Source organism: Mustela erminea, chromosome X (genome assembly GCF_009829155.1).
Source record: "Mustela erminea isolate mMusErm1 chromosome X, mMusErm1.Pri, whole genome shotgun sequence".
In the NCBI taxonomy this organism is placed as follows: domain Eukaryota; kingdom Metazoa; phylum Chordata; class Mammalia; order Carnivora; family Mustelidae; genus Mustela; species Mustela erminea.
In genome coordinates, this window is record NC_045635.1 from 25585415 (window position 1) to 25657503 (window position 72089).

The 72089-nt window shown below is 39.4% G+C and overlaps 1 long non-coding RNA gene and 1 pseudogene across 1 annotated transcript; one reads left to right on the forward strand and one right to left on the reverse strand.

The window, feature by feature from the left end:
- The first annotated feature begins 13407 nt into the window (after positions 1-13407).
- Positions 13408-13669, forward strand: LOC116582215 (annotated as a pseudogene).
- An 891-nt stretch (positions 13670-14560) lies between these two features.
- LOC116582427 lies at positions 14561-35558 on the reverse strand. The gene is made up of 3 exons (XR_004282428.1): positions 35546-35558; positions 22414-22420; positions 14561-14617 (listed from the first exon to the last, which is right to left on the reverse strand). It is a non-coding gene; the product is annotated as an uncharacterized LOC116582427 (long non-coding RNA).
- Between the last annotated feature and the right edge of the window lie 36531 nt (positions 35559-72089).

The following is a 72089-nucleotide window of genomic DNA, read 5'->3' on the forward strand; positions in this document are numbered from 1 at the left end:
AATCTAGTTCACATTAATACTAACTTAAACTCAAGAAATTCAAGAATATAGAGAGATGGCTCATGGTTTTAGGCCATAGGGGAACAGGATAACTTAAGGATGCTTCCCAGATGAGGATAAACTCAGAAAAAGCAGGGAGTAATATGAAGAGACAAACCCAGAACAGTGCCCAGGCAACCTGAAGAAAGTAATTCCAGATCAAAGGATTCTTTAAGTGGCTTTGGAATTCAAGGAAAGGCAATTTGAAAGGAAAACAGGAGACTCCTAAAAGCTCAGGTAAACAGGTTAACAGAGCCTTTTGAAATATGCCTTTGATCCAACTCACGGGTGACTGCACAGTCCAAATGGTGAACAGTAGTTAACTCAAATTATTTTTTGAGAAAAGATGATATGTAGAATATAAATATTTAATGGTTAGAATTTTCTCTTTTGGAACATGAGTGAGAAAATATTTGTAGAGAGGAAAGTAGATGGCAACAGTACACTCTGTATAAACAAGGATACAGTAACACATTTTACCCTGGAGAGAAATTCTGTACCTTCTTATCACTTGCTTTTGCAATAACAGTGGTAACCATTACATTTAAAGGATTACTAGAACCATTATATTTAAAAATACACATTAAGAGTGTCTTTCTAACAGAAATTCAGGATGAGTTTTAAACAATGGAAGCCTGTGTTTCCAAATAAGATTTTCTTCTTTCCAAAATTATATACATCATCAGTGTATTTGCCATCAAAAAACTATGGAAAGGAAGGAAGAATTGAGGGAAGGAAGGAAGATAGGAAGGGAGGGTAGGGTGGAGAAAGGGAGGAAAAAGAAAAATGAGAAAATTCATCTGTGAAGTCACTTTTAAGAGATAAACTACACAAAAATTTTTAAGGCTTTATTATTAGTAGTTTAATTTAAGTATTTGGCACTTTCTTTTTTAAATTTAAATTCAATTGGCCAACATACAGTAACACCATTAGGTTCAGATGTAGAGTTTCAGGGTACATCAGTTGCATATAACACCCAGAGGTCATCACATCATGTACCCTTCTTAGTGCCCATCACCTAGTTAGCCCATCCCCCCACCCCCTCCCTTCTGTAACCCTCAGTTTGTTTCCTAGAGTTAAGAGTCTCTCATGGTTTGTCACTCTCTCTGATTTCTTCCCATTCAGTTTTCTCTCCCTTTCCCTGTGATTCTCTGTGCTATTTGAGTAATTTAAGTAAGGGTTTTACCTCCTAGGTCAACTCTGAAGAGTATATTGAGGTGTGTTTTTGGTGTTATTATTTAAATATTTGTTATTCTGAATGTAAATGTGTGCTGGTAAAGCCTAATGAGCCAAAGATTACCAGAGGTGGGCCTATAATCGACGAATCATATTTATTACATCTACAGAGTGGGAGGGGTGTCCTCAGAGGGACTGTGGATTGCTGCTCTGAGCAAGAAGGATGGAGGCATGTTCTATAAGGTTCAGACTTCTGTTGAAGGATTCCGTGGAAGGTCTTAGCAAAGTGAGGGCATTTCCAAACTGGTTAGAGTTACTGAGGCAGGATCAGGGGAAACAGAGATTGACTCAGCATTGGGAATTGTTATGATTCAAGGGCAGTTTAGCAACTGGGTATTCCCAATAATAGATAGGAAGAGCAGAATGTACTTGGGAGCATAACTGGTAAGAAGGTAGTAAATGCTCAAAACTGGGTTGAAGTGGGTGGTGCAGGAAAGATGTTGGGCTCAAAGCCGATGGCTAAGAAAGCATTCTTGAGACATCTTTGGTGCAACAAGGTGGTTTTATTAAAGTACAGGGACAGGACCCTTGGGCAGAAAAAGCTGCATGCGGGTCATAAGGAGTGGCCCATTATATACTTTCAAGTTGGCAGGGAGTTAGGGATAACGTAAATCTCTAAGGAATTTTGGAAGAAAGGTTTCCAGGACCTTGAGGAGGATAGCTATTGTTGGAAAGGGTCATTTATCACTGTCTAAAAAAACTCAAGTCATGAAACCCTCTGGATGTATACCAGTGGGCCATATGCTTGGGGAATGATTGCCAACATGTATCTTGGGGGAGGGTGTAGAGATAAAGGCAGTTTCCAAAAGAATTTTTAATATGTTAAAGTAGACTTATAGGATCCTGGGGGGTTGGGCTAAGATCACCTGTTGCCCTTATCAAAGTGTCAACATCTAGGGAGTTGAGTCCCTAGAAGAAATGTCACTCTGCCTATTTCAAGGACTTGTCAATGGGCTGTAGGTAGTAAGGAAATTAAACAATATTTTTTCTGTCTTTGTTTCCCACATCAGTGGGGAGAGTAGTTGTGTAGCCTTGAGTGAACCAGTATTTCCTGTTAATTTTGCAACTACTATTGTCTGTGTCTGTCTTCCCAGCATGATTAACAACAGAGCGGCTTTTCTCTATTTTAATCCAAGACAGTTAGTTTTTTTCAGTCTCAGACAGATTTCTTACTCCTTCAGGGTATATATTCTAGTCATCTCTTGAATGTCATATATAATTAAGAGCTTGTTCAGTTTTAAATGACATTAAGTCTTTAAGGGTACTCTTTAGTGCAAAAGCACAATGACAAAGTAATTTCTATTCTTTTGGTTAAATTTAAATTCTCTTTTAAAAATGGACTAGGAAGTCAAAGTCTCTAGGATCTCTTTTTCTCTGTCTTTATCATTGACTCTTAGGGGACATAAAACAGGAGAGCTAATCAAGTTTGGCCTCCAGCAGCTCTCCTATGGTTTTTTAAATCCTTCAGACCAGTAAGGAACTAGTTTTATGCAAAGCTAGGTCATAAATAAACTGGTCCAGGGTATCTGTAAACTGCTTGAGGGCAAGGATCTTGTTTTATTCACATTTGTGCCCCCTCACAGCTTAACACAAGGCCTTGTATATATGACTCTCAATAAATATTTGCTGGGTTGAATCCTATTTGGAAAAGAACTTTGAGAGCACTCCATAAAAGATTGAGTATATTAGGAGATGAGAAAGAGAGAAATGTTGATCTTAACTGTACCTGGAAGTGTGTATGTCATTTTAATGCTTTCCCAAAGGCTAAGGGATAATCAATCTTGAGACACAAAACCGTGCTCTTTTTTTTCAATTAAAAAAAGTGAGCTCCCACATAGATTTAGTGAAATAATGGCCTATCCTTTATTGAATGCCTTAAAATCATGCCTTGGTCATGTTCTGTTTTTCCACCAGTTTATCTAAAGTTGATTAAATATATAAATATCTATAAAAATGTAGAATCATAATAATGGTATTCATCCTTATTGGTTAGCGTATTAACCATTACAGTCACAATGACTCTATTCAGCCTGTGACTTGGTATTTATTTTGGAAACAGCAAGTATTCCTCAACACAATGGAGTCTATTGGTAATAATGGTATCCTTTGTTATTTTGTCTCTTTTGAGAAGCTGGGTCTGTGAGCTATAGAACATTAGGTAATAGTTTGTATTTCTTTTGTTTTACTTTAAAAAAAAACCCCTTTTTTCCTCCAAACCTGTTTATTTAGGCAGTGGGGAAAAGCTTTGTTGTGATTTGAGTCTATAGCCATAGTTTGAACAGCATATTTGTTTTAGGATTCCATGTATGATTTGTGTGTGTGTGTGTGTGTGTGTGTGTGTGTGTAGGAGATTAGACAGTTTCCCAGGGGTGTGCTCAATAAGAGAGGAACATTCAAAGGGATGTGAGAGCTCAGGTAATTCAGAGATCTCTTTGGTTGTGGGAACACAGGAGGTACTTTCATGGAGGCTTTCAATGGGCAGCAAGGGTTTCCTAAGGAAGGGAATGGTGTGATACTAGATGGACATGAGAAAATCCTCTGGGAGCTTCAAGTTTTCCAGGTTAGTGTGGAGGTTAATTTGGGTCAGCTATAGTGAGAGGCAGTTTTGATTTGGAGTCCCCTCAAAGTTGCTTTTGAGCAAAGGATTTGGATAAATGTGGGTTGTTTATATTTGGGAATTATTCTCAAGAAGAGTAAATGAGTGCAATTACAGTTGCACTCCTGGGAATTTACCCCAAAGATACCGATGTAGTGAAAAGAAGGGCCATCTGTACCCCAATGTTTATAGCAGCAATGGCCACAGTCGCCAAACTATGGAAAGAACCAAGATGCCGTTCAACGGATGAATGGATAAGTAAAATATGGTCCGTATACACTATGGAGTATTATGCCTCCATCAGAAAGGATGAATACCCAACTTTTGTATCAACATGGACGGGACTGGAAGAGATTATGCTGAGTGAAATAAGTCAAGCAGAGAGAGTCAATTATCATATGGTTTCACTTATTTGTGGAGCATAACAAATAGCATGGAGGACATGGGGAGTTAGAGAGGAAAAGGGAGTTGGGGGAAATTGGAAGGGGAGATGAACCATGAGAGACTATGGACTCTGAAAAACAATCTGAGGGTTTTGAAGGGGTGGGGGGTGGGAGGTCGGAGTACCAGGTGGTGGGTATTATAGAGGGCACGGATTGCATGGAGCACTGGGTGTGGTACAAAAATAATGAATACTATTATGCTGAAAATAAATAAATTTAATTTAAAAAAAGAGTAAATGAGGAAGTGAGATGGTGAAGGGAGAAGAGCACCACCCCACTCCAAAAAAATCTTTCACTGAAGAGTGAGTTACCTCTGTGGGCAGCTGGGACCCAATCCCTTTGGGGAATTTCCTGCGAAACCATGTGGATCATAGTGCAGAATTATTCCACTGGCAGAGGAGGAAGCCAGGGTATTAATCTTTCAAGTCTCTTTCCCTACTGGTTGAGAGTTGAAAAATATGGGTTACAACATGACCACACTTCTAGGTTGCTACTGCAGGCAGCTAGTCAAACTCCCAAGTGCTGGGGAAATCCCTCAGACAAGGAAGGAGAAATACAGAAGCTCAAGATGAAAATGTGACGACAGGTTGCAAACTGTCTCCATGTGCAGTTTCAAGTGAACTCAGGCAAGTTGAGTGTATGGGAAAGGACATAAAAAGAGTCTACTGTAAAGGCTTGAATGCCAAGGTGAGGATTTTTCAGTAGTTGATGAAACTCTTGAGGCCAGCCAAGAAATTGAGTGAAGGCAGGTGTATCCGGAAGATGCATATAGAATTGCTTGGAGGATAAATACCGGAAGGTAGGGCAACCAGATGTGGAACTATAGATATAATCTGTGCAGTAGTTTATCAGGTTTTGAATTATCTGTGGTGTAGGTAGAGTGGGTCACGGTGGGAATAGAGAGAAGAAATGTTCTGGGTAAGGTTTCAAGAAAATGTGTTAAATGACCATTTCTGAGGTCATAGGATAGAGAGGGGGTTGAGAAGTAATAGGAAGTTAGAAACTTTCTATTAAAAGTAGGTGACTTCACTTTTTTTGAGACTCATTTGGAGATTCATTGCAAGCTGGACAATACACAGCTGTGGGGGGAGGGGTGCAGAGAAATTATGAAATCAGTTTTTGTCCAGTCAGTTCAGAATTATAGGGACATTAAAACCTCTCTGATTCTCTCCAGTCTCATTTCCACCTCTGGGACAGATTCTGGTTTGAGTCATGGTTCTCAGTTTTGCTACCCATTAGAATTATCTGAGGAGGCTTGTAAAAATCCTGATGTCTAGGCCTCTCCCCAGGCCAATTAGATCAGACTCTCTAGGCGTGACATCCAGGCTTCAGTGGTTTTTAAAGCTCCCTGGATGATTCCAAGGTGCAGTCATGTTCGAGAATGACTGGGTTATAGTCATAAAGTATTTAATAAGTTCTACTTTAATATTCAGCATTCAGTCATTAGTTCTAATTCTGGCTTTGTCCCCGTAACTGGGTTTTTGCTTTTTCCTGGAAAAAATTATCTTTCTAATTCAACCACTATGGTAACTGCTTCCTGCTGCCTTGATAGCATTCCCAGCACCCAAGTCCTCTCTTTCTGCCAAGCTTCCCCAGCCTTGACCGATCTCTGAACTTTGGTTCTAAGGTTAGAGCTTTGTTGGCAGGCATTTCTGATATCAGTAGCCTGCCAGCCTGAAGGTGTTCGTCACAGTCCCGTGCCCCATCCCAAGCCACAGGAAGACTCGAGGCTCAAGACAGCTCAGTTCCTCCCAAGTTCACAGCTAAAGTAAGGTTTGTTTCTCCTGACTTACTTTTTATCATTCTTTCCTATTATGTAATAAGAATCTGTTATGTTTCTCTTTTCTGGGAGAGCTGAGTGAAGCTTTAGTTCAGATTTTTTGGAAATGTGAAATTACATGGTGTGGAACACTTGCTGTCAAGAAATTGAAGCAAGTTGACCAGAGAGAACCCACCTCTTCCTACCGGCTCCTCCTACTGCCACAGAAGACACCGAACCCCAAAAGTAGGGTCTTTTACAACTTCCTCAACACATGTAGCCTCTTACCCTGCAACTCTCTCAGCGGGACCTCTTCCCCCCAGCTTCAGTTTGGGAGATGTTTCTCTCCTTCCCCTATCTAGTCTGAGCCCTTGTGCTATGGAGTCTGGACTTTTTTTTTTTTTTTAAACAAGCTTACCTCATTAATTTTCATCTCCCTCCAATTACTTAGATCCCTAAAAGGCTGTAGGTATCTTACGTCTTTAAAACAAACAGACAAAAACCAATCAAACAATAATCTCTTCTTTGGTCTTAAATTTTCCTCAAGGCAATATTATGCTTGCTCCTTCCCTTGAATGCAAAATGAGTTAAAAGAGTAGTCTACACTCAGTGAATTCACTCCTTCAATATATTACAGGTGGACTTAGGACAGTCTTCTTTACCGAAACTGCTATTACAGGGGTTCTCAGTGACCTTCCTGTTGCTAAAACTAAATAAACGTTTCGCAAATTGTTTGATGTTCGCCCTATAGCATTTAACAATTTCACTCAATCTCCCCTTGACACCTCCTCTCCGCCATGGAGTCCCGTCACTGCCTTGCCCCTTTGGCCACTCTGCGTTCTTCTCCTTCACAGGATTCTCTCCTTGCACTCTTACCTTAAACATTGTTTTTCATTGCAATAACCCATGTTGACATTCTTCTAAACTCGTGTACTTTCCATGAGTCAATTCTTGCCTATTGTTAATTCCAGAGTCTTTGCATCCCTACCCAAGGATCCTGTCCTAAATTGCATTTTTTTCCCCAGCCTTCCTCTGTATGTACCATAAATACCTCAAATTCCACCTAGAACTTTCCAAGCCATCACCACCTAGTTACCACCTCTACCACTCTACTGAACATGCTTGGGGAAAGATGTCCAGTACTCTCCTAGATGAAAAACCCAGTGGACATTCCCTCCTTATGGAGTGTATCTTACTTCCAGGATTTTATATTCTCCTGTGTCATATACTTCCTTTCTGAACATTTCTTCTCCTTCTCCTACACACTTTTCTTTTCCTGCTTGTTCCGTGGCTCTTGTCATATCCCATACTTTTGACCTGGTACAGTTAACAGGTAGCACCTTCTGAGGGAGCCTTCATGCCTGGTATGGTGGAAGAGTATGTGTCATGGAAAGAAAATTAGGGTTTTTTTTAATCCGCTCAACCTCTCTGTGTCTTTTTATAATTTATTATAAAAATATATATAAAATATATAAAATTTATTAAATTTTATTTAAATTCCATTTAGTTAACATACAGGGTAATATTTCTTTCAGGAGTAGAATTAAGTGATTCATCACTTATATACAACACCTGGTGCTCATCACAAGTGCCCTCCTTAATCCCCATCACCCATCTAGCCCATCCCCCACCTCCGTCCATCAACCCTCAATTTGTTCTCTATAGTTAAGAGACTGTTTTATGGTTTGCCCCTCTTTTCCCCCCGTGTTCATCTGTTTCATTTCTTAAATTCCACATGAGTGAAATCATTATGGTATTTGTCTTTCTCTGACTGACTTATTTCACTTAGTGTAATACCGTCTAGCTCCATCTATGTCATTGCAAATGACAAGGTTTTATTCTTTTTGATAGCTGAGTGATATTCATATATAGATACATATACATACACATACCAGTTCTTATTTATCCATTCATCAGTTGATGGACATCTGGGATTGTTCTGCCAGTTGGCTATTGTTGATAGTGGTGCTATAAACATCGGGCACATGTGCCCCTTTGAATCAGCATTTTTTAATCTTTTGGATAAATAAATACTTAGTAGTTCAACTGCTGGGTCATAAGGTAGTTCTACTTTTAAATTTTTGAGAAACCTCCATACTGTTTTCCAGAGTGGCTGCACCAGTTTGCATTCCCACCAACAGTGTAGGAGGGTTCCCCTTTCTCCGCATCCTTGCCAACACTTGTTATTTCCTGTGTTATTAATTATAGCCATTTCAACATGTGTGAAGTGATAACTCATTGGTTTTTTTTAAAGATTTTCTTAATTTATTTGAGAGAGAGGGAGAGAGCATAAGCAAGGGAAGCAGCTTAGAGAGAGGGTGAAGCAGACTCCCAGCTGAGCAGGGAGTGCAACACAGGGACCAGTCCCAGGACCCTAGGTTCATGACCAGAGCTGAAGGCAGACACTTAACCAACTGAGCCATCCAGGCACCACTAGGTGATAACTCATTGTGGTTTTGACTTGTACTTCCCTAATGATGAGTGACGTTGAACATCTTTTCATATGTCTGTGGGCCATCTCTATGTATTCTTTGGAGAAATGTCTGTTCATGTCTTATCCCCCCCATTTTAAAATCAGATTGTGTGTGTTTTTTATGTGGAGTTTTATGAGTTCTGTATATATTCTGGATGGTTACCCTTTACAGGATGTATGATTTGAGATTATCTTCTCCCATTCAGTATGTTGCCTTTTTATTTTGTTGGTGGTCTCTGTCACGGTGCAAAAGCTTTTTAGTTTGATGTAGTCCCAATACTTATTTTTTCCTTCCCATCCCCCTTCCCTCAGGAGACATATGTAGAAAAATTCTGGTATGACTGATGCTAGGAAAAATTACTGTCTGTACTCTCTTCTAGAATTTTTATGGTTTCAGATCTCACACACCAGTCTATAATCCATTTTGAGTTTATTTTTGTGTATGGTATAAGAAAGTGGCCCAATTTCATTCTTTGGTATGTAGCTGTCCAGTTATCCCATCATCATTGATTGAGGAGACTGTCTTTTCCCTATTGTGTGTTCTTACCCTTTTTTGTCATAGATTAATGGACCATATAAATGAGAGTTTATTTCTGGGCTCTCTCTCCTGTTCTCTTATATTTGTGTCTATTTTGTTCTGGTTCTATAATGTTTTGATTACTGTAGCTTTGTAGGACAGTTTAAAATCTAGGAGTGTGTACTTTCAGATTTGTTCTTTCTCAAGAATGCTTTGGTTATTTGGGGTCTTTCATGGTTGAATACAAATATTAGGATTATTTCTGCTAGTGCTGTGAAAAATGCTCTTGGTATTTTGACCAGGATTGCATTGAATCTGTATATTGCTCTGCATAATATGGACATTTAAACAGTATTAAGTCTTCCAATCCATGAGCATGGAATATCTTTTCATTTGTTTGTGTCATCTTCAGTTTCTTTCATCAAAGTCTTGTAGTTTTCAGAAAACAAGTCTTTCTTTTCTTTCTTTTTTTTTTTAAGATCCTATTCACTTATTTGACAGACAGAGATCACAAGTAGGCAGAGAGAGAGAGAGGAGAAAGCAGGCTCCCCGAGGAGTGGAGAGCCCGATGCGGGGCTCGATCCCAGGAACCTGGAATCATGACCCGAGCCGAAGGCAGAGGCCCTAACCCACTGAGCCACCCAGGTGCCCCAGAAAACAAGTCTTTCACTTCCTTGTTTTTTTTATCCCCTAGATACTTTTGGGATGCAATTATAAATAGAATTGTTTTCTTCATTTTTCTTTTTGCTAGTTCATTATTAGTGTATAGAAATGCAACAGTTTTCTGTATATAAATTTTGTATCCTGCAGCTTTACTGAATTCTTTAATTAGTTCTATTAGTTTTGGGGGAGGAGTCTATAAGGGTTTCTATATATAGTAATATAATTGCTATATTAGTAATCTGATTACTAATATAGTATCATGTTATCTGTGAATAGTGACAATTTTACTTCTTCCTTTCCAATTTGGATGCATTTTGTTTCTTTTTCTTGCCTAATTGCAATGGCTAGGACTTCCTACCTGGACAAAAGCGAACATCCATGTCTTGTTTTTGATCTTAGAGGAAAAGCTTACACCTTGTCACTATTGAGTATGATGTTAGCTGAGGGCTTGTCACATATGGTCTTTATTGTGTTAAGATATGTTTTCTCTATACCCACTTTGGTCAGAGTTTTATCATAAATTGATGTTGAATTTTGTCAAATGCTTTTTCTGCATTTATTGAGGTGTTTGTATGATTTTATTCTTCATTTTGTTAATTTAGTGTATCACATTGATTCATATGTGAATGTAGTACCCTTGCATCCCTGGAGTTAATCCACTTGATCATGGTGTATGGTCCTCCCCCTCCTCCTCCTCCTCTTCCCCCCTCCTTCCTTCCCTCTCCCTCCCCCTTCCTCCTCCTCCTCCTCTTCCTTCTTCTTGGTATATGATCCTTCTGATGTATTATTGAATTCAGTTTGCTAATATTTTGTTTAGGATTTTTGCATCTGTCTTAATCAGGGGTAGTGGCCTGTAATTTTGTTTTTGTTTTTTGGTAATATCTCTGTCTGGTTTAGGTATCAGGGTAATGCTGGTCTCACAGAATGAACTTGGAAGCATTTTTTCCTCTTTAATTTTTTGAAATTGGGGCAGAAGTTTAGGTTTTAACTCTTTTTTAAATGTTTTGTAGAATTCACTGCAGAGCTTTCTGGTCATGGATTTTTGTTTGTTGGGACTTTTTTGATTAATACTTCAGTATGATTACTAGTAATCAGTATTTTCCTTATCTTTTCCTTATCTAGTCTTGGAAAATCAAATGTTTCTAGGAATTTATGCATTTCTGCTAGGTTGTGCAATTTTTTGGCATATAAGTGTTCAAGTTTGTAACAAGAGACAGACAAGGGCATTATATAATGATAAAGGGATCATTCTACCAAGAATATATAACACTTGTAAATATTTATGTACCCAATGTAGGAACACCTAAATGTATAAAGCAAATATTAATAGACACAAAGGGAGAATTGACAATAATACAATAATAATAGTAGAATTTAACACCCAACTTACATCAGTGGATGGATCATCCAGACATAAAATAAACAAGGAAACATTGGCCTTGAACAACACAGTAGATCAGATGGACTTAATAGATATATGCAGATCATTCTGTCCAGAAACAGCAGAATACACATTCCTCTTAAGTGCACATGTACATTCTCTAGGATAGATCATACATCAGGCCAAAAAACAAATATCAATAAATTAAAGAAGAGTGAAATCCTATCAAGCATCTTTTCTGAACACAATGATATCAAACTAGAAATCAATTATAAAAAAAAGCCAGAGAAAACACAAATACATGGAGACTAAACAACATGCTACTGGTCAATAAAGAAATCAAAGTGGAAGTAAAAGAATATCTTAGATAAACGAAAATAAAAACACAATTCTTCAAAATCTATGAGGTACAGCAAAAGTAGTTCTAAGAAGTTCAGAGTGATATAGGCCTACTGCAAGATACAAGGAAAATCTCAAATAAGCAATCTAAACTTATACCTAAAGAAACCAGTAAAAGAAAAAAAAACAAAGTCCAAAATTAGTAGAAGGAAGGAAATAATAAAAATTTGAGAAGAAATAAAATAGAGACAAAAATTAATGGAGAAGATAAATGAAGCTAAGAGCTAGCAGCTGTGAGCGCAGACGGAGGTGGAGAGCAGACCGCTGGCCAAGATTGGCGCCGCCCGCCGCCGCGACGAGCAGAGGCTTGGTGACCGGGTCATCTGCAGGGTTCCCGCCCGTGGTTTACTGGGGGGAGGGGCGCAGGTGCTGCTGGACCCCCTTCTAAAGTGCAATGCAAAAGGGACATCGTATATACGCAGCGTTGGTTTGGGTGGTTTTTTTTTTTTTTTTTTTTTTGCTTTGTTTATTTTGCAGTTATGAGATCTGTATGCATGGGATGGTAGCGCTCTGCCGTGTGTGCACCCGTCCATGGGCATTATTACCGGCCCCAGAAGGGGCTGCTTGTGCTATGCCACAAAAAAAAAAAAAAAAAAAAAAAAAAAAAAAAAAAAAAAAAAAGAAAAGATGAACAAAATTGGTAAATTTTTAGCAGGACCCATGAGGAAAAAGAGAGGGCCCAAATAAATAAAATTAGAAATGAAGGAGGAGACTTAACAACTGATATCACAGAAATACAAGGAATCATGAAAGATAACTTCAAACAGTTATACATTAACAAATTGTGTTTTAGAATAAACTTTAATGACAATCATTGTGACCTTTTCACCCTGGATAGGAACCAGCAATCACCTGTATATCACCTTATTGTCTGGATGTATAATTTATATTTAGAGTTGAAAATAGAGTAAATTTTGAAAGGAAGAGGGTGAAGGTGGAAGACATACCTGTACATTATTCAGTGAGAAACTGCTACTGGGTCAGGAGCGATCCAGGGTTTGTCACACCTAAAACTTTTAAAATATGGGGTGGAGTTGGGGTTCTTTAAGACACAGAATACAAAATTACATGCACAAAAATTGCATTAGGGTTTGGGAGGGGCCTATAAGTTGAGAAGCCCTAAAACTGACATTTCACTATCTTCACGGTAAATCTACCCTAACTCTGACTGTGTCAGGAGAAAACCAGCCTTTGTTCATCTCTCTATTTGCACCCCTTTCTAGTTGTTTTTCTGCCCTGGGCTACAGCAATGTTTTCTACTTCCGTAGCATCCTCCCCTTTCTGAATGTCATGTTGGTCTGAACACTTTAGTTATGTCCCAGAATGTTTGGCTGTAATTCATGATCCCGTACGATTAACGCAATAGGATTTTTTGCTGTGTTACATCTGGAAGTCTTTTCTCCTTGTTAGCCATAGTGTAGCATTGTTGCTTCCCATTCCCCTGTTCTTTACTAATAGAGTAACCTTATGGCTCAGTTTACTGAGATAGTCCCAGTTTATGCCTGCTGTCCTGGTATAATTATTAAAACTGTCTCCTGTCTGGAGCCCTAGGGGACCAAAGAGTCCTAGGGACATAGTACAGAGGGAGGAACTTGGTAAAAAGACCTGAGAAAGTTGTTTTTGAACTCCTATGTTTACCCTCCACCTGGGCATACATAGATCTGGTGTTAGGTAGGTACCAAAGGCCTAATGGACTAAACCTAACAGATAGACCTCCAGCCAGGTCCCAAATTAACCACTGGGTGGTGCCCTTGAGGGACAGTTCTAAATTGTTTTTAAGTCTTCAACAATTGCCCGGACTTTGGTACCACAGCCCACAGAAGGTAGGTTGAAACTTGCAGCCTGAATCAAATGAGGTGAAGTATATGCTATCACAAAAATATCCTAGCCCAGGAGGGGTAGCTGCATACATTGAAGGACACAGCAGCAGAACTTGTTTCTTTTGCAAGATCGAAATCATGGCAGGTGTAGAAACTAATGCCAAATTCCACTTCACTGGTATCAGAAAATATTTCAACTCATATTCTCACAGACAGAATGAATTGTGTACTGGACACATACAGAGGCATTGCATTGGTGTTCTTATACTTCAAGTTAAGGTCAGAAAAAACACCACCTGCGAGAGGAACATCAATGAATTTAAAACTGTACCTTATCTGTTAAGTTCTCACATCTGGAGAAGCTAATGCCAGCTCATCATGTGATACTCAATTTATGCAACAAATTGTGAACCTAGAAAAAAATTCTTAGCCCTTTCAAGTACCTACTAAAAAATCAACACCCTTTATAGATTTTAAACAAGACCCAGTCTCATAATATAATATTCAAAATGTCCAAGAAACAATCCAAAATTTCTCAGCATATGAAGTACCCCAGCAATCTCAACTGACATGGAAAAAGACATTGAACAGGTGCCAGCAAAATGACACATATAATGGAATTTTCTGACAGACTTTAAATAGCTGTGATAAAATTGCTAGGAAGACCAATAATACTTTTGAAATGCATGTTAGAAGTATCTGCAAAGATATAGAGTATGTAAAGTACATATGGAGTATGTAAAGAAGAACCAAATGGAAATTTAGGACTGAAAAACACAGCTGAAATTTAAAAAACTTACTTGATAGACTCAGTAGCAGAATAGAGGAGAGAGGGGAAAGAGTTAGTGAACTTGAAGATATGTTAATAGAAATTATCAAGTTGGAGCAATGTGTAGGAAAATAAGAGTAAAATAATTGATCCAAAAGGACCCGTGAGTTTACAATAAAATTTCTAACATTGATGTTATTGGAATTCTAAAAGAAGACTATGGTGTTGAAATATACTTGAAGAAATAATAGTTTAAAACTTTCCCAGTCCTACAAAAGACCTACAAATTCAAGAAACTGAATATACCCTAAACAGGATAAAACTCAAAAATTCAAGTGTAGAAACATTATAATCAAAAATTAAACAGCTCAAAACAAAAGACAAACAAAATCTTGAAAACAGCCAGAGAAAAATGAGGCATTGCCTATAGTAGAATGATTATTTAAATGACAATGGATTTCTCTGTCAGGGAAAGGCAAATCGGAACTACAATGACATATCACCTTATACATGTCAGAATAGCTAGAATCAAGAAGATAAGAAAAGGGGCGCCTGGGTGGCTCAGTGGGTTAAGCCGCTGCCTTCGGCTCGGGTCATGATCTCGGGGTCCTGGGATCGAGTCCCGCGTCGGGCTCTCTGCTCAGCGGGGAGCCTGCTTCCCTCTCTCTCTCTGCCTGCCTCTCTGCCTGCATGTGATTTCTCTCTGTCAAATAAATAAATAAAAAATCTTTAAAAAAAAAAAAAAAAAAAAAAAGAAGATAAGAAAATACAAGTTTTGGCAAGGATGTGTAGAAAAAGGAAACCCTTATGCACTGTTGGTGGGAATGCTAATTGGTACAGCCACTGTGGAAAAAAGTATGGATGTTCCTTATAAGTGAAAATAAAATTATTATGTGATCCAGTAATTCCACTACTGGGTATCTACCTAAAAAGAACCAAAAACACTAATTCAAAAAGATATGTATATCCCTATGTTTATTGTGACAGGATTTACAATAGCCAAGATATGGAAGCAGTGCATATCCATCCATAGATAAATGGATAAAGAAGATGTACATATTTATGCAATAGACTATTACTCAGCCATAAGAAAGAATGAAATCTTGCCATTTACAACAACATGTATGAACTTAGAAGGTCTAATATTAAGTGAAATAAGTCAAACAGAGAAAGATAAGGACCAAATGATTTCACTCATATGTGAAATTTAAGAAACAAATGTGCAAAGAAACACACACACACACACACACACACACACACACACACACAACCACTCTTAAATAGAACAAGTGTGGTTGCCGGAGAGGAGACAGGTGGGGTGATAGGTGAAAAAGATAAAGAGAATTAAGAGTACACTTATGATGATTATCACTGAGTAATGCACACAATTCTTAGATAAGTATATTGTATACTTGAAACTAATATAATACTGTTATGTTAATTATACTTTAATAAATGTAAATAACATGAAATAAAAATAAATAAAGAAGTTTCTCATTAATAACCATGGTGGCCAGAAAAAAAAAGGGGTAGAACCTTTTTTAAATGCTAGAAGAAAACTACCAATTCAGAATTCCTTTTTCTGAGAAAGTATCCTTCCAGAATACAAGTGAAATAAAGACACTCTTAGATGAAGGAAACTCTTAATCACTGCTAAAGCAAATTGTTCAGATAGGAAGGAAGTGATACAGCCCTGCTGTGATCAGCCCTGTTGATTTTAGCCCAGTGAGACTGTTTCTGGACTTCTGACTTCCAGAACTGTTACAGAATACATTTGTGCTATTTCACTAATAAATTTGTGTTATACCACTAAAAATAAATAAATAAATAAATAAATTCTAGTTAGGTAACACACACACACACACACACAAAAGATAAAGAAAGGAAGTGATACCAAGGAGTGAAAGCTGGAACATTAGGAATGAAGGAAGAAAGCTAGCATTTGTAAATATATGAGAAACATAGAGAGAGGATAGGAATTACCAGTATATGAAATGAAAGGCTATCACTAAAACCCCCACAGACGTGGAAAGGATAGGGAGAACATTTTGAACAACTCTGTGAATAATTTAGATGAAATGCACCAATTCCTTGAAAACCACAAATCATCAAAACTCACCCAATGTGAACTATATAATTTGAATAGCCCTATAACTACTAAATATATATAAAAAACCAATCTATATCTTGATTATATATAACTTGTTTCTTGATTATACAATAATCTGTATCTTGAAAATTACAAAAAACTGAGAAAGTAATCAGAAAAGACCTAAATACATGAAAAGACATGCTGTGTTCCTGGATTGGAAGACACAACAAATTTGGGATCTTAATTATCCCCAAATTGCTCAGTCATTTTTCAACAATACTAATAAAAATTCTAGCAGGATTTTTTTGTAAAAATAGGCAAACTGACTCTAAAATTTGTATGAAGGGAAAATGAAGTAGAATAGCTAAAACAACTTTGAGAAAGAAGAGTAAATATGACTTAACTCATATGTGGAATTTAAGAAACAAAAGAAAGAGCAAAGGGAATAAAAGGGAGGCAAACCAAGAAACAGACTCTTAACTATAGAGATGGTTACCAGAGGGGGAGGTGGGCAGGGGGATGGGTGAATTCAGTGATGGGGGATTCAGGAGGGCACTTGTGATGAACACTGGGTTTTGTATCAAAGTGCGAATCACTATATTATACACCTGAAACTGTATTACACTGTATGTTAATGAACTCGAATTTATAGTAAAACTTTAAAAAAGAAGAAGAAAATAAGAGGAACAATTATAATAGATATTAAAGCTTACTATATCACTATAACTATAAAGCTATATAGCTTTACTACAAATAAGAAAGTGTGGTATTGGAGGGTAGATAGACATATAGAGCAATAGACAGAACAGAGAATCCAGAAAAAGACAAATATTGTTGTTTAGTTTTGACAAAAGTGTAAAAGGAATCCAATGGAGTAAAGATAGTCTTTTCAATGAATGATTTTGGAACAGTTCATGATCAATATGCAAAAAAGTTAACTTTAACCTACCTCACAATTCCTACAGGGCTAATTTCAAAATAGATCATTGGTCTCATTCTTTTGTGGAAGCTAAAAAAAGCAAATGAACAAACAAACAAAAACCAGAATCATACCTATAAATACAGAGAAGCTGGTTGCCAGAGGGGAGGGAGAAGAAGGATTGGGCAAAATGGGTGAATGCGAGTGAGAGACATGCTTCCAGTTATAGAACAAATAAGTCATGGGAAATAAAAGGCACAGCTTTGGTAATATAGTCAATGATATTTTAGTAGAGTTGTGTGGTAAAAGATGGGAGCTATACTGTGGTGAGCAGAGCATAACATGTAGAGTTGGTGAATCACTATGTTGTATATCTGAAACTAATGTCACATCGTTTGTCAACTATACTCTAATAACAAAATTTTAATGGCAAAAAAGATATCCAGATGGCCAACAGACACATGAAAAAGTGCTCTACATCACTCGGCATCAGGGAAATACAAATCAAAACCACAATGAGATATCACCTTATACCAGTCAGAATCGCTAAAATTAACAAGTCAGGAAATGACAGATGCTGGCAAGGATGTGGAGAAAGGGGAACCCTCCTACACTGTTGGTGGGAATGCAAGCTGGTGCAACCACTCTGGAAAACAGCATGGAGGTTCCTCAAAATGTTGAAAATAGAACTACCCTATGACCCAGCAATTGCGCTACTGGGTATTTATCCTAAAGATTACAAACGTAGTGATCCAAAGGGGCATGTGCACCTGAATGTTTATAGCAGCAAATGTCTACAATAGCCAAACTATGGAAAGAACCTAGATGTCCATCAACAGATGAATGGATAAAGAAGATGTGGTGTATATATACACAATGGAATACTATGCAGCCATCAAAAGAAATGAAATCTTGCTATTTGCGACGACGTGGATGGAACTAGAGGGTATCATGCTTAACGAAATAAGTCAATTGGAGAAAGACAACTATCATATGATCTCCCTGATATGAGGAAGTGGAGATACAACATGGGGGGTTAGGGGTGTAGGAGAAGAATAAATGAAACAAGATGGGATTGGGAGGGAGACAAACCATAAGTGACTCTTAATCTCACAAAACAAACTGAGGGTTACTGGGGGGAGGGGGTTGGGAGAGGGGGGTGGGGTTATGGACATTGGGGAGGGTATGTGCTATGAGTGCTGTGAAGTGTGTAACCCTGGCAATTCACAGACCTGTATCCCTTAGGATAAAAATACATTATATGTTTATAAAAAATAAAAAATAATTTAAAAAAATTAATGGATCTTAGATTTAAATATAAACATAAAATTATAAGGCCTTTAGAAGAAAACATAGGAAAACATCTTGGTGACATGAGTTTAGATGAAGAGTTCTTAGACATGACACCAAAAGTACAGATTGCAAAAGAACAAATTGAAAAAATTGAAGTTTATCAAAATTAAAAAGATTTTTTTAATTTTAAAGATTTTATTTATTTATTTAACACACAGAGAGAAATCACAAGTAGGCAGAGAGGCAGGCAGAGAGAGAGAGGGAGAAGCAGGCTCCCTGCTGAGCAAAGAGCCCGATGTAGGTCTCAATCCCAGGACCCTGGGACCATGACCCAAGCTGAAGGCAGAGGCTTAACCCACTGAACCACCCAGGTGCCCAAAATTAAAAAGCTTTTGTTCTGTGGAAGACACCATTAGGAGAAAAAAATGTCAAGTTATACACCTGGAGAACATATTCTTAAATCTTATATCTGAGAAAGGGTACATATCCAGAATGTACAAAGAACTCTCCAAACTCTGCAGCAAGAAAACGGACAATCAAGTTACAAAATGGGCAAAAGTCCTAAGCAGACATTTTACCCAAGAGGATGCAAGGATAGCAAAATAAATAAATAAATAAATAAAATAAAAACTTTGAAAGATTTCAATGTCATTAGGGAAATGCAAATGATCACCACAATGGCATAGCGCTGTATAGCTATTTGAATAGCTAAAATAAAAAATACTGACATTATCAAGTGTTGATGAAGATGTAAAGCAACTGGAACTCTCACACACTACTGGTGGGAATACAGCATGGTTCAGTTACTCTGAAAAATGGTTTGACAATTTCTCAAAAAGTTAAACCCTTACTATATGACCAAGTTGTACCATTCCTGGGTATTTACCCCAGGACATAAATTTGCAATCTTTTTCTGTAACAGGGTGGATCATCAGTATTTTAGCCATTGCAAGTCATATGGTCTCTGTCACCACTATTCAGTTCTGCTGTGATAATGCAAAAACAGCCTGAGGTGTTATGTAAATGATAGAGTGTGGCTGTATTCCAATGAAACATTATTTATTAACACTGGTCGTAAACCAGATTTGATATGAGCACTATATGTAGTTTGATGACTCCTGCCCTAAAGAAATGAATACTCATGTTCACACAAAAACCTGCATGTGACTGCCTAAAGCAGCTTTATTCATAACTGCTGAACACTGGAACGATTCTGAATGTCCTTCAGTAGGTGAATGGATAAACACACTGTGGTATAGTCAGTCATTCAGTGGCAAAATACTCAGTAATAAAAGAACTAACTGTTGACAAACAAAAAACTTGGGTAGATCTCAAGGGAAATAGGGTGAATAGAGAGAGAAATGGGTAATAAGGAAGGCACGGATTGCAATGAGTACTGGGTGTTATATGTAACTAATGAATCATGGAACACTACATCAAAAACAAATGAAGTACTGTGTGGAAACCAACATAATGTAAAAAATAAAATTAAAAAATTAAATATATAAAAAAGAAAGCCAATATCAGGGTTATATACTTTATGGTTTCATTTATATGAGGCTCCAAAAAAAAAAAAAACCTATAGTGATGGAGAACAGATCAGTTATTGCCCGGGATAGGTGTGAGGGACAATGTAGCTATAAAGACACAGCACGGGGAGTTTATTGAGGTGTTCTGTATACTGATTGTGGTGCTGCTAACACACATTTATGCATATGATAAAATTTATGGGATTTTCTCCTGCTAACATTTTGTACCAATGAGAAAAATCTCATTTTACTTTATGATAATTTCAAAAAGACAATACACATAAAATAAAAAAGTTTCCCCTTTCTCCCTTAAAGTGTCCCAGTTTGGTTGATAAATTATTTGGTCAGGCCATTTATTTTATTTTATTTATTTTTAAGATTTTATTTATTTATTTGACAGACAAAGATCACAAGTAGGCAGAGAGGCAGGCAGAGAGAGAGGAGGAAGCAGGCTCCCTGCTGAGCAGAGAGCCCGATGCGGGGCTCGATCCCAGGACCCCGAGATCATGACCTGAGCCGAAGGCAGCGGCTTAACCCACTGAGCCACCCAGGCGCCCCTGGTCAGGCCATTTATCATCTCCTTTACAACAATGCTATCCCCTCCTAATCTTGTACCTTATTTACAAATGAGCAAGCTGAGGTCCACAGTTACGAGATTATAGGATGGTTGCACTAAGGGCTGACCCTGTGATATCTGAATGCAAATCTTGAGCTTCAGCTCTGGAGTTATCCAGCTTCCCATCAGGTGGCTGTTCACTAGATCAGTGGCCTCCGTGAAGTTTGTCTGATTACATCAGGTCATCCTTTTGGGTGAAACTTATCATTGCGTCCTGAGGTAAGTTGAGCCAGGAGGACCTCTCTGAGGACTTGACGTTTCAAGCCTAAGTGAAAGGAGGAAGTGAATCACGTGAATTTAAGTGGTAATGTGCATTATAGGTATAAGATTGGTGCAATATTTGAGGCAGGATCAGACCTATGTGTACACCAAGTGGCAAGAAGCGCAGTGTGTCTCAGAGAGCTAGAAAGGGAGTGTCCTAAGATAAATCCACGGAAAAGTAGACCATGCCTAGATCATATAGAGCTTTGCAAGTCATGGTGGGGACTTTGGATTTTAAGTGTGTTATGTTGGAAAACCAAGGAAGAATTCTAAGCATGGAAAGGACTCTTCTGGTTTACGCTTGTGAGCTATCACTCTGTACTGGGGGAGGGAGCACAAGTGTGAAAGTGGGGACCAAGGGTGGGGCAGTTAGGAGGTTATGGCCGTATTCTCAGCTGGAGATGAAGATGACCCAGGGTAGGGTGATGACTGTGATTTATGAGAAGCAGTGAGATTCATGATATAGTCTGAAGTCAGCTTGGCAGGATTTGCTGATGGATTAAATAAGGAGTCTAAGAGAAAGAGATGTTTTCAAAGTTTTGTGCTAAACATTGTAACAGTCCTATCTCAGTGCAGTGACAGAAATAAGAAGTGCTCAAAGTGATGTATTTTGAAGAAAAAAAAACCAGTAGGGCTTGGTAATAGACTGGAAAAAGGGTGGAAGGAAAAGGGAAGAATTAAATATGACTCCCAGGTTTTAAGTCTAAACAAATGGGCAAATAGAGTTACTGCATAATAACATGCAGGAAACACTGAGGAAGCAGTAGACTTGGGAGGGGAATTAAAAGTTATATTTCTTAATCCAAGTGGAAATTTCAAGCAGGTGGTTGCTTCTATGAATCTGATATTCAGGAAAGGTGTCAGGGCAGAATACATAAATTTGGGGGTGATGACCACCTACATAGTCTTTAAAAGTCACAGGACTGGATGAGATCACCTAGGGATAAATTGTGGATAGAGAAGAGGGACAGAGACCGTTCTTTTAGATACTATTAATTAGGATTCAGGAAGATGAGAGTACGTTTTCAAATGAAATCGGGAAGGAGCAAGCCGGAGGGGGAAATCTGGAAGCCCAAGAGGGAAGAGTTTCAAGGAAGAGTATCCTTAAGAGTGTCAAGTATTGCTGAGAGGTCAAGTAAGGTAGGGACTGAAAATTGATCATAGGGCTTGATGTTGAGTAGGTTGGTTACTTGTGACTTTAATAAAAACCTGTTCGAAGCAGAGGGAATAAAAGTCTGAGAGTAGGAGGTGAGAATGTGGAGACTAACTCATTCATGCCAGTCTTCTTTCATAGAGGGTGGAAGGAATAAAGAGGGGCATGACTACACGTGGGTGGTTTTTTAAGTGAGTCCAAATGTAACATAGTTCACGGTGGATAAGAGTGTCAGGATAATTACCATGTTCCAAGGACACATTGTTAAGGAGCTCTATTGTAATTAGAGTTTTAAAATCAATAAAAGTTATTTTCTATCTTGAAATATAAATGTCGTGTATTAAACGATGAAGCAGAACTAAGTTAATATTTAATTCAATATGAGGATAATCTTTGAGGTCAATTCCATACATTTAAATGAAGCAAAAGACTAGCTCCAAAGATAGCTTAATAACTTTACATCTTTGAGAGACATCTCTAAAATCACAGTAGCTGATAGAGCTGTCTTCAGAACTAGTCATTTAATATGTGGCATTGACCTACTTTCCTCTTTAATTATTTAAGAGTTAGCTGTTCAGTTGAATTTTGTCCTTGTGATGTGAGGAAAAGGACTGTAACTTGTACATTTTTTAGTTAAAATTACAGAGTTCGTATAACAAAAAGATCTGTTGCAAATAAATGTAAAATAAGTCACTGGATACTGAACTCATTTTTTTAAAAAAAAAGTTGGTTTTCCCGCATAAAGAATTTAGATTATCATTTGTTCCCAGTTTTTTGATGTTAGAAAAATCGACTTCCGAGTTATGTACTTGAGCAGTAATTTACATGTAGCACATGCAATTGTGAAGATTGGGATGTCTCCTCTTTTATGTCCCCTCAGTAAATATAATGTACAGTGTTTTGTGGCTAGGGTGAAAAGACGGTCACCTTCCCATCAACAACAAGGCTGTTTTACCTGCCCAAATATACCAACTCTACTGTATGATATTAGGCATTATGATTTCTGTATTTCAAAGCCTGATTTCTTTCCCCTTCCATTCAAGATTACTTACCTCTTGATTCTCTGGCAGCTAATGACAAAACATTGCCCAAACTGCCCAACTGGGACTAGAGCAAGGATTCTACTAGAACAGCAAGCACTGTCTCTCCCTTTGCAGAGCACTGACTCAGTCCCTTATAAATTAGCATTTATATATAATGCTTATAAAAATGCTTATAAATATAGCATTTCTTATAAATTAGACAGATACTTTTTCAAGTGGGAAAGAGGAGTTTCATAAAGCCCAGGAATAAAGTAACTGAGTCAAACTTTTGTGAGCCATCAGGAACACTGGTGACAGAAAACACACGTTTCTTTTTTTTAAGATTTTATTTATCTGAGAGAGAGCAAGAAAGATCACAGAGGGAGAGGGAGAAGCAGACTCGACATGGACCTGATATCGTGACCTGAGCTGAAGGCAGATGCTTAACCCACTGAGCCACCCAGGTGCCCTGATAGACTCCACATAATAAACTTTATCAAGTTGTTTCAAGTTTGGCTTAGAAGACAAAGCCACATAGAGATGTGTTTTTTAAAAAATAGAGGAATCTCGAAATAAGCTCAAGCCAGGACAGGAAAATGACAGTTGACTGTCATTAATGATCCATGAGTCATAGACTCATAGATATGCATATTTTTTAAAACCAGTCTTATTCATTTTCTGAAATTGTTCCTTTTCTAACAAACAGCTATGATCTCAATCTTTGGGAGGGACATGCTAAATTCTCTAGTATAACTCAAAGATTTCATAAATGCCAATTTATATGAAACCCTTATAATACCAAAATTTTTAGTAACATAGCAAGCATGATACTGAAATGAATAAATTGTAACCTAACTTAAAGTATATCTTTTTATTCTCATTTTCTTCTCTAAGATGTGTCAGAGGATGAGTATGAGGTCAACAATGGACATGATATGGGTAGAATTTGGTTATATGTTAGAGACAAGCAAAAATAATGATCAGACTTGGGGAGTCATACTTGGAAGAAAGAGATTGAGTGTGTTCTCCCCCCAAAAAGGCAGGGCTTGAGTTCTGTTCTATTATGCTTGTATGTAGAATACAAAAATGAATATAATACCACCCAATAACACTGAAAATAAGCAAATCAGCAAAGGGTGTGTAATGGTAGTAAAAAGTAAGACAAAGAGGTTCAATCTAAAATAAGCACATGGAACATAGCCCAGGAGGCTCGGTGTAGTATCTTCTCGCAAGAGATAGAGCACTCTTTGGTTCTGTGCTTCCCTGCAGCAAAGGCAAAGATGTAACACAGTAAATTACATCATACCAACAAGTTGTTTTGAAAACAGCCATACCATTGCCTACTATTGAGGCCAGAGAATTAAGGGCCTATATTACACGATTATCAATGCCCTCAATAATCTACTTTCAGTGAACATAGCAGTGGATTTCATAGGGCTGCTTCTTTTAAGTTTCCTTATTGAGTGACGGTGACATAATTTCAAAGAACATTCAAGAGAAGCATTTCTAAGAGATACTGAAACAACATGGGGCAGGAATGCCTCATGCTTAGTCTGACACAATATAGAATAAGGATTTTTTTTTAAGATTTTATTTATTTATTCGACAGAGAGAGATCACAAGTAGGCAGAGAGGCAGGCAGAGAGAGAGAGAGGAGGAAGCAGGCTCCCCGCCGAGCACAGAGCCCGACGTGGGACTCTATCCCAGGACCCTGAAATCATGACCCGAGCCGAAGGCAGCGGCCCAACCCACTGAGCCACCCAGGCGCCCCTAGAATAAGGATTTTAACCTGTGCTATCCAGGATAGTAGCCATTAGCCATGTGAGGCTATTTATATTTATAGTTAATTTAATAAAAATTAAAGGCAATTAAAAACTCAGTTCTGCAGTTATATGAGGCACATTTCAAGTTCTCAGTGGCCGTTTGTGCCTGATCCTGCAACGTTGGACAGCATAGATAAAGAATATTGCCATCATTGTAGAAAGTTCTGTTGGACAGTGCTGATAATAGAGAATGTGCTGAATATTTTTCAGGCAAGCTTGTCTCAGCTGTGCTTGTGATAGTCGCTGAGCAATTGTTGAGTTCAAGGTTATGCTTTCATAACCACAAATAGGGCAACAATTGCACATTGTTTGTTAAAACGAGAACCATCGCTTTAATAAGTAATGCAGAAGTCATACTAATTTCCTCCCAGGATAGAAATGAATGGCAGTGGGCTTAATGCTTATTGAACAAGGCTGGAGAAAGGCAGTTTATTGTAATAAAAAGAACAGGATGACACAATAGGAAACCGTTTAAAGAGTTGGACAAGGTATTCACAGTTGCTCAGAGACATGAGAATACAAAGAACAATTATCTTTCTGTCGCAAATCTGTGCCCTCCTATCCCTCAAAATGCTATGAGCTTGAAGTATTGACTATGTGCCTGTTAACAGTTTTAAACAGTGATCATTATCCTCACTTCCAGAAATATTGTCATTGATGTAAGCAGATATCTCAGAATATCAGAAATACAAAATCTGGAGATCTGTTGCGACTGATTTTACAAAATACTTAAGCAAAAATGGCATGGTCTCATTACTTCTAACTTTGTTGTCTTGTAAGTATTCTCAACATAGCAACCAGGGTGGTCCTCTATAAGAGAATATCACGATGATAGCACTTATGCGTTCAAAGCATCGTGATGGCTCCCATCTCACTAGGAACAAAGGCCAAAGTCCCTATAGTGGCCCAGCATGCCCTCCATAATCAGCCGTCTTCCCTCTCTTGCCTCCTCTCCTACCACTTGCTCTGGGCTCAGTCAGCTCCAGCCACCCTGGCATCTTTGTTCTTTTTCAAGCACAAAATACATGATCCTACCTCAGGGCCTTTGCTTTTGCTGTGCATGTTGTCTGAGCCGTTCTTCCATAAGCCATCATGTGGTTAGCTCCCTCATCTCCTTCAAGTCGTTGTATAAGCCTCACCTTCTTAATGAGGTCATCTCTATTCGGAGTCACCACCTGCCCACCCCGAACCATTGTACTCAGCCTCCGTGCCTCACTCTACTTTGATTCTTTTCTGCTGCACTTACCTTGTAATATATTATAGTGCTATATAATTGATTTATGTCTTACATTCATTGTCTGTTATCTCTCTTATCCACCTAGAATTTAAGTTTCCCAAAGACAGAGGTCTCTCTTCCTTTCGCTGACATGTCCCCAACACTAAGGAGAGTGCCGGGCACAGGCACTGGGGATGAATAAATGACATCATAAGAATTTCTCTTTCTAAATGTAAAGTTCCTCCAGTTTCAATGCTGGTTTCTAGCCATTTCCAGATGTCAGGTCACAAAATCATATAACTTTATAGTTGAAAAGTTTCTTGGCAATAATGTAACCCAGTCACACCTTTACCTGTATAAGCGAACCATGACCCAGAGAGATTAAGCGACAGTGCAAGGCTAACCGGCTAGTTTACAGCAGAGCTATAGGACTACAGATTCTTAATCCATCTACGAATTAGGATTTTCCAACACTGGATATACTCGAAAGAATATGCCACTGAGAGTTATATCAGAAGAGAGATGCTAACATATTTTCACCTACAGCAGCACCACTGTAATAAGTGTGTATCCTTATCAGCAGCATGAACTTGAATGCATAAATTTAAGAGCTTTCTCCTAAAATAGTCCTAAGGAAATAATAAAATAAAATAGAGTCATATAACTTTAGAAATACATCATATAACCCCTCACCAAACTGTAGTTTTTAAATATAGTGAGTGCTGTACTTGGAGTAAAAATTAAGTGAGTCCAGAAAAAAAAAATTAGGATCTAATCCTAAAAACATAAATTAAACCTTGATCATTTTCTACTTCCTTTATATTTTCTGTCACCTGGGCTCTACTTTATTTCCGTGCTGACAGCTGCAGTCTTAATGTGCATCTTTGAGAAAATAGGTGCTTTTTGGTCCAAACCACTTTTATCTTTGGCTTATTAGAAGCATCCATATATCATAGCCTGGGGAAAGAAGATAAAATAGGGCATCTTTCTTGCATATAAATCATGGCTTGTGGATCATCGCTGTTAATTAAAAATCCTTGCAAGGCTAAATTCAACATGATGGAAGCTTAGGACATCCTTGCTAAAGGACAAACCTGGAAGGCAAAGTATCTTCAAATTTCTTAAAGAAAGAAAGTGGGGTTGAGTCTTGATGAAGCCTGGCTCTGGAGTGAGGGTTACCATTTCTTGTGTATTCTCGACTGTACCCTAATTCATTGCCGAGTGGATCTTGTGGTACTTTTTTTTGTTCCAGTGGCATTTGTCTGTTTCACTATTGGGTGGCAACATAATCATTTCAGTATTAACTAGCACAGGAAAGACACAGCCTTGATCATATAATGTGTGAATTTTACAAGGTCAAACCCAAATAAGCAGAATTTTCACCATCCAGTTTTAGTGACATATTCAAAAAAGAGGCGCATTAGCCTTGAGTCTGGCTTGCATGGTTGTTTGCTATCCTTAATGCATAAAGGAGAAGGGTGAGTATAGGTGTCTTTTTGAGTATGAATGGATATTTATTTTAGGGTTGTGATTACTTATGCTCCTCGTTGGTGCCAGTCAGGTCAATAGGATTATATTCCAGAAATTGATTTTCCCCCCAATGAGTAAATAATGAAGCAATTTAACCTCATCTGCTTCCTAATCTAAAACCTTTCATGGGTACCGTGAGGAAAGGCAGCTGCCTCAGCGTGTGATGTGCTCATGCACAAGGCCAGTAAACACCTTTGGGTTTTATATGAAGGTCATGGAAAGCGGATCATTTGGGAAATGTGTACAGTTGAAGTGCATCTTCTGTTCCTTTCAGCCATCAATCCTGGCTTGCAGAAATGTCTCCACCTATGTTAAAGGGTGAGCACAATCCTGAATTAATCAGGGACATGGTTTCTGCCCCAAGAATTTCTCTTTCATTTATTTTAATTTAAGTGTTTATTCAGATACTGGCATGGAAGGAAAGCAGCACTTAGCTGCAAATGAAAATAAAAAGACAGGTGGAAAGTGGTAATTGCTTAGATTATGAATTATCTAGGTTTGCCTTATACAAAGCCTGTTGTTTTGTTATGGCACAATCTGTGGCTTCTCAAAGGATCCTAACATACCTGGAAATCAAAATTAGCCTTCAAGATTTGACTCTGCTGTCATAGGCGAAATTGCCTAGTGGTCAAAATCATCCTGCTTGCTTTCACGTGGCTTATAACAATGACAGTATCCCACATTAGCACACAGGTACTGCGCGCCAGGCTGGGCACAGACACTGTACTCAAATTATCTCATTTAATTCTTTTAGGATCGGGCATCTAGCTGGCAGTGGCTTCAGAAATCAAGGTCAGGCTTTCAGTTCCAGAATCCGGCTGTCTGGGCAGTGGACTTCATAGCCTCCTGTCCTCGTAGTTACTGATACACAACAAAAATCATTATCCACCACATCATTCTTTCGCTGGTTATACCTGCTGTATATATAGAGGACTTATAGAGAGGAACCTTTGGGAGTCTCCCATTCATTTGAGGAAATAAAAGCTAAAAAAAAGCTGGAAAGCACTATAAAAAACAATAACTTAGTTGAAAATTATTTTTTATTTCTTTCCCTAATGCTTTGAAAATTAGTACTATCTTTCCTATATGATAACATTTAGAACATTGATGCAATTTTTTTTGAAGACTTTATTTATTTATTTGACGGAGGGAGATCACAAGTAGGCAGAGAGGCAGGGCAGGGCAGCGGCAGGGGGAAACAGGCTACCCACTGAGGGAAGAGCCTGATGGGGGGCTTGATTCCAGGACCCTGAGATCATGACTTGAGTCAAAGGCGGAGGTTTAACCCACTGAGCCACCCAGTGGTGGAGAACCTTGATGCAATTTTGGTTATGCCTTTATTTTTAGTTGTCTCAGATAGTTAATGAAAACAATGTTTATGATATTGAAAATTTTTTTTGATATTGAAAATTTAAAAATAGATAAGTCTGTCTTTTCTAGTAGGCAACATTTCGATATATGAGGTTGAGGTTAAGTGGCTTGCATGAGGAGACTGTAAATTCTGTGAGAAGAAATATGTAAGCAGTCTTAACAAAAATGTTTTTCTCATTTATTCCCCCAGACATTTGTGGGGTGCCCAGTGAATACCAGATGAAGTGCTAAGTTAAGTTCCTCTTAACTGCTCCCCCAAACCATTAGACTTTCACCAAACTGTACTTAAATTTTCTCATGATTTTTCTTCTTTCCCACTAGACATCATGAGAACAGGAAGCACATCTACTATGTTCATCAGGCAGTCCCAAGTGCCTAAGAGAATACCTGGCACCCGAATACACAGCTAGAACCACTTTTTCCTGTCTCCCTTGTAGTTAGGTGTGAACATGTGTCTGAGTGATGGTCAATAGAGTGTAAGCCACCAGGCTAGGTGACTCTTCCAGGACTGGTCCATAGAAACCTACCACTCATGATCCTTTCTCTTTCTTCACCCATAAACTTAATGTCGAGGACTCTGAAGACTTTGGGGGAAAGCCTACCTATAAGATGGAAAGAGCTTTGGTCCTTGAGTGGAACACAGCCTCCGGTGGCTCTTTTCAACCCTCACTGGAGTGGAAAGGGAGAAAAAAATAATTTTTGTGTGTTAAGCCAGAATTTTCCAGGTTTATGTGTTGCAGAGCCTGGGCTAATTTACCTTAACTAATACAGAGGGATGAATGAGCATGTCTCTGGTCAAGGGATTCTCAGATTCATTCTTCAGCTTTGGAAATATCTTCCTCTTTTCTATTTGAAGAGCTTTCTAGGAATTACTGAGTAGTTGAAAAAGATGAAAGATATTTTAATGACAGTTGCATAAAATGTGCTCAGGGAAACTATGTGGGAGTGTTCTAATGGGAATCTGAAAATCATTTGCCTCTACATGTGTAAGATAAGCCAGTCCCAAAGGGTATGAAAATAAAAGACAAAATTCATGCTCTCAGAGAACTTGCATTCTAGTGGGGTGGAGAGGGAGATTAGTAGAAACTTACAAGTATCATCTGTATGGTGACAGTTTTCAGTATATGTCCCTACCCCAGAACACTCCCTCTGAGAGCCATAGAGCTATACTCACTGCTTACCTGACATCTCATTTGGAGGTTATCACCAACATCTGAAAGTCTCTGTGTCCAAAAGTGAACTTGGAATTGGCCCTCACCAAACCTGCTTCTCCTCTAACGTTCTCAACACACAAAGTGGTACCACCATCCCCCCCCCACAGTTGTCCAAGCCCCAAGTTCATGAGTCATTCCTGACATCCTCCTTTTCCTCATTCCTTATCTCATCTCAACCATGGAGTCCTGTCAGGTTTACCTTCTTAGTATTTCCTCAGTCCTTCCAGTCCTCTCCACCTTGGCCTCTGTTTTACTCTAAGCACATAGCAAATGCTACCAAACTAGCTGCGCCATATGTATTCCAATCCATCTTTTATCCATTACTTGTAGTACATCTGGAATGACATTTAAAAAATAGAAATATGATTATGTATTCTCTTAACTGAATGCCCTTTGATGACATCCCATTTTCCAAAGAGAATCCTTAACAGTTCCAGTATTCTTGAATTTTCTGGCCTCCATCCACCTCACCACTGTCATCTCACACTGATCTCTCTCCATGACTTATTGCCCTGACCCATTTCTCAAATGCAGGCCATGCTTCTTGCCATGGAATGCTCTCCCCATTCTATTCTATGTCAGTGTAAACATCATACCAAAGGGAACATGGCCCAGCCCTTCTGCTATATATCAGGTTCCTTTCTTTCTTCTTACATAGTAACTTACAATGGCAATTAAATATGCCATTATAATTCATTATTTAATTGTGCCCCCCCCGTTTGATCATATGCTCTGTGAGAACAGAGAGAAGGCCTATTTGTTGACTGCTATCCTCCTAGTGCCTCGTATTTGTCTGGCACAAGGAAGAAACTCAATAAATATGTGCTTAATTAGGTGTGCCTAGGTGGCTCAGTTGGTTAAGCATCTGACTCCTAGTTTCAGCGCAAGTTGTAATCTCTCGGTTGTGAGATCAAACTCCATGGTGGGTTCTGTGCCCAGTGCGTTGTCTGCTTCTCCCTCTCCATCTCTCTCCCTCTCTCTCAAATAAATAAATCGAATATTTTTTTTAATTTTTTTTAAATTTTTTATAAACATATATTTTTATCCCCAGGGGTACAGGTCTGTGAATCACCAGGTTTACACACTTCACAGCACTCACCAAAGCACATACCTTCCCCAATGTCTAAATTGAATATTTAAATCAAATATTTAAATACGTGCTTAATTAATTTAACACATAATGCAAAATGGACATTGCAGGAAAAGAACTAACCAGACTAGGGGCATCAGAGATGACTTGCCTGCATTTCTTTAGAAAGGATCTGTAGAACTTGACCAATAAAAGATGATGATTAAGATCCTCTTGGGAAATATACCTGAGGCACTGGCTGTAAGTCAGCCATATTGGTAAGCATTTTATTTGCGCTACTCTGCTTCACATTTGAAGAAGCAGAAGCACAAAGAAATTGAAGAATTGCCCAAAGTGACAGAGTGAGGATGTATATCCAGCTATTTGACTTCAGAGGCCCTGGGATATTACAGCTGTAGGCCTTTCTCTGTGAAAGAACTTCAGAATTTAAACAACAACAACAACAATAACCTCTAAAACTCAGCAGAAGCATGGCTCTGGTTTCAGGCCCTGCCCTCTAAGAGCCCAGAAGCAGATTTCGAATCCTTGGAACTCTGGCAGACTGAGTGTTGGAGACACTTGCTCTGCCGTGGATGCTGCCATGGCCTAAGAGATGGTGCCATGGATTGGGTACGTCTGGCTGGCTGAAGTGGACCACGGTATGACTGGCCTGCTGGGAAGAGACACTCCACTCCTGGGATGAGCAATGGGGGCAGGTAGGGTAGGTGAGTGAGTGTTCTCTGCTCCTCGAGTCAGTGGAATTGAGATGAGGGGCAGCCTCAGCCTCAGCTCATACATTCTCTTCAAGATGACCTCAAGCAAAATCACTCCGGAAAAGATTTTCCAGGTGGGAAGTCTCTGCCAAAGAGACAGGGTCTTCTCCTAGGGAAGGAGACAGCGAGGAAGACTAACTCTCTGGGGGACTAAGAAAATAAGGTCAGAAATGAAAATGACTCCAACTCTGCTTGGCTTTCCGTTTTCCCCTGTAATTTATGTTCCTGGTGGAGATTTTGGAATAATAAAGCCTCAAGAGAAAGGGAGAAATGTTCTGTTCCAGTATTCACCTGGATATTGCATAAGCAGTATCTGTACTTTCTATGACTTCCCGTGCTCTGTTTGCCAAGTTCAGGGGCAAGAACATCCTCCCTTTGTAGTTTGTGTAGATTTTTCCAACAGGTCTAATTGTTCCACTGTTTCCAGACATAGAGGACATGATTCTTTAAGTCCGTTATCTTCCCTCCGCCTCTGCAAGTTCAATAACTCTTGTCAGCTACTATAGATTTTTGAGATGTCAGGGGAGGAGTTCCAACTTGAACTATCCATGAGATTGTATCAGACCTCTTTGAAACACTGGCCTGGCAATGTGTGGGTAATGACCCAGTTGCAGTATTATTGGATATGGTTTTATCACAAAGCTCTTGAAAGACATTTGGCAAAGACTAACTCTTTCTGTATAGCTCAGCTGGAAATCAAGCAAAGTTCATTCCTCCCATGGCCTCGTTCACTCCTAGGTAACTAAACATTCTGTTGTGTTAAAGGATGTCTTGTGTTTGTTTGTTTGCTCTATTACTATAGGCGGCATACCAAAAAATATAAGAAAAAAATTCAGTTTTCCCCCTGTAACTTAGAGCCCTATGCTGAAATCTGTGGAGAAGGGGAAGATTTATTGAAACTGGTAGCTTATGTGACAGTGAAATGGTTTTCTCGCTGATTTCCATCCAGGGATGATCTATAGACCTAACAAGTTAAGGTTACTTGGTACCTGAAAACTGTAGTTTCAAGACATCTCTTATTTCTCCTCACCAGCCAAACATTGTCTGAGCATGACTGTAGCTCTGTGCATGAATTCCACGTCAAATATATTCAAGTTCATTGTGGTTTTTCAAAGTCTCCCTTTTAAATGATGGTGGCAGTTCAATTCAGAGTAATTATGTGCCAAAGACGTGGTTCTAATTCCATTCCTTTCTAGAAGGTGGAGCACAAAGAGTTTATAAATTTGGAGCTTCCCTGGAAAAGTGCAGAATATAATCCATGCTCTAATCTATAGAAAGCAGGGTTTTACCTTGAATTTCCTAGACTAGCTTTCTTCTGATTTACTGGATTGCCTGCATCTCTCTCTCTCTTACCTTTTATGGAGAGCTGAGCCCAAGCCAAGTTTACTGTTCTTGCATATCTGAATGTGCCACCCTGATATCATTTACTTGGCAGGGTGAGGGAAGATGTAGAGAAAATGGAAATGGGTCAAGGCTGTTCTCCTTGCTTTACTCCAGGGCTGCGTGTGCGGCCAGCCAGTCAGCGTGTGTGCTGCACAAAAGCACCGAGCCCAGAAATCCAGGACGTACTTTTCTTGCCAAGCCATACCCTTTAGCATGGAATTGTTTCCTCCAGGGGAAAGGGTGCCTCTTTTCCCCAAAATGCAACTACAGTTTGCTACGCCAGATGCCAGTGGGGTTGTTTCAGACTGGGTGGTGGGAGGTGCCTTATTCCAACTCACCAAATAGTACCATATAGACTACTGGGATCCCGTCCAGACCTTTACACTGGAGTGGCAACCCCACTGTCTAGGAAGTTACAGCATACATATGATCCTACAGACATGATCCTAGCTTATATGTGATGTAAGCTGATGTCTTTGTTCTGATTCCTTAGAGGCAGAGCCGGAGACACAGTGACCAACCACCCTTCTTCGCCCTGGACCAGGGGGTTGGATGGGATGTGGGACTTTCAGTGCTAAAACTGGGAAAATCCTGGGCACATCAGACTGATTTGGCCACCCTATCAAGTGAAATATTGAGGGAGTATTTTTAGGCTAAAGGAAGTAAGGGGAGCAGCATAAGACTAGGGAAGAAAGCTAACAAAGGAAGTAATCTCAGTTGGAGAATTGTTTCAGCCTGGTCTGTGGGGGACTCTGAGGTATGAACTGATTGGTTCCATCTTGAGGCAAGAGACCCAATTTCTTTAACCTTTGTCAGGCGTTGCTGGCCAGTGGCTGTCCCTGGGGAGTGAAGGATATATGACTTCCTGAGTGAGGCAGCCGCCCCCCCTTGGCAAACAGCAGTGAGGACAATTCTGCAGAGAAGGGAGCAACTGTGGGCCATTTGCAGCTAACACTCAGAGGAGCTGGGGAATGGGTCCAGCAGCCCAGTGAAAGCAGTATGTGTGGGACCCAATGTCCACTGTAACCTGTTACTCATACCTGTACTGTTTCCTGACTCTGACTTCAGGGAGCACGATAGAGGATAATGTAGCATACACATCAATTACTGCCAAAGAGAAAGAAAGCTTTGGAAAAGCAGATGATCCTTGGGGATCAGATCAGGAATAAGAACATCGTTCATGGCAGCAAAGTCCCCATATCCTTTCTTGCAGAAAGCTTAGTGATGTCATCTCCTCCAGGACCATAACTCTCCACTCTACAACTGCTGTGTCTCTACTTGTCTCCACTATGTAAGAATGGGAACAAGAACAGTTCATGGTGCTCTCCCAGTGTCATGGAAAACCCTGGGAGCAGCACCCCAAGCTGGGGTGGCCAGCTTTTTCTGGTGCGCTTGGGATTTTCTTGGGTTTTAACAAAGATCATCTCATGTCCTGGAAAACCCTTCCAGCCTAGGTAAACCAGAGCCATCAGTCAGTCTAGTTCCCAGAATTTCAATAATTGATTTATTAGCAAGGGGGAGGATTTTCATCCCCTAGATGGTCTCTAAGATAAAAAAAGTCAATTGATTGCATTAAAAATCTGGAACCCTTTAGTTATTATAATAATAATTCATGTTAAGTGCCAATAAAACTTTACCTACAGGAAGGTAGAGTTAAAAAATAATCTAAAGATAAATAAGACAAGTAACATAGATAGGGCAATGAATTCCGAACTGAGATGCCTGGGTTCTACAAAGCACACAAGTGGGAGATCATTGGAAGTTGAGTGGTTGTTGACAAGACTGGAGATTCACTTTAAAAAGATAAGTCTGAGGGCAGTGTGTAGAATGTAGGAGAACAGAGAAGTCACAAATTAAATAAAATACAAATTTATTTTTCTTTGGGAGACTTTGTCTAGTGGGTGAACAGGAATATTAGTCACACCCAGTTTCTCTTGACCCTGATCTGATCTTTGAAATTCCAGTTACATTCTAGAAGCTGGTTGTGTTTGAATAATATGTCACTGGAAGGAAATATAACAAGTTGGGGGAAATGAAATATTTCCTCTGAAAAGAAGAACTGGATGCTTGAAGAGCAAAATGGCAGGGAAGTAGTTAATCACATGCTATTTTAGAACTTGTGAATTTTGAACAATGTGAATGTGTTATCAATTCACAAATTAATAACACAATTTAAATTAAATAACTGAAAACAAAAAAGAAGCTAAGGATGAGAGCAAACTGAGCTACCTTTTAGAATTCTGCATTGAATTTTTCACACTGAATTGACTGATACTAAATTTCATTTGTTTATATAAATCAACAAATAGCTGATGGGTTTAGTCTGATTTTATAAGAGATGTAAATATAGAATAATTTGTGGCTATTGTTTTTTTCCTGTGTAAAACAAACAAGAACAAAAATAAGAGTAAAACACACAAATATAGAACTTATAATTCAATTTAAGAAGCATGATATGATGGAAAGCAAGTGATTTGTGGGGTAAGTCAACTGTGTTTAAACGCTAATTGTATCTTTAATAGCTATTGGCTTTTTGGGCAGGCTGCTTAACCTAATTGAGCCCCATTTTATTGTCTGTAAGTGATAATTATAGCTACCTCAATGGGCCACCATAGAGATTACATCAGAATCTATATGTGAAAACTCATAAAGAGAGGAAAGTTCTCCCTCCTCTGCCAAAGCTCTGCAGATGGTGATACATAAATATGAGCTAAGTAATAAAATACATGACTGTGTGATGATAATTAATTTGGCATCAGTACCATAGAAGAAAATCAAACCAGGATTTAGGTTATCTGGGTACTAGCCTCAACACTCGTGGACCTTAAAAGAATTACTTAACTTCTTTGGTATTGAATTCTTTCTCCCTAAGATGATTTTTCCTCAATCTACATGGCTCACCCTCTTATATCCTTCAAATCTTTACTGAAGACTTCTCAGTGAGGATGACCAGAATACCTATTTATAAGCCTTTTGTTCCCTGGCTCTCTAGATTACTTACAACCATTTGCCATACTATTTATTTTATTTCTTTGTTTAGTATATTTTAGTATATATTAGTATATATTCACTCCCTTATTCATAATGTAAACCCCATGAGAGCTGGGCCATTTGCCATTTGCAGCTCATTGGGCCCCACACACATTGCTTTCACTGGGCTGCTGGATCCATTCCCCAGCTACTCTGAGTGTTAGCTGCAAATGGCCCACACCAGAAAAAGTTGGCCACCCCAGCTTGGGGTGCTGCTTCCAGGGTTTTCCATGACACTGGGAGAGCATCATGAACTCTTCTTGTTCCCATTCTTACATAGTGGAGACAAGTAGAGACATAGCAGTTGTAGAGTAGAGAGTTATGGTCCTGGAGGAGATGACATCACCAAGCTTTCTACAAGTGTCGGTTTATTGTGTTCCTGGCTTTATCTTGAGCATCAATAGCAGTGCTTGATAGATTCCTGGGAGGCATTACAGTTGTGTTGAATGAATGTGTATATGTGTAAATTGAGGGAATCGGCGTAAGAGAACTCTATAGTCCTTTCTAGTTCTGCCATTTTGTGGCAAGTAATATTATTATTTCTCTCCAGTTTTAAGTGATCTTAAACAATTTTAGGTCTATGTTGCTAGAAAAGCTAACTTTGGCAATAATGACATCATCCATGATTAGATAAATGAGGTTGGAGTGGTAGTTCAAGATGGTGGCACAGGCAGACCCTGTACTTACTTCCTCACATAGCACACCAAATCTACAGCTATATATAGAACAACTCTCTCTGAAAAAGACCTGAAAATTAGCTGAAGAGCTCCTCCATAACAAAAGATAGAAAGGACACATTGAGACAGGAAGGAGGGGCAGAGACACAGGCTTGCCACAAACCCCAATACTGGCATGAGGACCCATGAGTGGGAAGTATTGCATAGATATGGCCTGAGGAACGAGGAGTTTGAGCCCCCATCAGGTACCTCAGTCATTGGGGTCTGCTCCAAAGAGAGGAGCCCCCAAGACATCTGGCTTTGAAAACCAGTGGGGCCTTTGTGCAGGAAACTCAAAAGGCTATAGAAAACTGACACTCCACTGTCAAAGGGCTAAACACAGACTCGCTCATCCCAGGATCCCGCGCAAAAGCAGCAGATTGAAAAGATTTCTATCTCTTAAAATTTGTTAAGCTTATTTTATTGCCCAGAGTGTGATCTCTCTTGGTGAATGTTCCAAGTGAGACTGAGAAGGACAGGTATTCTGCTGTTTTGGGATCAGGTGTTCTTTTTTTTTTTTTTTTCCCCAGCAAGCATCATCCATTATTTTTTAATTTATTTTTATTTTTTATTATGTTATGTTAGTCACCATACAGTATCTCATTAGTTTTTGATGTAGTGTTCCAAGATTCATTGTTTACGTATAACACCCTGTGCTCCATGCAATATGTGCCCTCCTTAATACCCATTACTGGGTCAACCCATCCCCCCTTCCGCTCCCCTCTGAAACCCTCAATTTATTTCTCAGAGTCCACAGTCTCTCATGGTTCATCTCCCCCTCTGATTTCCCCTCCATTTTCCCCTTACTTCTCCTAATGTCCTCCATGCTACTCCTTATATTCCACAAATAAGTGAAACCATATGATAATTGACATTCTCTGCTTGACTTATTTCACTCAGCATAATCTCCTCCAGTACCATCCATGTTAATGCAGAAGTTGGGTAACCATGATTTCTGATGGCTAAGTAATATTCTACTGTATATATGGATCACATCTTCTGGATCAAGTGTTCTATAAGTGTCAATAAAATTCAGTATATTGAAGGTGCTATATCCTGATTTTCTATCTGCTGGATCTGTCAGTTACTAATAGAGGAGTGTTGAAGTCTCTAACTATAATTATGAATTTGTTAATTGTTCCTTACAGTTCGATCAGTTTTTGCCTCATGTATTTTGATGCTTTTTTGTTAGGTACATACATATTAAAAATTGACTCCTTTACAATTACATAATGCCCCAGTTTATCTCTGATAAATATTCTTGCTCTGAAGTCTGTTTTGTTTGGAATTAATATAGCTACTCCAGATTTCCTTTCATTAGTGTTGGCATTCTGCATCTTTCTCCATCCCTTTGCTTTTAATCTATCTGTGTTTTTATATTTATAGTGGATTTCTTGGAGAGAGCATCTAGTTGGGTCTTGCTTTTCTTATCCATTCTCACAGTCTCTGTGTTTTAACTGGTATAATTAGATCACTGACATTTAAAGTGATTTTTGATATAGTTAGTGTGATATCTACCATATTTTAGCTGTTAGTTATTGTCCTTGTTTTTTGTTTCTGTGTGTGTGTGTTTCCACCCTTTTCCCTGCATTCTTGGGGTTTTTTTGAGTATTTTATATGATTCCATTTCTCTCTTCTCTTAGCACATTGCTGTACTTCTTTATGACTTTTTTAGTGGTTGCCCTAGAGTTTGCAGTATACAACTAATCTAATACACTTTCAAATGACACTATCACTTGATGGGTAGTGGGGATACCTTATAACAGAATATACTCAATGTGTCCCTCCTGTCCCTTATTATACTGCTGTTATATGCATTCAATTATGCAAAAGATATAGTCACCAAATACATCGTTGCTATTATTATGAATACACTGTTAACTGTTAGATAAAATTAGACTAAGAAAAAGAAAAGATTTTATTTTACCTTCATATATTCCTTTCTGTGTATAGATCTTTGTTTCTGACCTATATAATTTTTCTTCTCTATGAATAATTTCTTTTAACATTTCTAGCAAGGAATGTTTCTTGGTGACAAATTCCCTCAGTTCTTATTTGTCTGAGAAAGTCTCTTCACTTTCGAAGGATAATTTTGTGGAATAAAGAATTTGAGATTGGTTTGTTTGTTTCTTTCTTTCAAAACTGTAAATATTTCACTACACTCTCTTTTTGCTTGTGTGGTTTCTAGAGCAAAGCCTGGTATAATTCTTATTCCTCTGTATGTAACGTGCTCCCTTTGTCTCCCATCTGACTTTCATCAAAATTTTCTCTTTGTCTTCAATTTTTGCAGTTCAATTATAGTATAAAAATTAAGAGTTGAATTGTGTCTCCCTGCCCCAGAACAAGGTATGTTGAAATCCTAACTCCAGAAGCTCAGAATGTGACCTTATTTGGAAACAGGGTCATATTAGATGTAATAGTTATGATGAGGTCATACTGGAGTAGGGTGAGGCACTATCCCACCATGACTGGTGTCTTTATAAGAAGATAACTGTGAAGACACGAGACACACGAGTAGAATGCCATGTGAATATGAAGGCACATGTTAGAGTTACACAGCTGCAGGCTAAGGAATGTTAAAGATGGCCAACGAACCACCAGAAGCTAGGAAGAGGCAAGGAATTCTTCTCCTATACATTACAGAGAGAGCATGGCCTTGCTGACACCTTTATTTCAAACTTCTAGTCCTCAGAACTGTGAGACAGTAATTGTTGTTTCAAGCCACCCAGTTTGTGGGACTTTATGGCAGTCCTAAGAAACTAACACATGTGTGTATGGGTAGATTTGTGGTATATTTTTCTGCTTCATGTTCTCTGAACTTCCTGGATCTGTGGTTTGGTGTCTGTCCTTAATTTTGGAAAATTCTTACCATGAATATGTTTCTGATGTTTTTCTGTGCTGTACACATTTTGCTTTTGCTTTTTAGCAGTCTTGAAATCGTTCAGTGGAAGGTAGATGTGATGTATTGCATAAAAGAAACTAAGGTAAATATGCCTTTAGTGTGAGCTTTCATGTGTATCTGACTAGGAGTTAGGCCATTTACTGTTTGCTATAGCTGTGCAATCAGGGTCTAAAATGTCATCTAGTGTTCTGTGTTTTGTACCCCCCCCATTATCTTTGGGTTTCCCTAGAAATTCCTTCTTAAAGTGGGTCTGAGGCTTGTAGTTGTTTCAGCTGTAAGCCCCTGTTATTAGACAGGGGCCATATTGATGCGGTGTTAAAATGAGGGGGGTGTGGCTGGACATTCTATAATCTTTTATTTTTTATTTTTTAATTTTTTATAAACATATATTTTTATCCCCAGGGGTACAGGTCTGTGAATCACCAGGTTTATACACTTCACAGCACTCACCATAGCACATACCCTCCCCAATGTCCATAACCCCAACCCCCTTCTCCCACCCCCCCCCAGCAACCCTCAGTTTGTTTTGTGAGATTAAGAGTCACTTATGGTTTGTGTCCCTCTTAATCCCATCTTGTTTCATTGATTCTTCTCCTACCCACTTAAGCCCCCATGTTGCATCTCCACTTCCTCATATCAGGGAGATCATATGATAGTTGTCTTTCTCCAATTGACTTATTTCGTTAAGCATGATACCCTCTAGTTCCATCCACGTCGTCGCAAATAGCAAGATTTCATTTCTTTTGATGGCTGCATAGTATTCCATTGTGTATATATACACCACATCTTCTTTATCCATTCATCTGTTGATGGACATCTAGGTTCTTTCCATAGTTTGGTTATTGTAGACATTGTTGCTATAAACATTTGGGTGCACGTGCTCCTTCGGACATTCTATAATCTTATGATTACGGTTCAGTCTTCTGTGAGTCTATGACCTTCAGAAGTGCTTTTGGCCTTCTCTCTGTCCTTAAGTGAGACAGGAAGGTTAGAGGGACCTGAAGTTGAGTATTTCCCTTCCCCTATACCAGGTAGGCTGTGGTAAACTGTAAGTGGCTTAAGCTGTGGTAAAATAGTTTCTCTTGAGGGTGGGCTGTTGTTAATGAGAATAGAGTGCTCTGGGTTCAACTTAAAGTCAATATTCCCACACCCTAACCACCACCTGTAGCACAAGGGGATTCTTCTCTGATCTTCATCCTGAGAACCTATCAGGCTGCTAGAAGTAATCCTCAAAAATCATGGAGGTCTCTATTAGACTGTGCCCCAGACATTTTTTTAAATTTTTATTTATTTTCTGTTTCTTTTCAGTGTTCCAGAATTAATTGTTTATGGACCACACCCCCAGTGCTCCATGCTCCAGACATTTTTATCTCTCAAAGCTAGCCCACAGTCAATCTCTAGCCATTAGATATTCTTTCAGTAGGAACACTTGAAACCTATCAAGCTCCTATAGCAGCTTCTGTTCAGGTAAACTGTGATTCTCTGTATCCTGTGTTTCTAGTTTCCAGAGCAATGATTTGCCCTACAACCTCAATCCTCTAATGGATCTAAGGGGAGTTGTAGAGTTTTAGTTTGTTTACAAGCATTTTTCTTGCTGTGAAGACGGAAGGACACCTTTGCTTTTGATGTGTTTGACTATAGACCAAAAATAAAAAATGTTTATTCTTGAAAATTAAGAAAAATAAGCGAAAGGAAGAACAAAGTCATGCATAATCTCATCACCCTGAGATGGAAAGTTAGAATATTTTTTCTATCTGGGTATTTGTTTTATGTCATATTTTAAACATATGGAGAAAACAAAGAATACTTACCATTTACCCTCATTCATTTTTTGCTCCATTGTTTTCTGGGTCTTTTCTTATTAAGAAGTGCAATGGAGTAAGAGTTGATACCTTGTTTGCACCCTTCTCAATTCTTTTCTCTCCACAGAGATAACCATCATCAGATTTTAATCTATATTTTTCCTTATACTCATTTTGTTCTTTTTTTAAATAACAAGTGCATGCTATTAAACATTTCATAAACAGAATCATATTGTATGGAACCTTCTACAGGTTGCTATTCTTTTTTTTTTAAAGATTTTATTTATTTATTTGACAGAGAGAGATCACAAGTAGGCAGAGACGCAGGCAGAGAGAGAGAGAGGAGGAAGCAGGCTCCCTGCTGAGCAGAGAGCCCGATGCGGGACTCGATCCCAGGACCCTGAGATCATGAGCTGAGCCGAAGGCAGCGGCTTAACCCACTGAGCCACCCAGGCGCCCCAGGTTGCTATTCTTAATCAACATTTTGCTTTGGTGATTTATTCATGTTGAAACTGGCAGAACTGGTTCGTGTGTTTTAACTATTTCTGATTCTCTATACTATAGGACCTTACCCACTTTGCTGGTCCCTTCTCTTATTAATGGACATCTAGGTTGCTTCTGGTTTTTCACTCTTATAGGCAAGGACCACTCTTATCTGTGTCTCTGTGTGTACATGTGGGTTTCACTGGAGTCATTATGGTGTAGAATTAAAGAGCACAGGCCTCAATAGCAGCACTGCCTCCATTCACATTTCCACTTTAATAGTTAGCAGTACCATACTGACTGTCAACCTGTGTACTGGAGCCCTATTATTCAGAATACCAAGGTGAGGATTTAACACTTGATTGGATAGGAGTCATTGAAGATTTCGAGCAGGGAGTGAGAAGATCAGATTCACAGTGAGATTTATCTAGAAACAGTGTAAATCATGAAGTGACCTAGAAAGTTGAGAAATTGGGAAGCCAGCACACTCTGCCAGTATTGCTAGTTTTTTCCCCCACATTTTAAAAATTTCTTTTCAGTGTAGCAGAATTCATTGTTTATGCACCACACCCAGTGTTCCATGCAATACGTGCCCTCCGTAATACCCACCACCTGGCTCCCCCAACCTCCCAACCCCCGCCCCTTCAAAACCCTCAGATTGTTTTTCAGAGTCCATAGTCTCTCATGGTTCACCTCCCCTTCCAATTTTCCTCAACTCCCTTCTCCTCTCCATCTCCCCTTGTCCTCCATGTTATTTCTTATGCTCCACAAATAAGTGAAACCGTATGATAATTGACTCTCTCTGCTTGACTTATTTCACTCAGCATAATCTCTTCCAGTCCTGTCCATGTTGATACAAATTTGGGTATTCATCCTTTTTGATGGAGGCATAATACTCCATAGTGTATATAGACCACATCTTCCTTATCCATTCATTCGTTGAAGGGCATCTTGGTTCTTTCCACAGTTTGGTGACCGTGGCCATTGCTGCTATGAACATTGGGGTAGAGATGGCCCTTCTTTTCATGACATCTGTATCTTTGGGGTAAATACCCAGGAGTGCAATTGCAGGGTCATAAGGAAGTTCTATTTTTAATTTCTTGAGGAATCTCCACACTGTTCTCCAAAGAGGCTGCACCAACTTGCATTCCCACCAACAGTGTAAGAGGGTTCCCCTTTCTCCACATCCTCTCCAATACATGTTGTTTCCTGTCTTGCTAATTTTGGCCATTCTAACTGGTGTAAGGTGGTATCTCAATGTGGTTTTAATTTGAAACTCCCTGAGGGCTAGTGATGATGAACATTTTTTCATGTGTCTGATAGCCATTTGTATGTCTTCATTGGAGAAGTGTCTGTTCATGATAGTTGTATCACCTGTGAAAGTTCTCAAACCATGAAATATTTCACCAGATAGAATTCTGAAGGAAACAATCTGGGTAAATAAATTAAGATTCTTATTTTCTGTTTATTTTCCACCTGATGGTGATCCTTTTTTCCTTATCTTCTCCAGTTTTGTTTTCTGGCATTCCAGTTCCTAGATCCCATAACGCATCTTTATGCTCGCTTACACTTCTTTCATTTCTTTTTCCCTCTCTGCAAAGTAGGAGTTGAAATCACTCACAGCAAGAGCATTAGACTTGATCATCTCCCCTAATAATTCCGACTTTTAAAACTTCGTTCTTTCATATCAAAGGACTACATATACTTGACAAATAGTTAATACAGAAAAGATTATAATGAAAACTAACCATCTCTAGGCCTAGCTGGTGACACCCTTATGGGCATTCTCCAGGGACCACGTCTTTAACTTCTTTAGTTCTTTGGAACTTTATCTTAGTAACTGCAAATATCTTAATAAGCTTATGCATCAACTTCTTGCTTTACCAACTTCAAATTACATCTGTTTACTACCATATATGAAAAATGTAAACTAAAAAAAATTTAACCCCAATTCCTTACCTCTTACTTCTATTTTTTCTTGATTGCTTTTATAACTTTAAATATATGCATAAAACTCCATCTTCCTCATATCTTTTTTCTAATTTATCTAAATTATAGTATTGTTTTTTCTATCACTTGCTTTTATAGCTTTAAATAACACAGGGAACTATTTCACATCCTATCAACTTTTTAAAAAAGATTTTATTTATTCATTTGAGAGAAGAGAGAGAGAGAACGTGGGGTGGGGCATAGAGAAGGGGAGAAGCAGACTCCCTGATGATCAGGGAGCCTTATGCAGGACTCCATCCCAGGACCCTGAGATCAGCACCTGAACCAAAGTCAGATGCTTCACTGACTGAGCCACCCAGGCGCTCCACATCCTATCAATGTCTGTTACCTCTATACTGTCCACCTTGTGAGATGAAGATACCCATTTTTTTCTGTCTCTTCTTTCCACATCTCACCTGTCATCAGTTTCCCTTTATTTTACATTGACAAGGCTCCTAAAGTTTTCATTCCAATCTGCAGTAAAATTTAAGTATTTCATGCTTTTTCTAAAGATTGTCAAGGATAAACACTAAAAACATTAATATAATGATGAAAATATTATTTACTTGTGTCAGCTAGTATTTGCTTTCCCATGAATGCCATCAACCCTGGACTTCTTAAAGGGGAGTGTTCCAACCATTAGGGTGTATAATCATTTCTTACAGTACATCAGTTGCTTCAAATCATGTCATAATTTTCTTGAGCTTCCTACTAGATTGGCTAAAATGAAAAAGCCTAACAATACCAAGTGACAAAAAGGATGTGAAATAACTAGAATTCTCAAACTCTGTTGGTGAGAGTGTTAATTGGTACAAGTGTCTTGGAGAACAGTTTAGCAATATCTATTAAAACTGAACACAGAAATACCCAATGATCCAACTCCTCCACCCTCACGTATATACCCCAAAGATATGTGAACATATATGTACCAAAGACACGTGCAAGAATGACTATAGCAGTATTTATCTTAGATAAATCTGGAAGTAATTCAAATACCTATCAATAGTAGAAGAGATTAACAAATTCACACAGTAGAATACTATACAACAAAGAGAATATGTTGCCCATGTGCAACACATGAATTGTATTGAATAAAAGAAGCCAGATTACTTTGTACAGAATCAAAGGACAAGGAGAAATATTCTTTTTTTAAAAAAGATTTTATTTATTTACTTGACAGACAGAGATCACAAGTAGGCAGAGAGGCAGGCAGAGAGAGAGGAGGAAGCAGGCTCTATGCTGAGCAGAGCCCAATTCGGGGCTCGATCCCAGGACCCTGGGATCATGACCTAAGCCGAAGGCAGAGGCTTTACCCCACTGAACCACCCAGGTTCCCCAAGAAGAAATATTCGATAGAGTGTTAGAAGTCAGGCTTGTGGTTACCCTCAGGGATGTGGATAGTAACTAGGATCACAAGAATGATGTTGGGGTGTAAAGAATATTCAATTTCTTGATATAGGGGATGTTTATGTGGGTGTGTTCACTTTGTGAAAATTCATCAAGCAGTACATTTATAATTTATGGACTTTTGTTATGTATATTGTACCTTTATTGTAAAAATTAACCTTAAAATGGTCCCTTTAGTGGTCAAAAATGGCTCGTTTTCTACTGGGCTCAGAAGGAATTTTTTTCATTTAAATTTTAGGTAGTTAACATACAGTTCAATATTGGTTTCTGGAGTAGAATTCAGTGATTTGTCACTTACACACAACACCCAGTACTCATCAAGAGTGTCCACTTTAATACCCATCACCCATCTAGCCCATCCCCCATCCTGCTCCCTCTATCAGCCCTCAGTTTGTTCTTTATTGTTAAGAGTCTCTGATGGCTCTTTCCTTTTTTCCTTTTCCCCTGTCCCATATGTTCATCTGTTTTCCTAATTAAATTCCACATATGAGTGAGATCATATGGTATTTCTCTTTCTTGGACTGACTTACTTCACTTAGCATAATACATTCTAGCTCCATCCATGTCATTGCAAAAGGCAAGATTTCATTCTTCTGAGTAATGAATAATATTCCTTTGTAGATGTACACCACTGCTGCTTCATCCATTCATCAGTTGATGAACATTTGGACTCTCTCCATAGTTTGGCTATTGCTGATAATGCCACTATAAACATCGGGGTGCATGTACCCCTTCAAGTCTGTATTTTTGTATCCTTTGGGTAAATACCTAGTAGTACAGTTGCTGGGTCATAGAGTAGTTCTGTTTTTTTTTTAATTTTATTTATTTGACAGAGACCACAAGTAGGCAGGGAGGCAGGCAGAGAGAGAGGGGGAAGCAGGCTCTCCGCTGAGCAGAGAGCCCGATGTGGGGCTTGATCCCAGGACCCTGGGATCATGACCTGAGCCAAAGGCAGAGGCTTTAACCCACTGAGCCACCCAGGCGCCTCGAGTAGTTCTATTTTTAACAAGAAATAATTTTTAAAAAGTAAATCCCACATTTTATTTTTGTCTTTGTATTTCTCTTTTCTGAGTTTTCTAACATGAATATTAAACTTATCTTATTATCATAAAAGGTTTGTCAATTCCAAAAAAATTACGAGTCCACATCATGCTTCTCAAACTCAAACCATTTTTATGTGCAATTTGTAGAGGATCGAATTGTATCCTCCAAAAATATATATCTGCCCTAATCTGCAGTACCTGTGAATGTGACCTTAATTGGAAACAGAATCTTTGCAGATGTAATTAGGGATCTCAAGATGAGGCCATCCTAGATATAGAGCCTGGTCTAAATCTACTCAGTGGTTGCCTTTACTTGAGATAGGAGAGAGAGATTTGAGACTTAGACATCAGGAAGAAAGCCATATGTAGACAGAGGCAGAGATGGGGGTGATGTTTCTAGAAGGCAGAGAACACCAAGGATTGTCAGTGCCACCACTGACAAGCTGTGAGAGAGACCTGGAACAAACTCTCCTTCAGAGCTTCCAGAAAGAACCAGCTTTGTTGACACTTTGATTTCCAACTTTTGACTTCCAGTACTGTGAATAAATTTCTGTTGCTTTAATCCACCAAGTTTGTGGTCATTTGTTTGAGCAGACTTGGGAATACAATACACTATCCCTTCTCATACACACATTCAGACAAAGGTGTACTTAGAGTAATGGCCCCGCTTGAATGATACACTTGCCATGAAGTCATGTTACCAGACTTGTATTGCTTCTCTAATACTAGAAGAACCTCCGGGGATTGGGAAGGTGTGTACCCACTTCCTGCATCACCTCTCTGCGATCCCAGTTTTCTACAGCCCTGTGGACTATGAGTCAGCATCAAGCTAGCAGTTTGTCAAAGTAACATCTGTAAGCATTTCAACTTTCCCATCCCATGACACATTTCATCATTTTCTCCTTCGTGGCAGTCGATAAGGCCAAAAAAACAAGAGTATCTCTCTTTTTTTTTTAATTTGTTTTTTACTTAGAGTCCTAATTAGCATAAAGGGAGTTGAAGAGTAATTTCTATGTGGAATACTTATTACCAATGTTAAGAGACACAATGTTTAACATTTAATTGGTTTATAGTGCTGTGAAGCTAATCTTCAAGGTCATAAGAATCTTACTTATGAACATACCAAAAAAATGCTAACAGCTGTTTTAAAAACATCAAAGTTGCGTTTTCTTCTTGAACAATGAGGAGTTGTTTCTCACACAAAACACCAAGTTTAATGTATCTTTAAATGTTCTTTTGAGTACTAGAAGAAGTAAACTTGACCCTGTTTTAAGAACAAATGAGTTGACTGCAAATGTGATGTCTTTTGATTTCCTAGCATCCCTTCACTGTGCACAAACCAATCTGCCGGGCACTGAACTTTTACTGACAAGGAAGTAAGACCCACTTGGTCTTAAAAGTGAATACCGAAGTGTATGCTTTTGAATTCAACCTGGCTTTTGGAAGGATTCAACTTCTCACAGGAGGGCTGACGGAAGGCTGGATCTTACTGGCTCTGGGCAGAGGCTTTCTTCACTTCCTTGCTGTGTGGCCTTCCTGTATAGCCACTCAATACTTGGAATCTTGCTTCAGCAGAGTGAGAAAGCAAGAGAGAGGAAGAAACCCTAAGCCACACAGAAGCGAAATCATTTTGTAGCCACCTCTTGGAAATGACATACCACAACTTTTGCAGTATCCTGTTGGAATTGAGTCACTAGGGCCAGCCCAAATTAAAGAGAAAGGAGATTTCTCTTGAGTACCAGGAAGCAGGGGTCCCTGGAAGCCATTTCAGAGACCATCTACCACAGCAAATACCTCTGTATTTGAATAAAGTGTTTGTCCCTCCTCTCACTCTGTCTTGTTTTCCTAGAATTTTCTACTCTTGAGGGCCAAAGTTCTGGTCATCATGTCCCCTTCCTGTCGCTTGCCAGTTTTCTTGATGACTTAGCCATTTTGAGTGGAAAGTTTCAGTTTAAGATCCATAGGAAGCTGGGACAAACAACAGATCGCAAAACTGCAATAATATATGGGTATCAGAATTGTATATACCAAGGACTGGGTATCATTAGCAGACAAATATTCATTTATTCTGTCAAGAAATATTTATTGAATGACTACATGTGCTAGACACTGTTCTAGATGCTGAGATACATAAATATATGAAAATAAAAATAAAAATTAAAAATAAAAATAAAATAAAATTAAAATGAAAAAAATAAAAAATAAAAAATAAAACTTGCTTTCATGAACCTTTACAAACTGATGTAGAAGACAAATAATAAACAAGATATGAATAAAAATACATAGTGTCTTAGTGCTAAGGAGAATGAATGGAGGTATAAGGTGCCAGATTGGAGGCGGCATGACATTTTAGCTATAGTAGGTTACCCTCTTCCCTATCCAGCACCTTCTATCCCCTCTCATTCTCCTCAGCACTTAGCACTATATCCTCATTGAGAAGATGCCCTTAGAACAAAGACCCAAAGGATGACCTGCAAATATTCGGGGGAAATCATCCAGGCAGGTGAAGTAAGGTAAAAGGAAGAGACAATGACCAATGTGTGAAAGGAAATTTAAAAGTACCATGTGTCTGAAATGAATGAATAAAGAAAAGTGTAGAAGGAAATGAAGTCAGAAAATGGGGGTTAGCTCATACAAGGCCCTGCAGACCATTGTTAGAACTTGGATTTCTGGGGGGCACCTGGGTGGCTCAGTGGGTTAAAGCCTCTGCCTTCGGCTCAGGTCATGATCTCAGGGTCCTGGGATCGAGTCCTGCATCGGGGTCTCTGCTCAGCAGGGAGTCTGCTTCCCTTCCTCTCTCTCTGCCTACTTGTGATCTCTATCAAATAAATAAATAAAATATTTTTTAAAAAAAAGAACTTGGATGTTTCCTGAGAGTGATGTGGGGAGCCTCTTGTAGGATTTTGAGCACGGGAGTGGTCATGATCTGCTGCAATATATTAACTGGGCCTGTTGGCTGCCACAATGAGAGGGCAGGCTAAGAGGAACTTGAGAAGAAAGAATGAGACACAACCTTTATGTGGCCACTGCCCCAAGCCAGATAAGAGACGCTGGGCACTGCAACTAGAGTAGTAACAGTAGGGCTGAGTGGGAAGTCACCAAATCCTGGGTTTATTTTTAAAGCAAAGCTGAGAGGATTCATTGGGTGATTGGAAAGTATATGTGGCAGAAAGGGAAGTCATGTATGACTCCAAGGACTTTGGCCTAGACCAACAAGGAATGAAGTTGTCGTAACTGAGATGGGAGAGTCAGTCTGTGGGAGGAGCACATTAGGGGGAAGAATATCAGGGGGTCAGTTTTCGACACGTTAACTTTGAAAAGCCTTTCTAGACAGCTGAATGAAGATGTTGAACAGGCAATAGTCTGGAGTTAGAAAAGAGTTTAGGTCTAGAGATAACTATTTGCAAGGATTTAGCATATGGTCAGCATTTTAAGCAGTTAAGACTAGATGAGATCACCTAGGGGATGAAGATACCCAGAAGAGACAAGAGGTGAAAAGAAAAACACCAGGGTCAACAGCATGATTCTTGAATCAGCTCTGTGCTCAAATTTGGTCCAACTACCAGGAACCTGAGGGGCATCTCCTGCTGAGTAGATGGCTGCAGTGCTCCCAGGAGGGTCTGTTGGTTGCAATTTCTTCTAACCAGAACTAACATGAGTCAAATTAGATCTTCCTTCTGCCTTCAATCAGGCAAGCCTCAGGGCAAGCTCCACTGCACAGATGTGGGTTTTAAGAAAGCCCATCATTTCCCTTCTTCCAGCTTGGACCTCTATTTCTTCTACGTGGGTGATTTTCAAACATCATTGTGTGTAAGAATCCCTGGGAACAATTTTAGTTTTCTTCCTCCAGAGTCTCATTCTGTAGGTGGGCTAGAAGTCTTGGTTCTTAGCAAGTCCCCTGGTTAATCTTGATGAGGGCACTCCACTTTGAGAAAGCTAGATCACCATAAAAAGGACTAAGTATTTTATTACTCTAGAAAGGTAAGTTTAAAAATACAGTGGCTGTTGAACTTAGCTTTCTAATGGCAATGTAGTTACTTCCTGAAAGCTGTCATAGATTTGAGGCTTAAAATCATAAATTATCAGTTAATTATCTACTTAAAAATACACTTGGAAAATAAACGTTCCTACTCTATTATGTTTTAAATTTTTGGAAAGAGTACCAATCTATTATTGATTCAGAGGGTTAGGTTCTGAGCTTGCAAAAAGTCATTTCTTTTTTTTTAATGTTATGTTAGTCACCATAGACTACATCATTAGTTTTTGATGTAGTGTCCCAAGATTCATTGTTTGCATATAACATCCAGTGCTCCATGCAATATGTGCCCTCCTTAATACCCATCACTGAGCTAACCTGTCCCCCTACCTCCCTCAGTTTGTTTCCTGGAGTCCATAGTCTCTCATGGTTCATTTCCCCTTCTGATTCACCCCCTTCATTTTCCCCTCCTTCTCCTTATGTCCTCCATGCTATTCCTTATGTTCCACAAATAAGTGCAACCATATGATAAATGACTTTCTCTGCTTGGCTTATTTCACTCAGCATAATCTCCTCCAGTCTTATTCATGTTGATGCAAAAGTTAGGAATTCATCCTTTCTGATGGCTGAGTAATATTCCATTGTATAAATGGACCACATCTTTATCCATTTGTCTGTTGAAGGGCATCTTGGTTCTTTCCACAGTTTACCTATTGTGGACATTACTATTCTGAACATTGGGGTGTATCGGACCTTCTTTTCACTACATCTCTACCTTTGCGGTAAATACCTATTTTTTAAATACTCTATTTTTAACTTTTTGAGGAACTTTCACACTGTTTTCTAAAGTGGCTGCACCAACTTGCATTCCCACCAACAGTGTAAGAGGGTCCCCTTTCTCCACATCTTCTCCAACATTTGTTTCTTGCCTTGTCAATTTTTGCCATTCTAAGTGGTGTTATGTGGTATCTCAATGTGGTTTTGATTTGAATTTCCCTGATGGCTGATGATGAACATTTTTTCATGTGTCTGTTAGCCATTTGTATATCTTGAGAAGTGTCTGTTAATGTCTTCAGCCCATATTTGGACTTGATTATTTTTTGGGTATTGAGTTTAAGAAGTTCTTTATAGATCTTGTATATCAACCTTTGTCTGTAGTGTCATTTGCAAATATCTTCTCCCATTCCATGGGTTGCTTCTTTGTTTTGCTGACTGTTTCCTTTGCTGTGCAGAAGCCTTTTATCTTGATGAAGTCCCAAAAGTTCATTTTCACTTTGTTTCCCTTGCCAAAAGGCATTTCTATCTAAAGACTGGTGTGATAAGGACATCTGTGATCCCCCATATCCAGTCTTGCTCTCCTCTCAGATATAGAGGAGTATTACACCTTGGGAGGGCCACGTCATTAGTTCTGATCAATGGATTGTCAGGAGAAATACTGGATGTCACTTCCAGACCAAAATATTCTAGAGTCAATGTTTGACTTTCCAGTAGTTTCTTCCTTTGTCGAGCAATTGTAGAGGAGGTCTCATGTTGAGATGATGGATATGGAAGACCAAAACAGCCTGTATCTCTCTGGTCATCTGATGGCAATATTTACCTTGGAGAGTCTGGATTCACAGCAGACTTTGTGAGTGAAAAATACATTTTGTGTTAAACCACTGAGATTTTTATTTGTTTGTTGCTGTGGCATAGGGCTGTCCTATCCTGACTCATCGCCTGCCAATATATCATGTCTTTAAAAGTATAGATCAGGAAGAGATTTAAAAGATTTTATTTACTTATTTGGCAGACAGAGATCACAGGTAGGCAGAGAGGCAGGCAGAGAGAGAGGAGGAGAAGCAGGCTCCCCACTGAGCAGAGAGCCTGACGCGGGGCTCAATCCCAGAATCCTGCGATCATCACCTGAGGCAAAAGCAGAGGCTTAACCCACTGAGCCAGCCAGGCATCCCTGGAAGAAATTTGATTAATGTAAGTTTATAACTGATTTTCAGACCTCATACCACATATTGAAATGCTTTCCTTGCTATAAAATCAATCAGATCACCTCTCACATAAGAGCTCTTAGTCTCTCTTATGTCTACAATTTGAAATTGTTTGCTAAATGTAACATGAAACTTTGCTGCCTGCACATTCCAGATTATTCTACTGTATTGATATTTATATTAGGAAATTGAAAAAGAGTGCATCCCATTTTTCACACACTGCTTCCTTTAAGAGTTGTTTCCTGTCCTTTGCTCTTCTCCTACCCCTCAATAAGCCCACATTTCTCATTTTCCTTTTTACAGGTCAGGCTGGGTGCCTACCCAACACCTGCCTTTGCTGCACCCCATGTGCTTCTGTAATATCCCGTGTATCCTTCTCACCACATGATATTAAAATTTGCTGTTTCCTTATTAGGCTTGAGCCTTTACCCACGTGAACTATATCTCACTTGTACCTAGTACCTAGAACATAGAAGGCACACAGCGAGTGTTGTTGTATCGAACCTAACCCCTTGAGTCTTGTATGTTGAGGCTGTGTAGCTCTGCAGAGGGCAGGATGGATTCTCAGGGTGGCTCTTCTTCCAGAACTCAGATAATGCCCCAACTTTCTCTGGTGATACTCATAAGAAACACTGACACTTAAAAGGAATGTCAACAGCCATTAAAGACACAAAATACTAGCTGATTGTTCATATTGATATGTCAAACGAATCATAAAGGCATAGAGAAGTGGCCACTTTTTAAAGGACTCACCATATGCAATGAATACTGGCTGATTTCTAATTCATGAAATTATTATTATCCATCTTCTGAAAATGAGTTGGGAATCTAGTTTTATAGACATTCTAATTTTATTTGATTAGTTTAAGAAGCAAAAGCACGAGTTAATGGTGTATTACTATTCCCATGTACTAGAAGGATGTGTTAATGAAATATAATTGTCAATTATTCCATATGTTAACGGGAACTAAATGTGAGAGTTTGATATGCTTGCTTGCTCTATAAAACATCTTGAGGAGGCTTTTATGGGTATTTTACAGCTAATTCAGAGATCTCAACCATGGCCCAGTCAGAGTAACTTGATTTTGCATTGCTTTCTACCTTTCTGCAAAGTGATTATCTTCGCAGTTTGAGAGCAGAGAACATTTTATCCAAACTGTGTTTTTATAGAACGCTGGTAAACTTTGAGATGTTCATAGGATTCTGTGAGCACAAATTTTGGAAATGCTAGGTAGAACAAAGGTAAACAAGTTTTCTCTTCGTAAGTCTTCTGTGAGTCTTTCTCGTGCTTTATGAATAGGACTGATCTATCCATTTGTCACAGTGCCAGGGCCCATAATCCTTTTAGGAACCTACAAAAATATTTTCATTTCTTTTAAAATAAGAAAAACTGAAAATATAATAAGGAATATATAAAAATGAATCCACCCTGGCTTATATTAATCTTTATACCAATGTAGTCATAAAACATATTTTCATGGTTTTTTTATGGAGAGGGTAGCCCACACAGGCAAAAGTGTCTAGAGCCCTTGAATATTATAATGCAGCCCTGGTTATAATTCTCTTAGAAAGGGTGATACATGGGATTTTTCAGAAGTTACTTGTGCATGAGTATCTTCTTGTACAGTTTCTCAGAGGACCAAGGTTAGGAACATTTGGAAATATTTACATATTGAGATAAATACTGGAACAAATTGGATTTTAGTGATATCTGCTACTAACTAACCATGCGTCTGTGAGTAAGCCAAGCAACATCCCTGTCCCCCAGATTGTTAAAAAAATGGTATTCAACTGGATGTCTTAAAATATCCTCTCCAGCTTAAAGTTAATATTATTTTATATTTTGAATATCCTTGCTTGGTTCGCTGATTTTTTTGTTTACACACATAGGTTAAATCATGAATTCTGAGTGAAAGTGTATTACTCAAGGCTGAAAGTCAGAAATAAAAGTTTTATGCCTGCTTTTGGCCCTAACTAACTTCTACCAGTAAGAAAATATACTAAATGTTTATCTCTCAAACAAGAAAAAGAGTAAGATTCAGGGATATTCCCATCTTGAATGTGTTCTCTACTCAGGTAAGTAGCAATTAAATTGAAAGTCTTCTTTCCCTCTGATAGGGGGTGGTGCTGTGTTGGGGAGCATGGTTGACCAAGCAGGCAAAGGCAAATACGTCTCTCAAATTTAGAGTGTGAGTGACTTCTTGGCTATTTGTATTACTAACTCACTTTTTGACAGGCTGAGTTTTTGGTTATTTGTAAGTTAACAAAAAGGAGATGCCCCACGGAGGATTCTACACATGAGTCTGAAAATCAGGAGAGAGGCCAAGTCTGGTGTCTTATATCTGGGAATCATCAGGCCAGTGGGAGTAGTTCAAAGTACTGGAGTAGACAAAAGAATCCTAGGAAATAAGACAGTGAGAGGGATAGTGGGCTAAGAATATAAGTATGGGAAGCATCAACTGTAAGGGGTAGTTATAGCAAGATAATCTCCCAAAAGGGGGACAAAAAAATGACAGAAATGGAAAAACTAGAAGAGGGTATCAATATAGAAACAGAGCAGAAGACATTATAATGGAAATGGAGTAGAAAGTTTTCAGACAGAAAGGAAAAGAAAGGAGGTGCTCAAACTCATTGCAGATGAGACCACGAGTAACTCCTACATTCCTAGTACCTGATTTAGCATTGTACAGCAAACCCCCCCAAAAAACAGTTATACCCTAGGACCTGGTCATTCCTTTTTCAATAACTTATGCAGAAGAAAGAAACCCAAGCAAATTGCCAAAGACTTATGTTCAAGGATATATATAACACTTTTATTTATAATAAGAAAGATTAAACATATGGAGCAAATAGCCAACAGTAGCAGAATGCATCATCTCTGACAATTTATTTCATAGAATATCATGCAGTTATAAGTTTCTTCAAAAAATATTTAAAGATACAGGGACATATTCATGATATCAATCTATCAAGGTCTGTGTTTATAATGTCAAAATGTTAACAATGGTTATCACCATTTAATGCTATTACAGGTGAAGTTATTTTTCTTTTATGTATTTTCCTGTATTTTCCAAATATCATGTGATGGCTATGGTCTGAATGTGGTGCCCGTCCAAAATTCATAGGCTGCAATTCTAACTGCCAAAGGTGACGATATCAGAAGGCGGAGCCTTTGGAAGTTGACTCCGCCCTTAGGGTGAAGCCCCTGTGAATGGGATCAGTGCTTTAGAAAAGAGGCTTCTGAGAGCTCCCTCCCCATTCTGCCATGTGAGGGTCTGATGAGAAGGCTGCAGCCCAGCAGAGGGCCTTCCCTGGCCATGCTGGTTCCTGCCTCCTGAGCTCCCAGCCTCCAGAACGGTAAGCAAGGAAGTTCTGTTGCTTCTAAACTACTCAGTCCATAGTATTCGGTTATGGCAGTCTGACTGCATGGACTGAGGCCTAACAAACGGTCAAGCACTGATTTTACAATCAGGAAAAGAAAGTCACATTTAGACTGGAAAATGTGGGGTGCCTGGGTGGCTCAGTGAGTTAAAGCCTCTGCCTTCGGCTCAGGTCATGATCCCAGGGTCTTGGGATCGAGCCCTGCATCGGGTTCTCTGCTCAGCGGGTAGCCTGTTTCCTCCTCCTCTCTCTCTCTCTCTCTCTCTGCCTGCCTCTCTGCCTACTTGTGATCTCTGTCTGTCAAATAAATAAATCTTAAAAAGAAAAGAAAGAAAGAAATTGTTAGACTGGAAAATGTATATTAGACTTGGCAATGAGGCATTTGTCATCCATGATGATGAATCTTCTCAAACACACTTAGAGTTGAGGAAGGAGGAAGGCAGGGTTCAGAGCTCGAGGAGGAAAATGGAAGAGAAAGCCCAAGGCTGTTTTTCTATGCTTAGAGGACCAAAGAGCAGCTAGGTGGCAGTGCAGTAGGATGCAGGTGTAAGAGCCCTTGACAGTGAAAAGGTCTTCAGGTGTTTATAGACCGAGGGGAGGATCCAATAAAGAGTTTGAGAAAGAGACGACTGACAGAACAAGGTCAGGGCAGGTACAGGAGATTGAGCAGGACCACGAGCGTGGCTTGGCCTTGAACTTGGAAGGGACACTGCAGACTTGTGGAGGGAAGAAAAGAAAGAAAAAACCAATGAATATAGATACGTTTACAGAGAAATTGAGTGAGACCTCCCTCTTGACCTCAATTTTTATACTGATGTAAAGGCAAGGTCATCTGCTGAGAATGAAATCAGCAGTTGTTCAGAGTTAAGACTTGGGGTAAGTTTTAAGTTCCTGGCCCGTCACTGGAGGGGAATGGAGAAGAGCGCTGACCAAGATCCGGTGAAATGACAACGAGCTTGTACTGCGAGGTGAACCAAATTGGGACACGATATACGTGTGTGGAGCCATCACGCATGGATATTTGTAGAGTCCTTTAACAGAGGGAAGATACCAGGTGGGAATCAAGTGGTGAGGAAAAGAAAAAGTAGGAAGTTGTGAGCAGCAAGGAGGCGGCTAAAAGTGGAGCAGTGTGGAAGGCGTGACAAGGTTCAGGGTGTGTGAGATTCTCAATAGGGAGCGGAAGGCATGACAGGGGCACTAAGCTGGATCAGGTATCTTCATGAATGTTAAAATCTAGAATTACTCCAGGAGAGGCAGACTGGAAGCTGGCCTTTTTTGGTGAGGGGACGGGTGACCAGGCAGCCAGCAGATTGGCCAGCATAAGGAGGGACAGAGAGTTCTGCCAGGAGAATGCAAGTTTACCAAAGGATGGAGAAATCCTGTCCAGAAGCAGCACCAATGAATGCCTCCGCACCTGTTGGGTTCATGGCTCGCTGAGTGGGAGACCTCAGCCTCTGCGAAATGTGCTCAAGGGAGGGAAGTGGGGGACTGAGGAAGGAGCTAGTTAAGGCAAGTTAGTTAGTTAAGTTAGTTATGTTAGTTAAGGCAAGAAGAGAGGGAGCTTTCTGCCCTCAAAACTTGAGATGGATCAGAGTTAGTTAACACTGGACTGAATTTTTCAACAGGACCCACAGTTGAATGGGGCCAGTAGTTAGAGGAATCAGGAAAAGAAAACATAGAATGGTAAGAGGGTAAAGATCTACGAGAAAAAAACAGGCTTATTGTTCAGAAGTTAACCAAGGAACATAGAAGGACCTTAGATGCCTACCTTTGGACCAAGTGGTTTTGGGACCAGAACAAGGGGCCTGTTAAGGCAGGTTCTGCCTTAACAAGGCATGAGGAAGGCCTCGTATGCACATATTCAAAAACATGATGAAATATGGAAGAAGACAGCATTTTTTTTTCATTATAAAAAATCTCTGGTATCTGATTACTGTTTCTATACTTTCTAAAATCTGTGACATCTTTTTAAATTATTTGAGGAACCTCCCATTTGTGTTTAGAACTAACAGGCCTCTCACATTTACTGAATACGTAGTTTGAGGGGAAAACTCAGATTTTTGAAGAGCTCAGCTGAGGTTGTTTTGTTTTGTTTCCTCCCATATCTGTTTTTCCCCCCAGTTACTTAAGTTGGGAAGAAACATTCAGTCTTAGAAATGGATTTTTTTAATGCCCCAAATCTGAATTCTCAGCTGTTCTTCTGTTGGGAAAGTACCTACATGATGAGTCACTTTCTGAGCTGCCTTGTGTCCGTGGCCCGGACCTGCGACCCGGGCCTGACCCATCCGCTGGGCACACACCAGACTTGGAATCAGTGACTAGGGAGGCAAAGAAGCTGGGAGAAAGGCATTTTTTTTTCTGGCAATTACAGCCAGAGGAATGCAGTATTAGTGGCAAGAGTTCAGTGCTGATGATGCCAGCTCTGAGATCTGGAATATGACATGACTGAAACGTAGTTCTCCCGACGCTGGTACGATGGTGTGGTCTTGGCTGTGGTCCCGCCCATGCTCCCCCTACCCCGACCTTGCTCCTCACCTTTCCTGAGCCTATATCTCAAAAACAGCCAGTGACTTTATTACCTACTAAATGGGTCTTTCAGTAAATTCCTTTTTTCTTAAATCTGCCAGAGTTGGTTTCTGGTGCTTGCTGAAACTTGGAGACAACTTCTTATAGTTCCCACCAATTCCTGAGAATTCTGAACGTAAACTTACCCTGTGACCCAGCAGTTCTACTCCCAGGCTTAAACTGCATAGAAATGCAAGCATGCACCAGAATGTCGGCATCAGCATGATAATAAAGGACAAAATCTGTGAGCAATGCACAAGTGCATTGACATTTGTTCGTGATGTCAAATGAATACATAAATAGTGGCAAATACTTAGAATACAGCAACGACAATGATGAACCACTATTTCAACAACAGAGGTGAACCTCAAACCAAATGCTGAGCAAAAGAAGCCAGACAGCAAAAAATACATACCTATCAATTCCATTTGTGTTAAATGCAAAAACTGGACAGATGATATTACAATATTAGAAGTCAGGGTCAGGGCACCTGGGTGGCTCAGTGGGTTAAGCCTCTGCCTTCAGCTCAGGTCCTGGGATCAAGCCCCGCATCAGGCTCCCTAAGCCTGCTTTCTCCTCTCTCCTTGCCTCTCCACCTACTTGTGATCTCTCTCTCTCTCTGTCAAATAAATACACAAAATCTTTTTTTTAAAAAGTCAGAGTCATGTTATTTTTGTAGAGGAAAATGTAACTAGGAAGAGGCCCAAAGGGGTGACTTGTGGGGCTCCAGTCATGTTGCATCACGTGACATGTATGATGATTTTGTGGATGTGCTTCCTTTTTGGTAATTTAGACAGTACTTGGAAGATCAGCAAACTTTTCTCTTTGTGGTTATCAGTGAGCAGACAAAATTGAGGCTGGGAGAGATCAAACAACTGCCCGAGACCCTAGAAATAGTTCAACAGGCTGCCTGACTCCCACTCCTAAGCTCTTCATGTTGCTCCCTAACTGTCTTGGCAGGAGGACCTCACAAGCTTCATATAACTGAGTGGCTATGAGCAGTTTGGAGATTTAGGCACCTTGCCCAAATCTCAAAGCTAGTCTGTAGGTGATGGAGCCCTAATTTCTGTAAACCCAGTTTCTATGTGTGTTCTGTTCACTGCATAGTTCTGAAACTGGAAAGATGGCTCATACTAGCAGCATACAAATAGCGTGTACAAAAACCTTATGTACTGCTGATAGGAAATGGTATCCATGATATGCTCCCACGAAAGTGAACAACCAGGGTTCAGATTAAAATGTGTGATATCAGGGCACCTGCGTGGCTCAATCGTTAAGCGTCTGCCTTCAGCTTAGATCATGATCCCAGGGTCCTGGGTTCTAGGTCCATGTTGGGCCCCCTGCTTGGTGGGAAGCCTGCTTCTCTCTCGTCCACTCCCCCTGCTTGTGTTCCCTCTCTCGCTGTGTCTCTCACTGTCAAATAAATAAACAAAATCTTTGTGTGTGTGTGTTATGCTACCATTTGTGTAGAAGTTGAAAATCTCTATGTGTGTGTGCACATGCAGGCATGTGCATTTGTGTGTTTTCTTGGAAGTATTAAATATTTCTGGGAGGATCCCCAAGAAACTGGTAACACTGATTGCTTTTGGAAAAGTGACCAGGTTGGCTGAAGGACAGAGCCAGAAGAAAAAATTTTAAAGAGACCCTTTAAGTCATTAAAATTTTGAAACAAGGGAATGTATTGTGTATTTTTTTTTAAAGATTTTATTTATTTATTTGACAGAGATCACAAGTAGGCAGAGAGGCAGGCAGAGAGAGAGAGAGAGAGGAGGAAGCAGGCTCTCTGCGGAGCAGACAGCCCGATGCGGGGCTCGATCCCAGGACCCCAGGATCATGACCTGAGCCGAAGGCAGAGGCTTTAACCCACTGAGCCACCCAGGCGCCCCTGTATTGTGTATTTTAAAATACATTTAAAGTCTCAATTTTACCTACATTCAAAAGTGGTATCATATACAAGAAGTGCATAGAGGTGAAGAATTCAGGATTTGGGGGGACTCTGTTGATGTGTTCAATTTGGGTGAACACTTATTTTCCTTGTGTTTTAGGTTCTTAGTCTTACAATGAAGTCAAGATATGTCTTGGCTCCTTCAGTGGAATCATAGGTGAGTAGAAAAGATGTGATTTTTTTTTTAATAATTAGCAGCATTTTCAGAGTCGGTTGGGGTACCAGGTGGTGGGTATTATAGAGGGCACGGATTGCATGGAGCACTGGGTGTGGTGAAAAAATAATGAATACTGTTATGCTGAAAATAAATAAAAAATAAATTTAAAAAATAATTAGCAGCATTTTGGTATACCACTAGTACATGATCCTCCTTTTCCTCTCTTTCCCTCCTTTCCTAATTAAATGTATCCACTGATTGTCCATGTCTTATCCCTCCTCATTCCGGACCTCACAAGCACAAGTTACCCACAATTTGAAGAGCCTCTGCTACATTCAAAATGTGAAGACTTAGGCCTAAAATTTTATGTGTGACCACATTTTAAACCTTTAGGGAGTGGACAATGGGACCTTCCTATGTAGGTAATGAAAATGAGTAAGTTATATGAAGCATAGAAATCCCTTCTTTGGAGAAATTCTTTAACAGAATTCTAAACATAATGAATGAATACGCTGATGGAGGTAAGGAACCCTGCCCATAAACAGTAAGTATTCTCTTTATTCTGTCCTAACATTCGGTGCCTGGTGCTATGAGCCAGAATTAATCTCTTCTGGGAAAGACAAAACTATGGAGATAATAATAAGATTTTATTATGGAACTCAAGGAATGGCCTATACTTTGGAAAGCTCAACATGCATTATTTTGATTTGTTTCAAGCCATCAGTGGATACAACAATATATATGGAGGCAAACAACACCATCTACAAATTAATTATCCTTTTTGTGTGTTTGGGCATTAACTAGTTGTCACATAACTCTGTGCCCTAATTGGATCAGGCCTCCTGGGTACCAAGAGAATTCTCCACCTTGTAGATCTGTTTATACCTCTCTTTTGCATTAACCAATCCTGCAATTAGTCACATAGGTTTAGGTGAGTACAGCACATACGCACACATAAAAATACATTTGGAGAGAAATCAGTATCCTGATCAATAAAATATACATGAAGATATTTTTTAAGTAATGTTGAATGAGAACTGAAATGTCTGAAGGACATCAAAGCAGTTGGCAAGTGGCGCCTGGGTGGCTCAGTGGGTTAAGCATCTGCCTTTGGCTCAGGTCATGATCCCAGGGTCCTGGGATGAAGCTCCACATCCGGACTGCTCAGCGGGGAGTCTGTCTCTCCCTCTGCCTCTGCCCCTCCCCCTATTCATGCTTGTGCTCTCTCTCAAATAAGTAAAACTTTTTTTTTTAAATATATTTTATTTATTTGACAGAGAGAAATCACAACTAGGCAGAGAGGCAGGCAGAGAGAGAAGGAAGCAGGCTCCTCGCTAAGTGGAGAGCCCAACACGGGGCTTGATCCCAGGGTCCTGGGATCATGACCTGAGCTGAAGGCAGAGGCTTTAACCCACTGAACCACCCAGGCGCCCCAGTAAAACTCTTCTTAAAAAGGCAGTTGGCAAGCCTATTTTAATAGATAAAGCTTTTTGTGGGAAAATATATGTCTAGATGGAACAGTCACATTGGCAGAATTTTAAAAACTATACTACCTTACCATTTTCAGTATTTCTTAGATTTTTTTTTAATTTTTTTATTTTTTATAAACATATATTTTTATCCCCAGGGGTACAGGTCTGTGAATCACCAGGTTTACACACTTCACAGCACTCACCAAAGCACATACCCTCCCCAATGTCATAATCCCACCCCCTTCTCCCAAACCCCCTCCCCCCAGCAACCCTCAGTTTGTTTTGGGAGATTAAGAGTCACTTATGGTTTGTCTCCCTCCCAATCCCATCTTGTTTCATTGATTCTTCTCCTACCCACTTAAGCCGCCATGTTGCATCACCACTTCCTCATATCAGGGAGATCATATGATAGTTGTCTTTCTCTGCTTGACTTATTTCACTAAACATGATACGCTCTAGTTCCATCCATGTTGTCGCAAATGGCAAGATTTCATTTCTTTTGATGGCTGAATAGTATTCCATTGTGTATATATACCACATCATCTTGATCCATTCATCTGTTGACGGACATCTAGGTTCTTTCCATAGTTTGGCTATTGTGGACATTGCTGCTATAAACATTTGGGTGCACGTGCCCCTTTGGATCGCTACGTTTGTATCTTTAGGGTAAATACCCAATAGTGCAATTGCTGGGTCATAGGGCAGTTCTATTTTCAACATTTTGAGGAACCCCCATGCTGTTTTCCGGAGTGGCTGCACCAGCTTGCATTCCCACCAACAGTGTAGGAGGGTTCCCCTTTCTCCGCATCCTCGCCAGCATCTGTCATTTCCTGACTTGCTGATTTTAGCCATTCTGACTGGTGTGAGGTGATATCTCATTGTGGTTTTGATTTGTATTTCCCTGATGCCGAGTGATATGGAGCACTTTTCCATGTGTCTGTTGGCCATCTGGATGTCTTCTTTGCAGAAATGTCTGTTCATGTCCTCTGCCCATTTCTTGATTGGATTATTTGTTCTTTGGGTGTTGAGTTTGCTAAGTTCTTTATAGATTCTGGACACTAGTCCTTTATCTGATATGTCGAATGCAAATATCTTCTCCCATTCTGTCAGTTGTCTTTTGGTTTTGTTAACTGTTTCCTTTGCGGTGCAAAAGCTTTTGATCTTGATGAAATCCCAATAGTTCATTTTTGCCCTTGCTTCCCTTGCCTTTGGCGTTGTTCCTCGGAAGATGTTGCTGCGGCTGAGGTCGAAGAGGTTGCTGCCTGTGTTCTCCTCAAGGATTTTGATGGATTCCTTTCGCACATTGAGGTCCTTCATCCATTTTGAGTCTATTTTTGTGTGTGGTGTAAGGAAATGGTCCAATTTCATTTTTCTGCATGTGGCTGTCCAATTTTCCCAGCACCATTTATTGAAGAGGCTGTCTTTTTTCCGTTGGACATTCTTTCCTGCTTTGTCGAAGATTAGTTGACTGTAGAGTTGAGGGTCTATTTCTGGGCTCTCTATTCTGTTCCACTGATCTATGTGTCTGTTTTTGTGCCAGTACCATGCTGTCTTGATGACGACAGCTTTGTAATAGAGCTTGAAGTCCGGAATTGTGATGCCACCAACGTTGGCTTTCTTTTTCAATATCCCTTTGGCTATTCAAGGTCTTTTCTGGTTCCATATAAATTTTAGCATTATTTGTTCCATTTCTTTGAAAAAGATGGATGGTACTTTGATAGGAATTGCATTAAATGTGTAGATTGCTTTAGGTAGCATAGACATTTTCACAATATTTATTCTTCCAATCCAGGAGCATGGAACATTTTCCCATTTCTTTGTGTCTTCCTCAATTTCTTTCATGAGTACTTTATAGTTTTCTGAGTATAGATTCTGTGCCACTTTGGTTAGGTTTATTCCTAGGTATCTTATGGTTTTGGGTGCAATTGTAAATGGGATTGACTCCTTAATTTCTCTTTCTTCTGTCTTGCTGTTGGTGTAGAGAAATGCAACTGATTTCTGTGCATTGATTTTATATCCTGACACTTTACTGAATTCCTGTACAAGTTCTAGCAGTTTTGGAGTGGAGTCTTTTGGGTTTTCCACATATAGTATCATATCATCTGCGAAGAGTGATAATTTGACTTCTTCTTTGCCGATTTGGATGCCTTTAATTTCCTTTTGTTGTCTGATTGCTGAGGCTAGGACCTCGAGTACTATGTTGAAGAGCAGTGGTGATAATGGACATCCTGCCTTGTTCCTGACCTTAGCGGAAAAGCTTTCAGTTTTTCTCCATTGAGAATGATATTTGCGGTGGGTTTTTCATAGATGGCTTTGATGATATTGAGGTATGTGCCCTCTATCCCTACACTTTGAAGAGTTTTGATCAGGAAGGGATGCTGTACTTTGTCTAATGCTTTTTCAGCATCTATTGAGAGTATCATATGGTTCTTGTTCTTTCTTTTATTAAGTTATTGTATCACATTGATTGATATACAGATGTTGAAACAACCCTGCAGCCCTGGAATAAATCCCACTTGGTCGTGGTGAATAATCCTTGTAATGTAATGTTGAATCCTATTGGCTAGTATTTTGTTGAGTATTTTCGCATCTGTGTTCATCAAGGATATTGGTCTATAGCTCTCTTTTTTGATGGGATCCTTGTCTGGTTTTGGGATCAAGGTGATGCTGGCCTCATAAAATGAGTTTGGAAGTTTTCCTTCCATTTCTATTTTTTGGAACAGTTTCAGGAGAATTGGAATTAGTTCTTCTTTAAATGTTTGGTAGAATTCCCCCGGGAAGCCGTCTGGCCCTGGGCTTTTGTTTGTTTGGAGATTTTTAATGACTGTTTCAATCTCCTTACTGGTTATGGGTCTGTTCAGGCTTTCTATTTCTTCCTGGTTCAGTTGTGGTAGTTTATATGTTTCTAGGAATGCATCCATTTCTTCCAGATTGTCAAATTTATTGGCGTAGAGTTGCTCATAGTATGTTTTTATAATAGTTTGTATTTCTTTGGTGTTAGTTGTGATCGCTCCTCTTTCATTCATGATTTTATTTATTTGGGTCCTTTCTCTTTTCTTTTTGATAAGTCGGGCCAGGGGTTTATCAATTTTATTAATTCTTTCAAAGAACCAGCTCCTAGTTTCGTTGATTTGTTCTATTGTTTTTTTTGGTTTCTATTTCATTGATTTCTGCTCTGATCTTTATGATTTCTCTTCTCCTGCTGGGCTTAGGGTTTCTTTCTTGTTCTTTCTCCAGCTCCTTTAGGTGTAGGGTAAGGTTGTGTACCTGAGACCTTTCTTGTTTCTTGAGAAAGGCTTGTACCGCTATATATTTTCCTCTCAGGACTTCCTTTGTTGTGTCCCACAGATTTTGAACCGTTGTATTTTCATTATCATGTTTCCATGATTTTTTTCAATTCTTATTTAATTTCCCGGTTGACCCATTCATTCTTTAGAAGGATGCTGTTTAGTCTCCATGTATTTGGGTTCTTTCTAAACTTCCTTTTGTGGTTGAGTTCTAGATTTAGAGCATTGTGGTCTGAAAATATGCAGGGAATGATCCCAATCTTTTGATACCGGCTGAGTCCTGATTTAGGACCGAGGATGTGATCTATTCTGGAGAATGTTCCATGTGCACTAGAGAAGAATGTGTATTCTGTTGCTTTGGGATGAAATGTTCTGAATATATCTGTGATGTCCATCTGGTCCAGTGTGTCGTTAAGGCCTTTATTTCCTTGCTGATCTTTTGCTTGGATGATCTGTCCATTTCAGTGAGGGGAGTGTTAAAATCCCCTACTATTATTGTATTATTGTTGATGTGTTTCTTTGATTTTGTTATTAATTGGTTTATATAGTTGGCTGCTCCCACGTTGGGGGCATAGATATTTAAAATTGTTAGATCTTCTTGTTGGACAGACCCTTTGAGTATGATATAGTGTCCTTCTTCATCTCTTATTATAGTCTTTGGCTTAAAATCTAATTGATCTGATATAAGGATTGCCACTCCTGCTTTCTTCTGATGTCCATTAGCATTATAAATTCTTTTCCACCCCCTCACTTTAAATCTGGAGGAGTCTTCGGGCTTAAAATGAGTTTCTTGGAGGCAACATATAGATGGGTTTTGTTTTTTTATCCTTTCTGATACCCTGTGTCTTTTGACAGGGGCATTTAGCCCATTAACATTCAGGGTAACTATTGAGAGATATGAATTTAGTGCCATTGTATTGCCTGTAAGGTGACTGTTACTGTATATGGTCTCTGTTCCTTTCTGATCTACCACTTGTAGGCTCTCTCTTTGCTTAGAGGACCCCTTTCAATATTTCCTGTAGAGCTGGTTTGGTGTTTTCAAATTCTTTCAGTTGTTGTTTGTCCTGGAAGCTTTTAATCTCTCCTTCTATTTTCAATGATAGCCTAGCTGGATATAGTATTCTGGGATGCATGTTTTTCTCGTTGAGTGCTCTGAAAATATCATGCCAGCTCTTTCTGGCCCGCCAGGTCTCTGTGGATAAGTCAGCTGCCAATCTAATATTTTTACCATTGTATGTTATAGACTTCTTTTCCCTGGCTGCTTTCAGGATTTTCTCTTTGTCACTGAGACTTGTAAATTTTACTATTAGGTGACGGGGTGTGGGCCTATTCTTATTGATTTTGAGGGGCGTTCTCTGAACCTGCTGAATTTTGATGCTCATTCCCTTTGCCATATTGGGGAAATTCTCCCCAATAATTCTCTCCAGTATACCTTCTGCTCCCCTCTCTCTTTCTTCTTCTTCTGGAATCCCAATTATTCTAATGTTGTTTCGTCTTATGGTGTCACTTATCTCTCGAATTCTCCCCTCGTGGTCCAGTAGCTGTTTGTCCCTCTTTTGCTCAGCTTCTTTATTCTCTGTCATTTGGTCTTCTATATCACTAATTCTTTCTTCTGCCTCATTTATCCTAGCAGTGAGAGCCTCCATTTTTGATTGCACCTCATTAATAGCTTTTTTGATTTCAACTTGGTTAGATTTTAGTTCTTTTATTTCTCCAGAAAGGGCTTTTATATCTCTCGAGATGGTTTCTCTAATATCTTCCATGCCTTTTTTGAGCCCGGCTAGAACCTTGAGAATTGTCATTCTGAACTCTAGATCTGACATATTACCAATGTCTGTATTGATTAGGTCCCTAGCCTTCGGTACTGCCTCTTCTTCTTTTTTTTGTGTTGAATTTTTCCGTCTTGTCATTTTGTCCAGATAAGAGTATATGAAGGAGCAAGTAAAATACTAAAAGGGTGGCAACAACCCCAGGAAAATATGCTTTAACCAAATTAGAAGAGATCCCAAATCGTGAGGGGAGAGAAAGGGGATAAAAAGAGGTTCAAAAAGGAAGAAAGAAAAAAAAAGAAACGAGAAAAAAAAGAAAAGAAAAGAATTAAAAAAAAAACAAATAAGAAAAATATAAAAAAGAAAAAATATATATATTGGATAAACTAGTTAAAAAACGTTAAAAAAGAAAAAGGTAAAAGTTAAAAAAAAAATTTACCAGAAGGCGAGAAAAAAAACAAAAAATGAAAAAGAAAAAAATTAAATTAACTGGGAGACTAAAAAAAAATCACAGGGAAAAAGCCCTGAGTTCCGTGCTTTGCTTCCTCCTCCTCTGGAATTCTGCTGCTCTCCTTGGTATTGAAACCGCACTCCTTGGTAGGTGAACTTGGTCCTGGCTGGATTTCTTGTTGATCTTCTGGGGGAGGGGCCTGTCGTAGTGATTCTCAAGTGTCTTTGCCCCAGGCGGAACTGCACCGCCCTTATCAGGGGCCCGGGCTGAGTAATCCGCTAGGCTTTGCTTTCAGGAGCTTTTGTTCCCAGAGCGCTTTCCGTAGAGTTCCGGAGGACGGGAATACAAATGGCGGCCTCCTGGTCTCCGGCCTGGAGGAGCCGAGAGTCCAGGGCCCCACTCCTCAGTGCGCCCTCAGAGAACAGCGCCCAGTTACTCCCGTCTGCCTGACCTCCGGCCGCGCTCCGAGCTCACCAAGCCTGCGACCGGTTCAAGGTAACACCGAGCTGTGAGCTTACTGTCGGCTCTGTCTCTGTAGCCGGCTTTCCCGTTCCAATACCCGCACGCTCTGCGACACTCAGACACCCCGGATCCTTCTGTGACCCTGCGGGACCTGAGGCCACGCTGACCCCGCGTGGGCTTCGCCCCGGTTTAGCCTCTGGAGCGATGTCCCTCAGCGGAACAGACTTTTAAAAGTCCCGATTTTGTGCTCCGTTGTTCCGCCACTTGCCGGGAGCCGGCCCCTCCCCCCGGGGTCTATCTTCCCGTCGCTTTGGATTCACTTCTCCGCCGGTCCTACCTTCAGAAAGTGGTTGTTTTTCTGTTTCCAGAATTGCTGTTCTTCTTCTCTTCAATCTGCCGATGGATTTTCAGGTGTTTGCAATCTTTAGATAAACTATCTAGCTGATCTCCGGCTAGCTGAAGCAGTCTCAGCCTGCTACTTCTCCGCCATCTTGACTCCTCCCTTCTTAGATATTTTTAAGTGTGGCTAAGTAATACTGCTGGTAATTTCAGCTATTTGGTAATATTGGCTCTTTGTCAAAAATGAACTTTTCTTCTTTACATGGTTTTAGAGATTTGTTCATTCATTTAAAAATTTGTATTGAGGTGTAAGATACATACAGTCCAGCACACAAATCTTAAATCTACAACTCTGTGAACTTGTCGGCTGTGCATATACATACCAGGGTAAGTAACCTGTTACTTACCAGGGTAAGTAACATTCAGATGAAGATAGAGAACATCTCCAGTACCGCAGAGGGTTCCCTCACAATCTTGCCACTTGTCCCAGGCTCCTGGAGGGAACCACTCTTCTGACATCTGTCACTATACATTTGGTTTGCCCATTATTGAAATTCATGTAAGTAGAATCATATATCAGCAATGGGGCTCATATAAATGGAATCTACTCTTTTGGGCCAGATTTTTTTGGATTATCATGACATCCGTGACAGACAGCCACATTGCCGAGTGTAGCAGGAGTTGATTCTTTTTTCTAGCAGAGTAGTAGTCCACTGACTATACCACGGTTTGTTTATTCATTGTACTGTTGATGCGCATTTGAGTTGGTTTTACTTTGGGCTGTTATAAAACTGCTCAGGGGGCCCTGGGTGTCTCAGTCAATTAAACATGCAACTCTTGGTTTCAGCTCAGGTCATGATCTCGGGGCCGTGGGATCAAGCCCCATGTTGGGCTCTGTGTTCAGCGTGGATTCTGCTTAAGACTGCTTAAGTCTGCCCCCTCCCAAGTAAATAAATCTTTAAAATAAAAGCTGCTAAGAACATTCTCATACCTGACTTCTGTACTCGTTCTTTTGGGTGTAAATCCAGGTGTGTGATGGCTAGGTTATAGGGTCTGCATTATGTTTAGCTCTAGTAGATACTGAAAAACATTTTTCTAAAGTGGTTGTATCATTTTATACTCCTGGCAGTGACGTATGAGAGTTCCAGTTCCATGTCTTCGCCAGTACTGGGTGTTGTCATTGTCTTAAATTTTAGGTAGATGTTTCCTAGTATCTGACTCAAGTTTTAATTTACATTTCTGTGAGTAGTAATGTTGAGAATATTTATATATGCTTATTGCCTGCTTGGGTATCCCCTTTTTCTGAAATAATAATTCAAGTTTGTTGCCTATCTTCTTACTTGATGCTTTCATATTCTGCTTTATTGAATTTGTGATCCAATAGGCTTCCTTCAAAAGTGTAGAGGTCATTTGGAAAACAAAATAAATTTGAAATATGTTCACTTTATGGCAAAAGTTCTCCACTACCTCAATTTCCTTTATAAAATATTTTTATGTACATGTGAGATAATAACATGAAAGAGAGAATGTGTGCCACTTAAAAAAAAATCTGTTGACGAACTTACATTATCAACTATAATTATTTGTTCCTCTTACCTGAAAGCCTCTTCTGCCATTGTGAAACTGAGCGATATTCACTGATATGACAAATGCTGATGAGGCTGTGAAGCATAGAAACACTTATACATCATGGGGCTGGGGGGGCATGCATAATGGTAGAGGCATTTTGGAAGACTGTTGGGCGGTTTCTTACAAAACTTAACATCCTCTTACCATATGATACAGCAGTCATGCTACTTGGTATTTACCCAAAGGAGTTGAAAACTTTAGTCCAAACAAAGACCTACAATCTGATGTTAATAACAGCTTTATTCATGGTTACCAGAACTTGGAATCAACCAAGATCTTTCTCAGTAAGTGAGTGGATGAAGAAACTGTGGTACATCCAGACAATGGAATATTATTCTGTGCTGAAAGGAAACGAGCTGTTGAAACCATGAGAAGATGTGGAAGAAGCTTAAATGCATATTATGGGGTGAAAGAAGCCAGTCTGAAAGGGCTATATACTGTATGATTCCATTGTGTAACATTCTGGAAAAGACAAAACTATGAAGATAATAAAAAGATTAGCAGTTGTTATGGGCCCCCTGGGTGACTTAGTCAGGTAAGCATCCAACTCTTGATCTCAGGATTGTGAGTTCGGGCCCTGCACTGGGTTCCATGCTGGGGGGTGGGGCCTACTTAAAAGAAAGATTAGCAGTTGCCAGGAGTGGGGAAGTGTGGGGAGAGGTGACTAGAGAGAGAATGAAATGTTTAAAGCAGTGAAAAATATTGTGTGTGGTAAACAGTGGTGGGTACATATCAATATACTTTTGTCTAAACACATAGAATATACAACACCAAGAGTGAACCATAAGATAAACTGTGGGCTGTGGGTGATTATGATGTGTCAGTATAGATTCTTCATTGGTTAAAATAAAAGGTACCATTCTTGTCAGTGATGTTGATGCTAGGGGGACCTATGCATGTGTGGGGGCAGAGGATATATAGGAAATCTCTGTGACTTCCTCTCAGTTTTGTTGTAAACCTAAAATTGCTCTTAAAAATAGTCTTAAAAATTAGCCAAATTTTTCAACAACTTCCTGCCTCTGGATTTTACTTTAGAGCCTGAGATCAAGACCTAAAACCTTAATTTGGTAAATAATTGTTATTCAAATTAGAACAGCTAACAGAACCACTGCTATGTGACTATTAATGGTACATTCTTGCCTGACCAGATGTATAGAAGATAGAAATATACACAATTTACAAAGTAAGCTTTACAAAAATCAATCTTAGTGACATTGTGAAGTAACAGTAACGTAGTAACAGCATGAAAAGCACTTTTACTTCTTCACAGCCCACTTACGTACATTGTTTTCACCAAGATAAAAGGTACCATTCTTGTCAGTGATGTTGATGATAGGGGGACCTATGCTTGTGTGGGGGCAGAGGATATATAGGAAATAGACTGGCAAAGACTGGTAAAAAGGATGTTATTTGCAGTGTGAAACTGAACAAAGTAATGGACCGAAAGCTTAAGTGTCTTTGTATGAAGACTAGTTTCTCCATTTCAAAAGTACTGATACATATCAATAATGAGATACTGATCTTCCAACATACCCTTCTTCTTTGCCATCTCAATTTACTTCTCTTTTGGAGCAATAGCGAATATCCTCTCTTGTGCTCACTACCTGCTAGTAGTCACAGAAACAAATCAATGGACAATTGATCCAAGTACTTCCTTGAGTTAAAACCAGCCATCTCAAAATGAGCACAAGATTGAATATCTTTCCGTAGCTTGTGACATCAGCTGAGCAACATGAGTGAATTACAGCAGCATGTCCCCTCTAGGGCTATCTATTATCCAATATGTCTTATTTAATTTTCAGTTTCAGGCAGGCAAATTGACCATGTATACTTGCTTGTGTCAGTAGCTAATTTTAGATCACCATTCTAATTGGAAATGGCATGCCCGTTTAGCTTGTCATGTAAAAATTCACATTTTCTGATTAATGTGATTCATTTATATT